At 42.4% G+C, this 72,089-nt stretch overlaps 1 protein-coding gene across 1 annotated transcript; it reads left to right on the forward strand.

Annotated features, from left to right (window-relative positions):
* The first annotated feature begins 1,339 nt into the window (after positions 1-1,339).
* Positions 1,340-32,931, forward strand: PLA2G15 (phospholipase A2 group XV). Its single transcript, XM_050922733.1, has 6 exons — positions 1,340-1,504; positions 15,564-15,720; positions 21,079-21,197; positions 23,408-23,506; positions 24,952-25,176; positions 28,699-32,931. The coding sequence occupies exons 1-6, from the start codon at positions 1,363-1,365 to the stop codon at positions 29,208-29,210; spliced, it is 1,254 nt and encodes a 417-aa protein (XP_050778690.1). The 5' UTR covers positions 1,340-1,362; the 3' UTR covers positions 29,211-32,931.
* Positions 32,932-72,089: the final 39,158 nt, after the last annotated feature.

Here is a 72,089-nt window from a genome sequence, read left to right on the forward strand (position 1 = left end):
ACACTCTACCCACTCCTTGGGCTGAGAAAACCTCTGTCCACAGCATAAAGGGTGAGACACTGTGTACTTGGTGTGCTTTAGACTCAAAGGCCTGTTGATGTATTATCTCTTAGAGAAGACTGATGGGTGGATGTTTGTGAATTAATATTTCTGAAGCAGGGGCAGCTCTAGACGTTTCGCCGCCCCAAGCAGGGCGACATGCCGGGGGGGGGGGGTGTGCTCTGCCGGTTGCCGGGAGGGCGGCAGGCGGTTCCGGTGGACCTCCCGCAGGTGTGCGTGCGGAGGGTCCGCTGATCCCGTGGCTTTGGTGGACCTCCTGCAGGTTTGGCGTGCTGGGGCCTGGAGCCACCCTGCTCTGAAGAGTGTTGACAACATATTGTTGTTTTGCATACACAGATGTCACAGTCAGTTTTACTGGTGTTTGTAAACTCTGAAGACCGAGCAGGTGATAGTTTCAGCAGGCTATGTCTATGAACCTTTGGGATCAGCCTCCATTAAATGTTAGATGTTGTCACTCTCTCTTCTTTCCATGGGTGGGAAGATACCCTAGAAAATAGTTTTTTGAGGTCAGACCCAGCCTCCTGGTAGGATTTGCCAATGACATCTCCTTCCACGTGTGATGGGTTTTTTGGTTAACCTCCCTCAGAGCTATTCCGAACCTAACTGTTGTTCTTCCATGTTCAATATCCACTGCAGTCTCTGTGAAGGCCAACGTCTGGTGAACCTTGACAGACCTTGTGTGGTAGCTACAGCAATGAATAACCAGGTAAGTTTTGCAGTTTACAATGTAAATGGTGCTGTCAAAATTGCACTGGCCATGAGGTGCAGGACAAAAGGGTGGGGATGGTTCCTCTACTCCCAAATATTCCCCACCCTGTTTGGCATCTTTATTCCTGGTGTTATCTGCTCTGGAGTGTAAACAGCTCAGGGAGGGGCCGTCTCTTGTTATAAGTCTCTAAAACACCAGGCAGCACAGGGAGCAGCTGTCTGTGGAGTTAATGGACCGTGCTGTGGGTCACCCGCCCAGCGCTCACAGCCGGAGGCAAAGCGAGGGCTGGCAGGCGCTTGGCTCGGCCTGCGATTGGACCTCTCTTGGGGAGGGGGAAGGGAACCTGAGTGAATCAGCCTCTCTGCGCTCGGCGGGTAGCGCCTGGCAAAGGGGTAGGGGCGCCGTGTCCCCGCTGATTGGCTGGGTGGGATCGGGGCGTTGATTGGCTGGGTGAGTCCGTTTTCGTGGCCGCACCGGGCGCGGCGCGCGCCGCTTTAGTAGGCTCTGGTACCGGCTGCGCGGAGGGGCCCGTGCTGGTGTCCTCGCGCTCCCCCCGTCCCTGCGGCTCGCTCCAGGTGGCTGCGGCTCGCGGCATGAGCTGGGGAGATGGGGCCGGCCTCTTCCTGCTGCTGCTGCTCCTCGCCCCCGACGGCAGCTGCCTGCCGGGCCCCCCGGCGCGCCAGCAGGGCGGGGGCAGCGCCTCCCCCAGACCCCCGGGGCCGCCCGTCGTGCTGAGTAAGGGCGGGAGCTGGGGGCTGGGTACAGGGGGCTTGGGGCGAAGTGGGGGGGGGGAATGTTGTGGGCCGGGGACTGGGTGCAGGGGCTGAGAGAGGCTGGGGGGGCACTCGGTACAGGGGCTGAGGAGGAAGGCTGGGGGGGGCAATGTTGTGGGCAGGGGGCTGGTGGGGCAGTGGGGGTGGAAGGTTGGGGGCCGGGGGCTGGGTACAGGGGCTGAGAGAGGCTGGGTGGGGGCACTCGGTACAGGGGCTGAGGAGGAAGGCTGGGGGGGCAATGTGGGGCAGGGGGCTGGTGGGGCAGTGGGGGTGGAAGGTTGGGGGCCGGGGGCTGGGTACAGAGGCTGGGGGGGCACTCGGTACAGGGGCTGAGGAGGAAGGCTGGGGGGGGAATGTTGTGGGCAGGGGGCTGGTGGGGCAGTGGGGGTGGAAGGTTGTGGGCAGGGGGCTGGGTACAGAGGCTGGGGGGGCACTCGGTACAGGAGGCTGGGGGGGAAGGTTGAGGGGGTGCTGCAGACGAGTCCTGGGGATGGAGAGGGGGGTGGAAGGTTGTCTTGGGGTTGTCAGGTTAGTTCAGACGGTCCAGGCTTAATTAATGGTTTATTGGTGAATCCCCGTTGTGTCTTGTCCTTTACCTCTTTGGTCAGGCAGCCAGTGCTGCTTGTAGGATGGCACTGCATGCAAGTCACCTGTGTTAAGTGTAAACACTTGGTTTGCAGGGCTGCTCTGAGTTAGGCCTTGTGTAGACCAGGGCTTAAGGGGTAATGTTCGTAAATGTAAACAAACATACTTTAAAAGTACCTCAGACAAGGCACACTGCCTTGGGGCAGCCTAGGCTTTAATATGGACAGCGTGCCTTGTCTATATTAGGCTTTTGAAACTTTTTTTGGCTAATGCTTGTTAATTTCATATTTTAAAATTCAGCCCTAGACCGGGCTTTACTGTGCTTAACTGAACACATTTAGATGCATATCGGCGGACTTGCAGTATAGTTGAATGATCTCAGAAATGAAAACTACAGCTGTGGTGTGTAATTCACGATACATAGGACCGGACTGCATTGAAAATTTTTCCAGTTAAACTGCTGACGTTATACGTTCCTGGGTGGACACTCTAATTCTGGAGTAAGAGCATCCACATTGAGGAGTTACAGCAGGGGAATAAAGGGGGCTTTTTTCAGTGTATTTTAAGCTGCTTCTGAAGCAGCATAAAGTAAACTGGCAAAAAGCAGTTTCACAGCAGAAAAGTGTGTCTGCACAGGGAGTTAGTGCTATAACTAGCAGTTTAAATTTGCACCTAATTTTATATCTGACCTGCCCCACTTCTTGTTTACAGTATTGTGAACATGCCAAAACTGGGGTGTCCTTTTGTGTGTTTCCTATGTAGTGATATTTTCTAGGCTTAATGATTCTTCTTAAGTAGCAGAGAATTAAATAGGAGACAGTGATTCTGGCCATCTGAAAAAGTTAGGGCACATTTTCCCCCTCCTTCATTTTTCTCCTCTTTATGCATTTCAAAACAGTGACTGAAAATTTTACCAGACCTACTAACCAAAAGGTTAAACCACTAGTCAGGAGCCAAAGCAGAGGATGTATGGGGTGACTCATTCAGTTCACACTTAGACTGTCTTCTCAATCATATGGGTAGGAAATTTTTCTTAAAATGTAAATGTGTATGCCCCTGAAGTTGATTTTTAAACCCCTCCATTTATCAGAGCAGGCTTCCCAATTGTCAGTGGCATGTGGGCCATTAGATTTTTTCAAACCCTAAATCAATTTAAGTCATGTTAACAAGGGAAAACTCCCTTTCCTCAAATTTTTATTCAAGTTGAAACTTGTTCTTGAGAGAAGGGAATTATAAATCAAAAAGAGGATGGTGGAGGAATCTGGCTTCACAGTTGTTAGAAAGTAACATTAAGAATTCTACTTCATCACACAACCCAGAAAATTCATACCTGCTTGTTGCAGCAGCAAATAGGTTACAAGTCCTGTGCTAATAAGTAATAAAAACCTTGAGGCAGAATTTCTTGGGTAAATATTAGGTGTCAGTTTAAAAAAAAAATGCAACAAGTCTAATTGTTTGAATATTGTTTTGCTGCATTTAAAACAGTTGTCAGGCATGTTTGCTCCTGAAACTTCCCAGTGCATATGCACACATTGGTGTCTATTGGAATAGAAATTGTAAAACATACCTTATGTATTAAATAGAGATGCATTTGTTCTTGATTCTGATGCATGCACCTACAAGCAGTATATTCTGCATTTTCAGTATGCAAATAATGCTGATGCTTTTAACAAATTATTTCCAGAGAAAAAAGCTGGGAAGAGTTTTTATTGGCTTGCCATAGATGTCAAGGTCTATTTTGATTTACACAGATTAGTTGATATGTTAAAATGCTGCTGGTCAGAATTATTAATATTGCTTCGCTGCACACATTCTGGAAAAATATATGTTGCACATTAGTTTAGATAGTATCAGAGGGGTAGCCTTGTTAGCCTGGATCTGTAAAAGCAGCAAAGAATCCTGTGGCATCTTATAGACTAACAGACGTTTTGGAGCATGAGCTTTCGTGGGTGAATACGTGCATCTGGCGAGGTGGGTATTCACCCACGAAAGCTCATGCTCCAAAACATCTGTTAGTCTATAAGGTGCCACAGGATTCTTTTCTGCTTTTATTAGTTTAGATAGTAACTTAGCTGCTCAATGGATTGTATTGCTATGAAGATACCGTTACAGCTTTTAAGTAGATGTCTGGACTACTTGGCTAGGATGGTATAAATAGGTGGTGGTGGGAAAAGTTTAGCACCCCAGTTTGCTGTAATGTGCTAAACTCATGAAATAAGTGCAAGCAAAGCAATTTGCTGTGAGCCATGTTCGTGAAGATTAGGAAGAAGCTTTTTTCCTCACCTACCGCAATTCTTCCTTTTTTTTTTTTTAATAACACTGAATCTTGGCAATAAGCTTTATTACTTACATTCCAGTGCAAGTTTCTCCATGATAAAGCTGACAGCGTAATAACCACTGATCCAAATCAGACTCCAGCCACATAAGAAGTAAATGAGATTGGGTAACAATCATGTGATAAACAGATGTTATTGTCCATGGGACTGTAATGTTGTTACTTATGAAACAGTTATGGGTATACAAATTCATCAAGCTTGGTAAAGGAATATTCCTTAATTTATAAGATCTTGTTTCTTTTGTGAGAAGATTGTAGCAGAGAGTCAGTTGCTGAACATGATTTGGCAGGTGGGAGAGGAGAGGTTTTTAAAAAAAAAAGTTAAAGCTCTTCTCTGCATAATCAGAATGAGTTGTCAGCCAGCATTTGTAAAATTAATAACTTGTCTTGACTATGTCTCTATTCTAATCTGTTCCTTCGCTCTCTTTCTCCAGCAAGCTTCTCACCCCATTTGCCACATGCCTGGTACAATCCTCAGGAAATAGAAGTAACCACCTTCTAACCTCCCGCCATTAAAACAAAATGGCTGAAATTCCACCTGTTTTATGATGATATGCAATTGTTTCTTGTCTGTATATCATAGAATTATAGAACTGGAAGGGACCTTGAGAATTCATCTAGTCCAGACCCCTGCACTCAAGGCAAGGACTAAGTATTATCTAGACCATCCCTGACAGGTGTTTATCCAAGCTGCTCTTAAAAATCCCCAGTGACTGAGATTCCACCACCTTCCTAGGCAATTTATTCCAATACTTAACCACTCTGACAGTTAAGTTTTTCCTAATGTCCAACCTAAACCACCCTTGCTGCAATTTAATCCCATTGCTTTTTGACCTATCCTCCGTTTAAGAACAAAATTTTTTCTCCCTCCTTCTTGTAACAACCTTTTATGTACTTGAAAGCTGTTATGTCCCCTCTGTCTTCTCTTCTCCAGACTAAACAAACCCAATTTTTTCAATCTTCCCTCATAGGTCATGTTTTCTAGACTTTAATCATTTTTGTTGCTCTTTGCTGGACTTTATAAGTGTACTGTCTATGCCATATGTAAAAGGGTACAAGGTTTTTCAGGGTTGGGACCTATTTTGCATAGCTCACTCTGGTAAAATACTATGCATTATTTTTGGAGCATCAGAAATGCTATGTGCTTTGGAAAAACACCTGCCCAAAAGAGCTTAGTCTAAATTCAACATGATGTAGCAAGTGAAGGTTATAAACAAAGGACAAGGAGGGTGACTGTAGAATCCTAGAAATATAGAACTGGAAGGGACCTCGAGAAGTCATTTAGGCCAGTCTCTGATACTGAGGTAAGACTAAGTGTTATCTAGACCAGTGGCTCTCAGCCATTCCAGATTGTATCCCTTTCAGGAGTCTGATTTATCTTGTGTACCCTAGGTTTCACCTTGCTTACAAAATCAGACAAAAATACAAAAGTGCCACAGCACACTATTACTGAAAAATTTACTTACTTTCTCATTTTGCTTCTATGAAATTTTAGTTTGCATTGACTTCACTAGTGCTTTTTATGTCGCTTGTTGTAAAACTGGCAATATCTAGATAAGTTGAGGTACTCCTTGGAAGACCTCTCTGTACCTCCAGTGGTATGCGTACCCCTGGTTGAGAACCATTGATCCATGACAAGTATTTGTAGGCTTTTAAGAACAGATTAGAAAATGATGGCGATTCCACAACCTCCCTAGATAGTTGGTTCTAGTGCTTAACTATCCTAACAGGAAGTCTTTCTAATGTTTAACCTAAATCTCTCGTTGCAATTTAAGACCATTGCTTCTTGTCCTATCCTCAGTGGTTATGGAGAACAGTTTACTACCCTTCTCTTTGCAATAACCTTTTATGTACTTGAAGAATGTTACGTCCTTGCTCATTTGTCTGTTCTCAAGACTAAGCAAGCTCCTTTTTTTTTTTGCTGGTCTTTCCTCGTAGGTCATGTTTTCTAGAACATTGACCATACTTGTTGGCTTTCCTCTGAACTTTTTCCATCTTTCCTGGAGTCTGATGCCCAGAACTGGACACAATACTCCAGTTGAGGCCTTATCAGTGCTGAGTAGAGTGGAATAATTACTACTTGTCTTGTTTACAACACGCCTGCTAATACATCTAAGAACGATGTTCACTTTTTTTAGCAACAGTATTGCATTGTTGGTTGTTTAGTTTGGGATCCACTATACCCCCAGATCCTTTTCTGCAGTACTCCTTCCTAAGCAGTTATTTGCACTTTGTATTTGTGCAATTGATTATTCCTCCTTAAGTGTAATACTTTGCAGTTGTCATTATTGAACTTATAAGTGTCCTCTGCCATTATCCACATTTTCTATGAAGATATTGAATAGAACTGAATGCAGGACTGATCCCTGCGGGAACCTACTTGATATGCCCTCTAACTTGATTGGGAACTGTTGATAACTATTTTGAGTACAGTTTTCCAACCAGTCGTGCACCCACCTTATGGTACTTTTGTCTAGGCTATATTTCTTTAGTCTGAGATGGTCATGTGAGGCAGTATCAGAAGCCTTACTAATGTCAAGATATTCCACTTACTGCTTCAGCCCCTCCTTAAGACTTGTTAGCTTGTCAAAGAGAGGTTGGTTTGATATGATTTGTTCTTGACAGATCTGAATTGACTGTTACTGCCTTACTTTCTTCTAGGTGCTTACAAACCGATTATTTGCTCCATTATCTTTCTGGGTACCAAAGCTAAGCTGCATGGTCTATATTTCCCTCAGTTGTCCTTATTCCCATGATAATTCACATGGTAATTCTGTAAAGGATGTATACATCTTGATTCCAGTTAAGCTATCATTACCTTTCTTTTTATCCTCATTTTGCATAGGTGACATGGCAAAAATGAGCTTTTAGAGGTGATTTCAGTGAAACAAAGGAGATGGCTAGGAAGTAAGATTTGGTGAGGACATAACAAGAATCAGAGGCAACATGGAGGAAGTCATGGAAATGTTTGAAGGAGGTGGTGAAAAGTGGAATTAAAATTGGAATTGTTGGAGTGTAGTAGGCGAAAAGGAAACTAACTTGAGGTATAGGCTGGGGCTATGTAATGAAGGGCTACATAGATGTGTGATGGCTTTGTATTCCAGTTCAGAGCAGGGCATATATTGATTGACTTGCTTTCTTAGCCTTTCCTTTATGCACTTGTTTTCACCATATATATCGTGGGAGATTTGTTACTCTTGTCGCTTTATGGTAAGTGTGGTCATGTAAATTCACATTCATTAGTAACTTTGGGCCACTATGTTTTTGAATGCTGTAACTCACAAAATTGTGCAAAATTATGGGTTTTAAACTTTTTGTTGTTCATAGTTGTGAGAAATTATAGGGGATATAAGGGGAGTGTCTGAAAATAGTTATTTAATGACAGTACAAGTTGATTCAAAAGTTAGTTTTTTATAACTGTTAAAACACACATTGTCAACATCACGTCAAAATATGCAGAGTAAATATCCTTAAATCAGAGTTCTCAAGAAGCATTTTTCTTTCTCTATAAATTTTTATTATCGATGAAAATATTTTTTGTGAGAGTGATGAAATCAGCGTTTACTGACAGTTATCAATAAAAATCTAACCCTTCTAAGCTGACTTGTGAACGGTGATACTTTGTACTGCTTTTGACATAATTTTGCCTTATTGTCATGGACCATGTTTAAAGGACACTGTCAATGTGAAAATTATTATCTAAAAACTTTCTGTTCATGATTGCTACAAGTAACACTGAAGAGTACTGTAACTGAAAGAAATTAAAGGGTGAAAAAAACTAATTTCAGTTTTACAGCACTTTGTGTATGGTTTCACTGTTTCCCTGCATAGCAAGAATCTTTTCATCAAAAGAGTAAACTAACATCAACAAGGGAGCAGAAAAAATTTCTACACTTTTCAAAAAGGAATTGAAGAAACTTCAGAGCACACTGTTTAAATGGTACTCTCTCAGAAATTGGCTTTTTTTAAAATTAGCCTAATTAAATAAGAGAATCAAGCTGAAAGTATTCCTCTAAATTCTGTTTTGCTAGCTTTACCATATCTGTTGTAGGCTACTGTGTCATACCTTTTGAATGGCCCTCCTTTTATGTGACAGTCACTCATTTTAGACCCAAAGTTACTGGTGTTCCACACAAACCTTGTGTGTCCTCATTTTTATTGTTGAAAACTACTTGTATAAGAAATAAAGAATTGTGAAATTGTCGCTATAGAGTTGTTTACCCTAAAGCAGGGTATATCACATCCTTTGAAGTTGCTTGCATGAATAATTGTCCCTGATTTTGGATCTTGACACATGAAGGGAGACTTATTGTGGTGTTTCCCTATCTTCTTTCTGGTTTCTTCTCCTTGCTTTTTCTTTGATCCTTCACTGGGAAAAAAGGTTTGCTATCAGCACATGATGACTAAGGGCAGCATATTGCTATACTAGTATAGAAAAAGCAAGTTGTGGTTTGAATGCAAGTTTGCTGGTTGAGAAACTCGATGGTATTAGACTAGGCCTGTAAGGGATAGTAAGTAGTATTTCAAATCATATTAGCTAACTCAGTCTTTGAAAGCACCTGTATCTTTTATTTAGACACACTTAGTTTTACAGTCTATGCATAATCCTAGACAATAGTGCATTCTAGCCAAGTCATTTACTGGCCATGCCTTAGTTAACCTGTATGAAAATTGTAGCTTAACCCCCTCCAAAATACAAAACGTTGTAAGGGGAGTTTTATTCACCTGGAATTACAAACAGGATCAAAATAAGTCCTTTGTAATTTATTGCAACCTTATCTCCTCTACAATAAAACACACCTGTAGAACCAAGTCTGGATTCTTGGTGGTTTAACTCTAAAAACAGCTGTCTGCTGCTTGAATAACAGAAGCATTGTGTGACTTTTTGTTTTTTTTTTTGCCCTGCTGGTCCTAATCATAAAACAAGCATTTTCTGTGGTAAACTGGTTTGGGGTGTAGAAAGGGGCTTTAATGAGCCCTCCTCTTTGGAGAACTGTGGCAAGTTACTCACATAAGTTCTTACGGAAAACCTGAGTATTGTACAGTAAAGGAAGGACAGCTTCCTGGAATAACATTCATATGAAAGTCTCAACTTCTGATCTGCAAACTGATTTATGGATGTGACAATGCTTTGGCTAACCACACTAACAGGCATTGAGAAGAAATTGCTACTGTGGGCAAACTGGGCTGGTTGGCTTATGCCCCAAGCCATGTGCTTTTACGTTTGTTACATTTTTATCTAATATAATTGGTTATCTCTTGCTGCATAAATATCACTTTGTTCTTGTCTAACGAGAAGGTAGGTAAAGAGGAGCATCTGATTTTCTTTCTCTTTGAGGTATTTTATATATTCATTATGGCATCTCTCATTTTCTTGTCTGTAGTCCTAATCTTATGTCTTTTCTCAGAGGGCAGTCAGAAAATTAGAGAAGCCTTTGAAATACACCTCTACCAGATATAACGCAGTAAAGCAGTGCTCCGGCGGGGCTGCGCACTCTGGCAGATCAAAGCAAGTTTGATATAACACGGTTTCACCTATAACGTAGTAAGATTTTTTTTTTTTTTGGCTCCTGAGGACAGCGATATATCTGGGTAGAGGTGTATCAGTCCTAAGATCCCATCTTAACTAGCACTTTCACATTTCCTAAAACTTTACCTGTGCATTCTTTTTGTTAATAAAGTATTTGTTTTGGACTTGCAGACATAAAAATTAAGCTTTTATATAATCTTTCCAGTGAAAAAGGTTAGAAATCGCATTTGTAAATGCAAGAATATAAGGTATGACAAAATAAAACCATTGGGTAAAAAATTTACCTTTTTATAGAAGTCTGTTTGGAGTCATTTTACTTTTCCCAGGTGGTCTGAAACCTAAAGGAAATGCTTCTGTCAACTACTATCAGATCTTCTTGTGAAAATGTCAAAACATTATTGGTTTTCTTCTGCAGAGCTTATCATCGTATGGTTGATTCCTGCTGATTGCGTTCTACTTGATAGTCTCCCATTCAAAATGCAGCTAATGCTCTTGTAACCAAAACTTAAACCATTAATACTCTTCAGCTATGTTGGTAAAGGATTGTAAATCTGACTTTTTTTAATCCAAAAGTTTTATCTAAATTAGCATTGCTGGCTTTGTGTACGTTCTAACTTCCCTATGAATCTTCTCACAAGATTTATTTTGCAAATTGCAATCTATATTTGTAAAATTTTAATTGTGAGCATATAGTGATGAAACTGCTTCATTGCCAATATGGAGACCTTTTAGATTTCTCTTTAATTTGGAGAAAAGCTGTCCCAAAATTGTCCTGGTTCTACCTCATTACTAGTTTTCATATTTATTAACTTGGGAGCTGTTCCCTGACGCACACATGTGTGTATGGGCTCCAGTCTTCAAACTGCAATGTGTAGTGTCTCAAGGTTGTGGAGATTGTGCCTTCACTGTTAGTTGGAATGACTTTAAAATTTTATCAGCCTTCAACTTTGCTAGTTCTCTACTTTATGCATCCATACCCTAATTTAAAAGACTTGACAGTAGTCAGCAGGCAGTTTTTTCTTGTCTTCTACGTTGTCAGACACTGTGGAACACGATGACATTTCTGTTCAATAACATCAGTAGTGAATATTATAACCTAACCTAGTTAGGTTTTTGTAGTAAGGGTGTCTTCTCTTCCGTAGTCACAAGTGAAACTTCTGTACAACTTACATTAACACAATGAAGCTGGTAATTAAATGTCTAATTTGTTCCTTCATCCTCTGAATTGTGGCCCTTGCTAATCTGTGCAGAAGTGTGACTGTTCAGCTGCTCTTTAGAAACAATCATTCCCTAATATCTCTCACCCTTATCCAGGCTTCCAAACAGTACCTTTTGCTGAAAGAGCTTCTTTTTAAAAAGAAGCCAAAGGTTTGAGTGAGAATAAGTGTCAAATACCTGTCTATTTTGTTTTGCACTGGAAAAGACCATATCATCTTGGCAGGCCTGCCACTGAAACTGACCAGCCATGAGTAACTAACCTAAATATAGATATGTTTTTGTGCTTCTTTCTAGTTAAGACCTTTGGTGCAGCAGCCAAAAAAGCACGAGATTGTGGAATAACATGTGGCCAGTTAGTTCTATAAGCAGAGACTTAAACAGCAGTTTATGGGGATCTGAGTTTGAACTTCAGTACTTCTTGAACGTTATCATTTTTCAAGAGTGTGATGCAGTGCTATAACACCCTACTACTGATGATTGCTACACTTTCCACTATATTAGTTTTTGAAATAACCCAAAATGTAACTTCATTTAGAGAGTGTGTGTGTGTGTGTGTGTGTGTGTGTGTGTCTCAGGTCTAATGAGAGATGGGGTAGTTGATAGAGAAATACAGAGTAAAACATTTGAGACAACAGATACAAATTCTTTTCCCCCCCTTCCTACATCTTCTTGACAAAATAGGCTAGGGCAGTGGTTCTCAACTTATTAATGTGTTATGTGGCCCTCAGGTTGAGAACCACAGCACCCTCCCCCACAGTCCGCTATGACAAGGAGCAGAGCCCTAGACATGGAACTGGGAAGCTAGGACCCAGACCCTGACCCGGGCAGCCTAATGCCTGAGGGTGTTGTGGCACCCCTAGTTCCCAGTGTCCCACTGCCCAAGTGCCCCCCTCCCCACAAACCTGCCCAGAGACTCACTCTTCTGCCTCTGACTCCATTCTTTCCCCCTCACCCTCCCATGTCAGCAGCCCTCTGCTGGCAGGAGCCCTCCAGCAGGTTTCCAGATGCTGTCTCCCCCTCAGCCAGCCCCATTCCCATTCAGATCAGAGCAGCAAGTTTGCTGGCCATGGGTTGAGAACTGCTGGGCTAGGTGAACAGACTTGCTCACTGTCTTGCATACCCAACTGAAGTTCTTTATCACTGGTGACTTTGAGATACCTTTAGGAATCTATTTTAAACTATATATGTACCCCAAAATTTCCACAGAAAAGAACTGGAGGGTGGTGAGGAGGAGGAGGTGGTGGCGAGAGTTTAAATTTCTCCACATCCTAGTATGAGATGGTGACTTGCTCTCAGTAGGCCAGCTTAAAGTAGGAGCTCTTTTTATCTATCTGAACACTTATTCCTGGGTCATCAGTCTCTTTCAGCAGTTTACAAGGAAGTAAAGCAAGTGACTTGCACATGCAGAGTGCTGCTCCAGTCTAGCACTTTAGCAGAGTGAGCTTCTTAGAAGGTTTAATTAATGAAGGAAAAATAGAATAATGCTATAAACTAACATGCCCTAAGATTCAATACAAATAGCTGAACCGTGGCTATTTCCGCTATTTCAAAGCTCCGTTCCTTGTCTAACCCAAAGATGCAGAAGTCAAGAAATAGATATGCAGCTGTTTATTGACTAGACACAGTGCCAGAACTTATATTTGCTCTTATAATTGAAGTTCCGGCTCTGCCTTGTTGCGTGGAAGCTATGTAACCTGTTCTATCTAATTTTTGCTGCTGTTTGTGAAAACTTAAGTTCCGAGGCTGCTTTCAGAATCCTTCAGGCAAGTTCTGCCAATTTATTGCAGCGAGCTGTGCATGACCTTGCTTTTATTATAAGTTTGTTTTAAACAGATTATATGGCTGTCTTTACTTGGCTATCATGGTTCCCTGTTAGTCTACAGAGATGGGAAACCAATTATTTCCGAGTGTTTTCCAAAAGTAGGAAATATTCCAACTCCAAAAGCAGTAGTGGGTATGTATGTGTATGTGTATACTTGAAAAGTATATGTATACTTGAAAAATCTTTTACTGTTTTATTATTTTAGAGGTGTGAATTCAAGTATATGTATACTTGAAAAGTATATGTATACTTGAAAAATCTTTTACTGTTTTATTATTTTAGAGGTGTGAATTCTTGGAAAGGAATATGTGGGGAGAGTACTGTGTAAAAAAAAAAAAAAAAAAAAAAAAAAAATATTGTGTGGGTTGATGTACCACCTGTTAGCCTTTGAAGGAAACTTGGCAGCACAGTTACTATTTTTTGGATAACAAGACACTATAAATAGTAAAATCCTATGTTTTGATTGATTAGATTAGTTTGATTTTTTTCACCTCTCAAAACTAAACTCTGCAGTCCTGCATTTAAAAGTCTCAAGATCCAGATGTACATGTTGGAAAGTATACAGCTACACACATGCTAAATGGACTGCTGCACCACTAGCTGGTAATCTGCGAAACCCACTTACACTTGGAAGCTCAGTTTCAGTCACAGTAAATGCACATGCATTTTTACTTGTGGTCCTGCACTTTCTTTTTTTGTAAAAGTGTCCCTAATTGTTTTAACTTCATTTGCATGATGGTAGGAGGGGGAATAGAAAGTGGATTGGGAAGAGTGTAGAAGGGAGATTTCAGAATGTTCATTTTTTGAGTCAAAAAGTTTCATGATGACTGAGCAAACCCACTACTGCTTTTGGAGTTGGAATATTGTTATTTGATTGACTTTGCCACACCTTTCTCTTTGTAAGTCTTTTTTTTAAAATTGTTATAGGTGGAAGTTAATCCATATTGGTTTTTGATTTGTCTGTTGTCGTAAGCTGTTCTAGAGCCAAATCTGATTAGTTTGTCTTTCACCTGAAGTGCTTGAGACAGCCATATGGCCAGTCAGAATTAGAACAGCAGTGAATCTGACAAGTGTAGTAAAATGGAATGAATTAAGTCTAGTAGGAACTTGCTGTTGCAGCACATGGCCTGTTATGTCTCCAGCAAAAAAAGGCAAATTCAGTAAATTTAAAATAGCGCTGGGTAGTTATAATAGTCGTTGGCTTGGGTTCTCCAAGAGAGCAAATAACCTCTCTTGCAGAGTAAGACACACTGGAAAGTAGTAATGTAATTCTGCCTGAACTGAGTCTGTCAGAGCTTTTTTTAGTTGCTCAATATCTTGCTTGTTTTTAGTCATCTTTGTGCAAGTCTTGGCATAAATGGTTGACAAATGCATAGAAAGGCTGACAGTTTTCTGTGTTGGAGAGAATAATAAATTGCAAAAAAAAGGTTAAAAATAGCAGCCCATCTGCATGCTGACTAGGGATAGATACTATAATGTTAGTGTCACATCATAGCATCCGTTCTAAAACCTGGATGCAAAGGAGAAGGGATATATGTGCAGATTAGTGAACTATAACCCGACTAAATGAAATGAGGCTGTTATGCCAGCAGATACAAAGTACTGAAAATAAAGCTCTAATAATGAAGTAAAAGAAAAAACAATCCACATTCATTTTTCTGTGGGTAGTGGTGAAAATGTTAAATAAGAAATTGTCACCAGTTAGTGTTGCAATATTCTGAAGGAAAAAATTGTCTTCCAAAAGCTGTTGGATTACTCTCTATGGGACACAGAGGTTTTTTGATAAGGCTTCGATACAATCTGCTTGTGATGCTCCTGTTTTAAGATAACATCCCTCCCCCCAAATTCTAATAGGTTGGTGAGGCACGTTTTGCCGTTACAAAAGCCCCAACTTTTTGTGTTCATCTATGTGTGTGTGTGTGAGTTCTGTTCTTTTTCCTATCGTTTCAACCAATTTGCCTGGTACTGAAGTTAGGCTTACTGGCCTGGAATTCCGAGGATTGCCTCTGGAGCCTTTTTAAAAAATCGCTCACATTGGCTATCCTTCAGTTATCTGGTACAGAGGCTTATTTAAGTGATAGGTTACACACCACAGTTAGTGGTTCTGCAGTTTCATATTTGAGTTCCTTCAGAACTCATAGGTGAATACCATCTGGTCCTGGTGACTTCTTACTGCTTAATTTATAAATTTATTCAAAAACCTCTACTGACACCTCAGTCTGGGACAGTTCTTCAGATTTGTCACTTAAAAAGAATGGCTCAGGTTTGGGAATCTCCCTCACATCCTCTGCGGTCAAAATCAATGGAAAGAATTCATGTAGCTTCTCCGCACCAGCCCTGTCTTCCTGTAATAACGCCTTTCATCCATTTACAAAATCTAGCAAGTATCTTTGCTGATGCAGTAATATAACTGCAGTCATACAGTGGTAGAGGAGCATGGAAAACAAGCATATATAATCACTAATTCAGTAACAGGTTTTTACTTGTAGTCTGATAGTAGTATATTTCTGCTTTTTATGTGTTTCTTGCAGTCCCAGGGGATTTGGGTAACCAGTTGGAAGCCAAATTGGACAAACCCACAGTGGTGCACTACCTTTGCTCCAAGAAGACAGACAGTTACTTTACACTCTGGCTGAACTTAGAATTGCTTCTGCCTGTCATCATTGACTGCTGGATAGACAATATCAGGTAGGACCACACCCCTGTCAGGAGAAAAATTGAGTTCTTCAGATTTTTCCTGCACCCTTCCATCAGGCTCAAACACCTTACATAAATATATGCAATCTATACATCTTTCTTCCAATTCAGGAGTAGCAAGAAGATTTTTTCACTAGATGTTTGGGTGGCATGTAGGGGGAGGGGAAGCCTTAGGTAGGATAATGGGATAAAAGTGAGGGATCTTCAGGTTGCATATCAAGAAAAGTCTCCTTTAAGTGCCTTTGTTCTAAAAAACGGCATAACTCTACTGTCCCATAGGCTCTAAAGAATTCAACATTTGCAATGAAGGTTCTTGAAAAAGAAACCTACAACTGGCAATTAAAATACCAAACCTGCTTCATTCGAATAGTTTTAAATATCTGTATATGGCATTAGTGTCTTCCCTTATTAAACTTCTAACTGCTACTAGGTGTACAAAACTATATAGCAAATCAAAATCCCCAGCTAGCAGGTGTTAACTTCTTGTATAGTGCAGTACTATAAAAATACTACACTAGCACATTTCTAGCTGTTGTCTATGTACCGGACTTGAAATGTGCTGGACTCGGCAAAAATCCATAACTTGGTTCCCTGGGTTGGTAGATGGATTGCCTATGTCGGGGATGGCATTTTAACATTATTACAAGCCCACATTTTAGCCAGTGGACTTTCAAAAATGTTCCTCTGCTAATGAAATGAATCTGATGTTTTAAATGCAACTTAAAAGCACCTCAGCATAATTTTTCTCAATCCTCTTCTCTGCCTCAGGCAGAAGCCTCTGTAAACAAGGCATATTACACCATGTCCTGAATGTCTCAATTGTGTCTAAGGGAAGCAACTTCTAGAGCTGAAGGGTTTTCAGGGAGTGTCTGGTCTCCAGGTCAAAATGCTCAAATCTAGGAAATCTTAGAGCACATCTGTTGTCTTGGCAGGATGTAGGGAAAGGCCAGCCAAGACCCAAACCATATAGGAATTTCTGGATTGATGTCAGCACCTTCTCTTGCATGTGGAAACTGACAGGAAGCTATTTATTCTCTGTGGCTAATGCCGGGGAGGATGGGGCAAGTGGGGCAATTTGCCCAGGGCCCTGCTGGGGCCCCCATGAGAGTTTTCAGGAACCCCCATGAGAGTTGTTGGCAGGTCTTCGGTGACAGGTCCTTCAGTGCCGCCGAACACACCTGGATCGAGTGAAGGACCTGCTGCCAAAGACCTGGAACTTCTTCTGCTCTGGGTCTTCGATTGTCAATTCAGCAGTGAGGGCTCCTTCCACTCCAGGTCTTTGTCAGCAGTTCAGCGGTGGGCCCTTCACTCGCTCCGGGACCCACTGCCGAAGGGCCCCGAAGACCCAGAATGGAAGGACCCCCGCCACCAAAGACCTCAGGCCCCTTGAATCCTCTTGGCAGCCCTGGCTAATGCTACCAAGTAGGTAGGCATTTACAGTCACTTGATAGTCCTAGGTAGAGTGCCTTGCAGTACTCCAGTATGGAAGTCATAAAGTCTAAGACCTACGCTAGGGAAATTGACCAGATGAAAGACATTTTTGGCCATAGTCACTTGAAGCCCCTAAATGAGGATCTGAAAGCATCCCCAACAAACTAATTTTGCCCCTTTCTGCCCACTGGAAGAGTCAGGATCCAATATTTTACAATATCCCTTTCAGTTAAAAATAGCCCAACACTAAATACTTTCCTTTTGAATGTAAAACATATAGTTTCGATGGCCCTATTCCAGGGGCCAGCAACCTTTCAGAAGCAGTGTGCCAAGTCTTCATTTATTCACTCTAATTTAAGGTTTCACGTGCCAGTAATACATTTTAACGTTTTTAGAAAGTCTTTCTATAAGTATAATATATAACTAAACTATTGTTGTACGTAAAGTAAATAAGGTTTTTAAAATGTTTAAGAAGCTTCATTTAAAATTAAATTAAAATGCAGAGCCCCCTGGACCAGTGGCCAGGACTGGGGCAGTGCGATTGCTGCTGAAAATCGGCTCGCATGCCACCTTTGGCACGCATGCCATACGTTGCCTACCCCTGCCTATTCCCTTGTAGTGTATGCATTAACACCTTTTGGACACAAAAATGGCCCCCTTTAGGGCTTATCCACACTGGACTTTTTTTTTTTACCTTCAAGGGATGACTCCTACAAGTGGGGAGTGTGCACAACAGCGGTTACAAATGTGTTACGTATTTTTTACCTCCAAGATAATCTAGTGTACACACCCTGAGGGTGTCTTTTTTCACCGCTGAATTCACTGGGCTTTTACATGAGTGTTAACCCCTCCTCCCTCCTTCCCCACTAAGATCCTTTAACCCAGTGGTTTTCAAACTTTTTTCTGGCAACCCAGGTGAAGAATATTGTTGATGCCCATGACCCAACAGAGCTGCGGATTAGGGGTTTGGGGTGGGGGAGGGACTCAGCCCTGGGGCAAAGGGTTGGGGTGCAGGGTGAGGGATGGGGATGAGGGGTTTGGGGTGCAGGAGGGGGCTCAGGGCTGGGGCAGGGTATTGGGGTGCAGGCTCTCTGGTGGGGCTGGCGATGAGAGGTTGGTGTGCAGAAAGGGGCTCTGAGTTTTGGGGGGAGCTCAGGGTTGGGGCAGGGGATTGGGGCATGGGCTTACCTCTGGCGGCTCCCCATCAGCAGCATACTGGGGGTGCTAAGGCAGGCTTCCTGCCTGTCCTGGCACGGCAGACCTTGCTGTGCCCCAGAAGCGGCCAGCAGCAGGTCCAGCTCTTAGGCGGAGGTGCGCAAGCGGCTCTTGCCCCCTGACACTGCCGCCCCCAGCTCCTGTTGGCTGGTTCCTGTCTAATGGGAGTGCAGAGCCGGGGCTTAGGGTGGGGGCAGTGCGCTGAGCTCCGTGGCCCTCCCACCTAGGAGTCAGACCTACTGCTGGCCCCTTCTGGTGCGCAGCAGGGTGTCAGAACAGGTAGGGACTAGCCTGCCTTAGCTGGGCAGCACCACAGACAAGACTTTTAGCCTCCTGGTGGCGGTGCTGACCAGAGCCACCGTGACCCAGTGCCTTACATTCCACAACCCAATACTCGGTCGCAACCTGCAGTTTGAAAACCATTGCTCTAACCAAGTTTGGTGCTTTTAATCTAGACTAGCTGACCTGACTTGAGGTACAGGCTAGAGCTCTGTCTGGTAACCTACCCATCTTGCAGGATGCAGACTAAAATCCCTCGAGAGCTGATAGTCCCTGACTTTGAGTGTCCCTGCGTAGGCATGTCCTTAGAGATGGCTTTTTTAATGCTGTTGCCTATAAGGCGCCTCATGCTGCAAATAAGTATTTTGAAGCAGATCTTATTACAACTTGGGTAAAGTCAGTTCTATTTTGTAATGTAAACATGACACCTAACTATGTTAATGGCTTCCTTGGTCTAAGACTTTAAACTGGTTCTCAAACACATGTAATGACTCATCTGCACTTCACATATACTATGTCAAAGGACAAATATAACCAGGTCACCCAACAAGGTTATAGTTGCAGTGTCAGTATACTCTTAAGTGGCTTATTGTAGCTATTTCATTGCTATTTGATGAATGACCAGAGAGAGAAATCTAGCAAGTAGAAGAGCCTAATAGAGAAGCATGGGTACTCAGAACACTTCCCTTTTGCTGGGGCCCTGGGCCAACAGAAATCTAACTGAAATCTAGGTTTGCATTACCTACAGGAGGTCTATTTTACAGTTAATTGTTTTGAGCATTTGTTCTCTGACAGATTACTCAAAATAGCTTAATTATTTCACTTATTGTAGAGACAAACAAATGTTTAGCTTGCAGACTTGAAGTACCAAGTAAAGCAGACTGGTTGTTGTGGGGGTAAAAAATCTGCATTCCAGACACTTCAGACCCTCCTGAGATACATGGAACCTGAACAGGAGCTACAAAATACTTAATGTCTGTCTGTCCTTGTAATCTTTGTTTCCCAAGAGGCCTTTGCTTTACTGCTGGTTATGGCTTTTCAAATATTCCTTCCAGCTGGACAGCTATTCCTAGTTAGACATGATTAGTTTACTTCTATTTAGGGCACCTATACTGAAGTCTCCTTTTAGTGCTCTGTTCTCCACTATTGCATTACTTTACTTATATTCATAACGAGTTTCTCTGGCTTCTTGCCAGACGCAGACTGACGCATCCCCGACCATACAAGGCATTTCATACTGTCTCCCTGGGACTGATGTTTGTGCCCTTTACCATACACCCAGTTTCTATAGATTGAAGATAGAGATCTATGCTCTTCTGTTCAGAAACTAAGCAGAAGAGTACAGAAAACTGTTTGCACTGTATGTAACCACTTGTGTATTGAAGTGCCCTTGTAGTAGTGCCTGGGCTTTGTGCTGTTCATGTAGGTAAGTAGCTCTTAATCCTTTTTATTGTATTCAGCAAACATAAGTCCCATCTTAGTTGAGAGCTGTTAAGTTGGTGTTCTTTGTTGCAAGGCTCCCATTGACCCAGAGTGTGGCTCCCTAAATTCCCTGTAAGCTGCGCGGCAGGCTGTAAATAGCCGCGCAGCAGCTCTAAAGAGCCATGCAGCAGGGACCTGGAGAGTAGAGAGGTAGGGGGTGAGCGGGAACTGGGGACGGGAGCAAGTTGAGGCTTGCAGGGCTGCTGTGGGCCTCTCCCTCGGCCCCGGAGCTCCTGTGCTGCCTCCTGGCAGGCGGGAGAGAGGGTCCCGTTCCCCAGAGCTCCTGTGCTGCCTGCTGGTAGGGAGAGGGCTGTGGGGAGTCCTCAGACTCCAGCTCTGGGGCAGCCTGCCTGCACCTCAAACTCCTTATCCCTGGCCAGAGCCCTCCCCTCTTCCCCCGGCATCCCAACCTTCTTCCCCAGCCAAAGCTGCCCCCCCCCATCCCAACCCTCTGCCTCGGCCCTAAACCCCTCATCCCTGGCCCCACCCTGCATCCCTCACCTCTTCATTCCAACCCTTTGCCCTAGCCCTGAGCCACCTCCCGCACCCTGAACCCATCATCCCTGGCCCCACCTCAGAGTCCGCACCCCCAGCCAGAGCCTCATCCTCCCCCGCCTCACATCCCAATCCTCTGCCCCAGCCCTGAGCCCCCTCCTGCATCCTGAACCCCTCGCCCCTGCACCCAACCCTCTGCCTGAGCTCCTGCTCACACCCCAAACCCCTCATCCCCAGCTCCACCCTAGAGCCCTCACCCCCACACTGCACCCTCTGCCCTACCCTGGGCCGCCTCCCACACTCCAAACCCCTCAGCCCCACCCCATGTGGCTCTCACATTGAAGGTTTTTTGCTAAAATGGCCCCCACTTCAAAAATAGCGAAGAGCGCTGTGCTAAGTAGTAAGATGGTATGTCTTATATTTATTATGTTTTTCCTTCCCCCTCAGGTTAATATACAATCGAACAAGTAAGATCACAGAGCCTCCAGATGGAGTGGATGTCAAAGTCCCAGGGTTTGGACAAACATTTTCCTTGGAATTCCTTGACCCTAGTAAAAGAAGTGTTGGTATGTACTAGTTTTGTTCATTGTGACATGTTTAATACCTTTTCCATTACATCTGATATACAGCACTTTAGAGGACTGCAATTTCAATTCACAGTTCCCTACTGAAGTCCAAGGAAAGCTATGTAGCATTTGTATGAAGTAGGATAGCACATGTGTTCATTTGCTTATAAACATTAGTATTGTGTATTCACAGGGCTTTGGAATGGAGCCCAGAGCAGTGGAGCTGCAGGTTTTTGCCTGGAGCTGGAGCAGAGCCGGAGCACAGCTCCAAAGCCCCGGTGTATTGTCCTGTCAGAGAAATATCCACCCACACACCACCACTACCACCAACAAAAAAAATATTGTTCATATGTTACGTCATGTGGCTAACCTGAGAACTTTGTCTGATGAACAAATGGGGCAGAACCGAGTGCTCGCCAATCTGTTAAAATGTATTCAGAATTAAAATTCTCAGAATGAAACTCCAACAGTCATCCTAACGGCTTCTGTAGGAAGTGAGACGGAGTGCATAGAAAAAGCTGTCTGCAAGAGGGGCTTGACAAACTATGTGAAAATAATCAGGAAACTTTTTTAATAATAAAAAAAAAAAACCTTCTCTTTGCTGCAGCAGCCCCAGGCCAGGTAGCCCTCAGTGGAATGGATTTCCATACCCACTGTTTGAATTTGGGATATCTGGCACTCTTCCTTTTCATCCCTTTTCCCTCAAAAAATTCATACAGTAATGACTCTAAATAGAGGGATAATTTAGCCCCAGCTGCTGTATCTCATGACTACGAATTCCTGAAAAAAATACATCTGACATACTGACAATTTTCATAGCACAATCTCATTGGGAGATGCTTAAATCTCTGACCCAAAAGTTGAAGTAATGAGGGATTAGATTTGATGTATTAGCCTGTTACTGCCACTTGTGATACAAAGATTTCTTAGACTAATACAGTAGCTCTTTCACAGAATGTGTACTTGCAGTGATGGAAAATGTTGTGTTCACTTGGTGGTAGGATGATACTTGAACATCCAGTAGCCTACTTTACAAATGGGGTTTACTGGTTGACCAGAATTCATAGTGCACTTTGTCATGCAAGTCTTGGTGAGAAGAGCATATGGGAGCAGCTTGTACTTAAAAGCACAATCGGCTGCTAACTGATTTTGCTGTGTGTGATTGTCCTTTCTTGGCTGAAAGGCTAATTAATATCTATCTATCTTTTTAAATTGGTTTTGTAGCCTTAAACAGTCCGTGAAGGGATAATAGTGCATGTACAATCTCCCTCTGACCCTTTTAATATAGGACACACTTAAACAGCAGTCCCAGTTACCTTAGAAATCAGTATTTAAATCAGCCCAAACTGCTGATAGGACCTTTGGTAGAGAAGGTACTAATCTAAAATAAAAAAAACCCAATTTTCATGGCCTTAAAGATGTTTTAGGCCTCCAGTTAAATGGGCTTTGAAGGATTCTGCTCTAATATGCAGCCCTGTGTCTCCAGGTTTCATCTTTTTGTTGCAGTGTTTGTTTTGGATATAACTGTACTTACTCCTTTACTAGAGGGATAAATAAAAGGTTAAATAAAATGCAGTTTACCTTATCACTTGAGATAACTAGTCTGCACATACTCTGTCCATTGTTTGCTATCAAAGCATTGTGTTCAGCCAACTCAAGTGGACTAAAATTCCTAATCTTTTGATGGAAATAAAACTAGTTTCACAGTAGTTCCTATCATAGAGCAAATCACAAGTGTCTGTATCCAGGAAAAAATGTATTTGGAGGGCCCAGACTAGTCTGTACAAATGTTATCTTCCTGCAGTTATTTCGTGGTCAGCTCACTGTAAAAACTCTAGTGTACACGAGCTCTTAGAATTGAGAATAGTTTATTGCACTCTTATCTGCACATTGGTAAGCCACCATATTTATGATTAAGTGCAGCATGTACAAAAGGAAGGTAGATGGGGAAAACAAAGTTGTAGGGATTGTCTCAACAGTTCCGAGAATTTTTCAGAAGAATAAAACCTCTTTGTATCTTTCCTACATACCTAACTAACATCCTTCACTTTGCCGAATGCAGCCAGCTGTTTAGACTGTGTCTTGGACTAAAGTAATCTTACATTTGTATGGAGGCAGAATAATCTAACTGGAGTTAAACTTCAGTTTCACTATTGATGGATGCCCAATAAGGCTGTTGTGATGCTGATCTCTTCTTTTTCTGTCTACAGGCACTTACTTTTACACATTGGTGCAGAGTCTGGTAGACTGGGGCTACCAGCGGGATAAAGATGTAAGAGGAGCTCCCTATGATTGGCGGAAGGCACCAAGTAAATGAAACTTCATTACCTGAATTAGTCATTTTATTGACTTCCTAGGCAGTAAATTTGCCTGAATTTATTACCCTTTTTCCTTCATGAGATCCCTTTTACAACCCTAATCTTGATTACAGTGACTGTTAGGGTCCTAACTCAGGGAAAACGCCACAGGAATTTTGATAAAATGACATTACACATGGAACAAAGCCCCATAAGTAATATTGGAAAGTTCTGCAGCACCTCCCTGAAATAAACCTGGTCATCTATTAGCAAGGCATAATCCACAGGACCACAATGTTGCCTCAAAGTCTAACTCTGTTACTTAATTGCTTTGTCTGGAGAAATTGGCTCCCCCATGTGTAGTGTCATTAAAATTCAAGGCTAAGGGGTAATGTTCAAACCTGTATGCTGCATTTACACATTCCTTTAGCTGTGTAAGAAGGTCAGACACCCTGTACTCTTTATCGCACTCTAGTCTTACTTTACTATCTCCCGTCTATAGTTTGAGATAAAAAATACACTCTTCATATTACATGTGAAGACAAAATGAAGCAGCAGCACATTCATGCATGTAACATTTTAGTGTCCCAGGCTGTTGCCCTGCCCTGAAGAGTTTAATTCTGAAAGATCTAGAACTGAGACATGGTCTTATTTTGAAATCCAGGGAACTTCTTGATAAAAATAAACAACCCTGATTGTTTGGTAACAGACTGGTCTGCAGCTGGCCTAAAAGGATTATGAGGATAGAGAGATGCATTTTATTAGGTTTTCTTCGGTTTGATGAATATTTAGTTACATGTTACAGACAGGAGTGGTATTGTCTCAGAAGGCACTAACAGGATCTCTAAATTAGCAGTGACTAGTCTTGTTAAATCTTATTAAATCCATTGACAAAATAAAACAAGTTGGCAGGCAAGGCTGCCTATAGAATTTTAAAAAGGTCAAAAATACAGCTGGACTGTAAAGCCATGGTTTTACTCAGTGGGCAAAAATGGGAGTTTTTCTAAGGCTTCTAACTTACTGTCTTTTAAGTGAAGAATAAAGGTGATTTTCCAAGTAGCTTCAGGTGGGATTTTCAGAAGTGCTCGGTGCTGGTCTAATTCTGCTCCCATTAAAGTCAGTGTGAGTTTTACCACTGAATTCAGTGGGAGACATTAGACCAATGTAGACTTTTTTGAAAAGCCTGCCCTTTGATAAATATATGCTACTGAGAGAGAAGCAGTATAAATAGTCTTCTGAGGTTGAAACAATTCACTTCTACATTTTTTAGAAACAATTCTAAGCACATGAAAAGTGAGGAAAATTTGGCTTCTAGCAACATGCTGTTTGAATTAATGGTATGAACCTGTTCTCTTTACTTACAGCATCAAAAGCTAAGCTTTTAAAACACTGTATGTTGAAAGACTGGCATTTGCAGACAACCTCTCTACTTAACTATACTGTCTTGATATTTCTAGATGAGAATGGAGACTATTTTGTGGCCCTTCGGAAGATGATTGAGTTGATGTATGAACAAAATGGAGGTCCTGTGGTCTTAATTGCCCACAGTATGGGTAATATGTATACTCTATATTTCCTCAACCATCAGACTCAGGATTGGAAAGACAAGTACATAAAGGACTATGTGTCACTGGGTGCTCCTTGGGGAGGAGTGGCTAAAACCCTTCGTGTGCTGGCTTCAGGTAGGTAACCTGCTTAAATACTTGAATTTAAATGGAAGCTACCACAGGATGTTAGCTACTGTTAACCATAGCATTAGAGAACTGAGTTTGAGATGCTATCAACTTTCAATTAAAAAATGGCTTTCAGCCCATAAGCTTATAACTGCCCCAGTTTCAGGCACGATTTCCAAACTCCATTCTCCTTATATAGAATATGGTTGAATTTTTGTATCCCAGTATTGAGCTGTCCTGTTTCCGTCTTCTTGGGATGATGGAATTGGGGCACAAGGGGTTATTCCAAGCTCTTATTACTCTCAATTTTGTATTGCAAAACTGACTTGGAAGCTTCTAATTGCAGACTTGGCAGTTCTCGAGGTATGTGGAATCCTGACTGATGGCAGAAGCATGGCCACCTGCAAAAGTTTTTGCAAGGCGCACACACCTTAACATTTTTAAAGTGGTTTTTAAGAAAACAAATCTCTCAAAATGTGTGGCATTATATATTGGTGGTAATGTTTGGTAGCTGAAGTGAATATCAAAGACGCCAGGCATGAGATTTAAATTTCCTTATCCTCATTTTGTTTAATACAGACACTGTTCTTTCACTAATCTTCAAAGAATTGCTCCTGAATAAAAAGAACATACAGTACGCAGTGTACCTTTTTGTAATTTCTGTATCATATGGTCATGCCTAAACATCTCCTGTAGCAGAGGGGTGAATTAACTTTTGCATATTGCTGCTTAACTATTAAGATCTTTGGCTTCCTTCTAGTTCACTACTAACTTACGATAGGTTTGTTTGCAGTTTTTGTTCCTGAAACACTTTTTACATCAAGAAAATTAAGAAAGACATATACCAAGGTGCTGATGAGGAGTGGGTGCTTCAAAAAAACATTTAATGTGCTTAAATAAGGCACTTGTTTTGAATGGGAATGTACAACTCAAAGCCACTAATTAAAAAGCTGAAAATGCATATATCCTTTGGGTGCCTACAATTGTTTATTTTTGTCAACATAGCATTGCAAAATTGATTTCCCTCCCCCAAATAGCATCCTGTGGCTTGCAGGCTTCTGCAGAAACTGACTTTTTCATGTGGTGTACTCTAAATATTCAGAGCAGGAGGCTTTACTGGATAACTAATGTTGCATGGTGTCCAGGTGATACAGGATGTGAGCAGAATTAAACAGCACCACTTAGGATCTCCCCATACTTAGTGTTTTGCTGCTTTCTTGTTACTGCATGAGCAATATTTATCATATGTAGCATCTCATCACAAAGTGGCTGTTCGTACATATGCATAAGAGAAGAATCACTTCAATTTCTACTGAAATACACCATCACTGGGACAGGATGTAGTCACTAACAGTGTACAGCAGCAGGAAACAGTATCAACAGGAAGTGAACAATAGTGCAGGGGAAAGTTAGGTGGGCAGAGTGTAACTGACAATGTTGCAATTAATATGTATTAGGCTTTAGCGGCAGGTGTGCCTTTTGAGGCACAATTGAACTTTTTATGTCATACAAAAAGATAAAGCAAGGGAAAAGTGTTTAAGCACAAGTCTACTAACTGCTTTCAAATAAGCTACAAGGAACAACTTCCATGTTAGTCAAGGTAGAAAACATTTTCCTCAGCAATGTGACAGGAGTATCTTCAGGACCTTGTGGTGGTCACTCTACTCTCTTCCAGTTTCCTTTCTTAATCAGATTCAGGTGGTGGTATGTTGACCGTTAGCTGCAATTATATGGAAATGCTGGCAAGCGTAGTTAGGGCACCAGTGGTATTGTGCTACAGCCCTCCTTACTGTACCAGAGAATCAATAGTGCCATCTAGTGAATTTAAAAATACAGCATATTTTTTGCAAATTAAAAACAATTAAAATATCTTTTTTTGGTTGTTTCACATTCTTCCTGCACACTTTGGGTGGTATTTCAAGGCATTGTATAGCTGTTGACTTGGTATATGTACTACATTTTGCAAGATGGTGGGTTTTTTTGTGTTTTTAGGGGGGTACAGCATGGGTAAGTGTTCAGAAAGTGCACTTGTTCATGTATAGGAGCATCCTATTTACTTTCTTCTGGGTTACTTACACTCTTTTACTCCTGGGGGAATTCTGCAACAAAAAATTAAATTCTGTACACAATATTTTCAAATTCTGCAAATTTTATTTGCTGAAATAACACCATATAATCACACCAGTTTCAATTATTTTTGATCATTTATTTCAAAATACCTGTCAGTAAGCATGCCTGTACCAATATAGCCCACAAAAAAGATTCAGGAAATGTTTTTTGACAAATAGATTCCTTACTAGGCATATTAATACAGAACTCTGAGTAATTCTTTTAGACTACAATACAGAACCGTATATCCTGCACCCCTCAAAAGCAGTGCAAAGACTTGGGAGATTCAGGGGTAACGGAGGAACTGAGGGAGAAGGAAGTAATTACTGGGAAGGAGCCTGCATGTGAACTTGGAGGGTTGTTGGGTGTGAATGGGAAAAGTATGGAACAGGGTTTTTTTGGGTGGGGGGGGTAGAAGAGAGAGGGATTGTTAGGGAGCTTCTCCCATGCAGACCCTGACTGACCCCTAGCCTCTCCCATTGTCAGGAACATCTCCCCCTGTCCCCATGTGTTTCTGCCCACATGTCCCTCCACCCCCACTCAGACACCCTCTCTCCACATCCCTATGTGGCCCTACACGTCGTGGCCCTGTTCCCATATGTCTCTGTGCCTCCACTCAGCCACCCCCCATCCCCGTGTGGCCCTGCACCTCTACTCCCATTCAGCCCCTGCCCCAGTCTGTCCACCATCACCAGCCCTTATGAGTCCCGTCTGACTGCTGAGCAGCCCCACGCTGCCTTGTCTCCCCATAGCATCTGTCTCCTTACCTGGCCCAACAGTCGCTGTGAAGAAGGCAGACTCTTTCTCCTCCCTCACTGGCCCAGAGCTGCTGCTCTGTTCTATCACTGAACTGTGAAAACCTGGGTGTCCACCTTGTTTCTTCTGCTGTCTCATGAGATCTCTTGAATGTACAGGGGGTAACACCAGCCTGTTCTCCCAACAAAAACATTAAGGGAAGAGTGTCCCTGTGAATCACTGCAAAATCTGCACCTGTGATTCCTTTAGAAAAAGAATTTTAAGATAGTTTTACAGATGGCCAGAACGATTGCCTAATGATTGATGATGTGAAGAAGTTTTGGGCCCAAAGCTCCCAAATGAGCCCAAGTCGAAAATATTTTCTTCTTAAAGAATATGTCAGAAGGGCAGCCTCAGGAAAATGCCATTCTAGGTTGTCTTTAGCAATGTTTCTTGCCCCCTTCATTCGGTCAAGTAATTTGTTCCTCTTTATAAGGTATAAGCAGATATTGGAATTGTATCTACAGTATTTAAAACATCCAGACTGTTTCCTACTAGTGATTAATGTATTTCCAGTCCAACTCTAATCTTTTAAGTAAGGAAAGTAGGTTCCTCATTCATTCCATCATTATAAGCAGTAATTGATATTTTAGTGTACAATAAACAAAACAAAAATCTGTTTTGTAGGTGACAACAACAGGATACCTGTCATCAGTTCACTTAAGATCCGAGACCAGCAGAGATCTGCAGTTTCAACCAATTGGCTGCTCCCCTACAATTACACATGGCCTCCAGATAAGATCTTTGTAAGCACACCCACAGTTAACTACACTCTCCAGGATTACCAAAAGTTCTATAAGGACATCAACTTTGAGGACGGCTGGCTCATGAGACAAGACACTGAGCCCTTGGTCTACCAGATGACACCACCTGGTGTGCGTTTGCACTGTCTCTTTGGCACTGGTGTAGAAACACCTGACTCATTCTACTATGAGGCCTTTCCTGATAAAGAGCCCAAGATCTATTACAGCGATGGTGATGGCACAGTGAACTTGGAGAGTGCCTTACAATGTAAAAAGTGGGTGGACATGCAAAAGCAGGAGGTGATATTGTCTGAGCTATCAGGAAATGAGCATATTGAGATGCTTTCTAATGCTACAACTATTTCCTATGTGAAAAAACTTCTTTTTGATTTGTGACACTCCATGTGGACAGTTTTTGTTTTGTTTTGTTTTTTTTTCCTCCATCACCTGTGATGCCTTCCCTTAAGTGAGGGGAAAATGCCTTTTGATCCTTTGGTTTTAAAACACTTGGATTATTTATTTGGTCTCTTTTCAGGCCGTGTTCAGAAAGCTGTTTGTCCTTAATGATCACTTGCCTCTTGGATTAGTGTTCATAATGCATCATAGTGTTTCACGTTCTAAAGGCTTGGTCATATGTGCATTCTGGTGCTGCTAGACAAATGTCCAGTGTTCATACAGAAGTTCACTTGAACATTTTTCACACCCTATGTGCAATATGTGCAGCCTACACCGGTTTTTACTTGTGATCTTTGGAGAGTTGGGGTGAGGAAAACAATTGCTTGCTGGTTACTGTCAGTTCTGTACTAAAGCAAGGGAGAGGTTGTGAAGGATTTTTTTGAGTACAGGAACTTTCCAAAAGGGTCACAAGTTCTGAATCATTATCCATAAATAAGCTAGTAAATATGAAGGTCTAAGCAGGTGTTATAGACATGGAGTTAAGATATTGCAGGACTTTGGTCATATCCAGCTTACCTGTTTCTTCATTTGTACTGCTGCTGGAGAAGAGGGAAAGTGCATTAATTACCTGAAGTTCCTTATCTGATGTCTTGGAAAAATTGAAGAGAATCCAGTTGTCCTTAACTTTAGTAAGTTGATGACTTAGCATCAAGAGTCTAAGGCTGCTGGCTTCATGCTTTAGATTTTTTCCCCCTTAATTAAAAAAATTAAAATAAAAGGTTAGTAGTTGTCACTCCTCGTACAATGGCTGTGGCTACATGGTGTGTACATTGAAATCCACAGGAACTTGGTATCAGCAAATTTTGTGAAGTGCTGACTTCGCTTGTCAAAGTGACAAGCGATCTCCATTAGTTCAAATGGTAATAGAGTTCAAAAAAACCAAAGCCCCCTCCTACCCAAAACAAGTAAAAATTAAAGTTCCCACAATGGGGAAAAACCCCTTTCTATGTATCTTGCTTTCAGCAAGTACAATTCTGCTGTGATCCAGTTTCCAGCTAACTAACCATCTTTCCTACTGGATCAAAATTATGTTTAGATGAAAAAAAAGCTTAGAATTGTAGAGTATTTATAGAGTAAAATCTTTCCTGTAGGGGTAATGAGTTCTTAATTTGGGTTGAGAAACAAACATTTAAAAGGGGCACTATGTATTAGGCCCCGAAAATTGTATAGCATGCAACCCTCCATGAAACAATACTTCAGTAGCTTAACCATGGTAGACCACTTGGCATTGCATTTTTCAGAAAACTGCTATGAACACTTCCAGGGTACAGGGTTCTTCAGAAAAAAAGTTACCTTAAGAGTTATGCTTATCAGAAATCCTACAGAATTAAGAATCCATTCATTTCTAATGTTAGGAGATTGCAGTTGTATAAAAGGTAAAGTTTAACCATTCTTGTAGTGCATAGAGGTTGTTTGCTGCCATTGAAATCTTTGATTAGGATGTGCTGATCTAACAGCTTTCTCTCATGAGTGTTTGCAACTGCACAATGTTAACACTCTGGCACAGGGTGGATCTAGAGTGCTCAAGGTTCTAATGTATTTTGCATTAGCTAATCACTTCTAGAAATCCTGACTGGGATCGTTGGTAAGTTAAATATCTCCCTGTACAGAAGAGAGAATAAGACTAACTCCCTGTCTCTGAGGGAGGACCAGCATTTCCCAGTAGAATTGAAGGTTTGTCTCTTGGAATCACTTACCTAAGATCTAGTGCTCGGCAACTATATGGCTCAGACTTTTCTGCCTCAGCTGTGTGCACTAGTCCACTGCCAGATCTGAGTTGCCCACTGGCTATGTGTAACACATGGCTGAGTGCTTAAATCTTAGATGAAATCCTTTTAGTCGGACTGTTTTTTTTGGTATGCTTCTGCAGATTGCTGTACCAAGAACCACAGTTCTAGTCTAAGGCTCTTCATATGGTCTAACTCCATTGTGAACAAACTACTGTTAAGACTGGTCTGCAGTACATACAACTATACAAAGTAACTGATTCAAAAGTCCAGCTTTTTCAAATCTATGATACTTACCCAGGTAGACTGTAAGCTTGCTAACTAGCACCATTATGGGAGGAACTGGAATCTGTACTGGCTCCCAGCATAGACTGAAGAATATGGGTAGGGCTGTAGAAAGGACTCAGGCTCCACCTGGTCTGGAGGATTTTTTTTAGAACTGGTTTATTTACGAAGCTGTCCAGCGCTGTGTGCTTAATCTGTAAAATGCTTAAAAATCTACAGCAAGAGGTTTTTTTGGCTTTGGTATTCTGTACACTTGAAGAAGAAGAAACATTGACACTTCTAAAAGAGCTGCACCAGATTATTTTGTTTTGATTTAGCATTTGATATTTACTGTATTTTCTCTCTTTGGGAAATGCACAGCTCTGTGTTTCTAGCTAATTCCATCTCATACTTTTACCTTCATCCCAATGACCCTTTAGTCCACACTCACTTAGCTTTCCATTAACAGATGGACCCTCCAGTTGCTTTTTGTGCTCGATAAGTCTGCTTTCTTGCTTTTACTTAACACTGGTAAAGTGGATTTGACAGCCCTCCAAACTTGTAGACATGCTGTAATTTGTCAGCATAAATCCTTGTTCCTTTCCTGAGCAGAATTGCACACCTCTTACATTAAAGTGTGACTGTGGAGGACTCTGTAGTTAAAGTATTCACACATCTGATGATTACCTGGTTGGGGGTGCTTTGTAAGATGGATCACAATTCTGATTTCTCATTTTCCGTCAAATCCTCCTGAGCTCTGCTCATTTCTTTACCGTGCAATCCCGGGATAGAGATGTCCTCAGTGTGAAATAAATGGAGTACCTAAAATACAGGGGTATACATCCCAAAAGGTGGAAGTAGTTAAATTGTGCATTTCTCTTTTCTACTAGGAGTCTGTTTTCTTTATTGTGTGACCCTCTGCATTAGAAGGCAAACCCAAGTCTGTTTAGAATCACTTCAGTAGGGTTGGTTGCAGTGTTTTTATAGCCATGTTGGTCCCAGGATATCAGTCAAGATGGATGGCATGTAATATCTCTTGGACCAACTTCCATTAGTGAAAGACACGCTTTCAAGTTTACACAGAACTCTTCTTCAGGTTGGCTGTAAGACTGTTAAAGTATGCAGTCTTAAGTATTCTACATTCTTGTGGAGAAACTAGTCTGAGGAAATAATTATTGCTGGAAAGAGGAAAATTACTTACCATTTGTGAATGTCTATTTTTCTCCTAATCTTCATTTTCAGGATATTTTCAGAAACCAAAAGTAGTTAAGGACCAAAATGTATTTTTTTATTTACAACAAAATGTAAAGAGAATGCTGGAGGAACTTCAGCTGTTACTGTAGTGCTGCTGCAGGGTCCCTATGTGATTCTGCTCAGAACAGAAGATTTTAATATCAAGCAATAATTGCAAAGGAGTTGCAGGCCAAAGGAAGGAATATTTGGTATTAAGATATTTCTTGGAGCAAGGTGTATTCAAGACCCTCTTAAATTCAGGGAATGTTTGGCAGTTACTTTGCTGCTCTAAATTTAACAGTATTTTATATGGAACATGATCTGGTGAGACCCAGCATTTTATATATTTTCCTCTTTGTGTATGAATGACTGAGTTACAGATTTTTGCATATTTTATTGTCAGACTTTGATAACAATAAACTTTATCTAATATTGAATGCCTTTTGTCATGGATAACACAACTACAGATGCTGCTTTCTCTCTCTCAAATGTGCTACAAGTTGTGAATGTATTCATGCTTATTGCTGCTTAAAAGGTAGCATTTATCTAAATTATGAGCTAAACCAGATAGCAGCATTGCTCCCTTCCAATGTACAGCAACCTCTTGCTTTAGAAGGGCAACTGAAAATACAAATACTTTCGTCATTCTGCATTAAAGTAAATGCTCAAGTCAAACCAATTAGCACAAATTGCCAGTATTACTCGATATGAGCGGAAGCTTTCATCCATAGTTTCCAACCTGTTCCTCTTAGGCCTCTTGTCTCAGTAGCTTTTCTTCAAATACGTTGACTTGTTTATAGGCCTCTTAGATCAGTGGTGACCCAAAAATTGTGGGGGTGCAATTGCTGGAGATATCCCTTCATCTTCTGCCCTTTTACCTTCCTTCATGTAGTTTGACAAAACTGTCATGGTAGGGATTGGGGAAGAGGCTGCAGGAGTAGTTTCATTTGGGCAGATCAGGCAGGTGTTTAGAAAGGAGAGAAACGTGTGGTGGTTTTTTGTTTTCCTTCCCTCTTAAGAAATCAATGAAGGGTGGGCTGGGAGAACAGTATTTACCATGTATCCCCTTTGCTGTTTTCTAGTCATTTCAGTTTAGCTCATGGCTTTGTTCCTAAATGACCAGGTTTTTAATATCCTTTATTTTAATTCTACCTTATAGTTCAGTTCTGTTCTCTTTTTTTTGTAGGCTCTGATTTCCTCTTTTATTCATTCCTCATACTGTCATTTGTTTCTTCCTAACTTTTTCCTCCAAGTTATACCTGCTTTCTCTCCACTCAACTTCAGCTGTTCACCCTCACTTTTCCTTTAAATCTGTCTTGGTACTTCCATTTAGTTTTCTGCATGATAGAGCAAGTTTCTTGACAGCATAAATGACTACTTTTTGGAGCAGTTAGTCCTGGAACCTACGACAAGAGAGATGATTCTTGATTTAGTCCTAAGAAGAGCACATGACCTGGTCCAAGTGATATAGCTAAACTTAACATCCCTGGGGGGAGGGGAGACACATCAAAGAAGCCCACCACAGTAGCATTTAACTTCAGAAAGTGGAACTATACAAAAATGACAAAGCTAGTTTAATGGAAATTAAAAGGAACAGTCCCAAAAGTGAAAACTGCATGGAAACTTTTTAAAAACCATAATAGACATTCAAATTAAATGTATACCCCAAATTAAAAAAATTGTAAGAAGGTCATAAAAGTACCACCACAGCTGAACAATAAAGTAAAAGAAGTGGTTAGAGGCAAAAAGGTATCCTTTAAAAATTGGAAGTCAAATCCTACTAAGGAAAATAGAAAGGAGCATAAATTCTGGCAAGTGTAAAAGTATATTTAGACAAGTCAAGCAAGAATTTGAATTGCGACTAGCAAAAGACTAAAAAACTAACAGCAAAGTCCATCAGAAGCAGGAAGCTTGCTAAACAATGTGGAGCCACTGGATGATCAGGGTGCTAAAGGAGCACTCAAGGAAGATAAGGCTATCGTGGAGAAGGTGTAAGAATTCTTTCCATCAGTCTTCACTGCAGAGGATGTGAGGGAGATTCCCACTCCTGAGACATTCTTTTTAGGTGACATCTGAGGAACTGTCCCAGATGGAGCTGTCATTAGAGGAGTTTTTGGAACAAACTGATAAATCAGAGAGTAATAAGTCACCAGGACCAGATGGTATTCACTCCAGAGTTCCTTCAGAACTCTGATATAAAATTGCAGAACCACTGACTGGGGTATGAATCACAATCATTTAAATCAGTTTCTGTACCAGATGACCAGAGGATAGCTAATGTGACCCCAAATTTTAAAAAAGGTTCCAGAGATGATCCAGGCAATTACAGGCTGATAAACCTAATTTCAGCAGCAGGCAACTTGGTTGAAACTATAGTAAAGAACAGAACTATCAGACACACACGTGGAAGAGTCAGCAGGGCTTTTGAAGAGGGAAATAATGCCTCACCAATCTATTAGAATTGTTTGAGTGGGGGTCAACAAATGTGGACAAAAGGTGATCCAGGGGCTATAGTGTAATTAGATTTTCAGACAGCCTTTGACAAGGTCCTTCACTGAAGGCTCTTAAAGTAAGCAGTCATGGGTTATGAGGGAATGTCCTCTCATGGTTCGGTAACTGCTTAAAAGATAGGAAATAAAGGGCAGGAATAAATGGTCAGTTATCAGAATGGAGAGAGGTAAATAGTGGTGTCCCTCAGGGGTTTGTACTGGGACCAATGTTGCTTAACATATTAATAAATGATCTGGAAAAAGGGGTAAACAGTGAAGTTGAAAAATTTGCAAACTATACAAAATAATTCAAGACCGTTAAGTCCAAAGCAGACTGCAAAGACTTACAAAGAGATCTCATAAAGCTGGGTGACTGGGCAATAAATATCAGATGAAATTCAATGTTGATAAATGCAAAATTATGCACATTGGAAAACATAATCCCAAATATAGACCCCATCATTTTGTGTGTATATTAGCTGTTACCACTAAAGAAAGATCTTGGCATCATTGTGGATAATTCTCTCAAGACCTCTGTTCAATATGCAGCAGCAGTCAAAAAAACCTAAAAATCTTAGGAACTAATAGGAAAGGGATAGAAAGTATGACAGAAAATAGCATTATGCCTGTATATACATCCATGGTATGCCCACATCTTGAATACTGCATGCAGATCTGGTCACCCCATCTCAAAAAGATAGAATTGGAAAGGCTATAGTGAAGGGCAACAAAAATTATTAGGGTTATGGAACAGCTTCCATATGAGGAGAAATTAAAAAAATCTGGGACTTTTCAGCTTGGAAAAGAGATGAGTTAGAGGGACATGATAGTGGTCTATAAAATCTTGACTGGTGTGGAGAAAGTGAATAAGGAAAAGTTATTTACTCCTTCACATAACACAAGAACCAGGAGTCAGTCACTCAGTTAAATTAACAGGCAGCGAGTTTAAAACAAAATGAAGATGCTGTGAAGGCCAAAACTATAACAAGGTTCAAAAAAGAACTAGACAAGGTCATAGAGGATAGTTCCGTCAATGGCTATGAGCCAGGATGGACAAGGATGCAAAAGTATGCTCTGAAGTGTCCCTAACCTCTGTTTGCTAGATGCTGGGAATGGGCTACAAGAGATGGATTGATTACCTGTTCTGTTCATTCCCTCTGAAGTATCTGGCATTGGCCATTGTTGGAAGACAGGATACTGGGCTAGATGGACCATTGGTGTAACCCAGTGTAGCTTTCTTACAGTAAGACAAGAGTTTCAGGGAGAAGACTTCTGGGGACTTAATCTTGATTTTATTTTTCCCTACTCCCCCTTGTCCCTTTAATACAACACTCTTGTAAATTCTGCAGGGAACCATTTTGAAGCCTGAAATGTGCCAGGCATGTTGGACATCTCTTGACTATGTGAATAAAGTCCCCTAGTGGCAGCCAGGTGTATTGCACCTCATTTATTGATGGGCTCTTAAGCCCCACAGGTATTTAGTTAGCAAGTCCTTGCACTGTTTACTCTGTCTTCTGCCAAGTAGTTTAACTAATTTAACTTAAACCTCCAAGTATTAATAATAGCTCATTGTACGTAAGACTAGTCTTAACACATACCTATTTCAGATCTAAAGTTTGGTTATGTTTGTAGGCCTAGAAGCCGGCTTCTTTGCCCAAAGCAAATTCAAAACACCGGCTAGCAAATGAAAGAACACAAAAACATGGTTTGCTCCAAATCTTTACTAACCTTGTGTTTCAAAATATGCAGCATTCCTGGTCAGGCGCAGACAACCTTTATCAGAACTTGAACATAGAGACCTGTCACATAAGCATAACTAACCTGCAGTGTGTACCATTCCATCCAGGTCATGCTTATCAAGCTTTATAGAGCTGATATCTCCTTTCATAAATTTTAAGAGAACAAACTGGAGAGCTCAAACTGTGATAGTTAAACCCTTGGTACCTTCCGACAAACTTTGTCCGATGCCAAACATTTAAATGATACACATCTATACACTTCAGGACAACAACTTCTGCCAAGCAGAAAAGATCTCATGGGGGGGAGGGGAGGGAAAGTGAGGATGGAGATTCCAAATGGAAGTGGTGCTATTAATTCTAGAACAAGAAAAATTAAGCAATGTATACTTTACCTACTGTTCATTAGCATCAGTATAGCGAATGATCTTTTTGATTTTATTCGAAGAGCAAATACCATAAAAGGAACACTAAAACTACCTCTGACTGTAAGCTTTGGCAAGACTGTTGTTGTAGGCTGTAGTGGTTTTTAGTCACTGGGATCTCCTCTTCTGCTGTGACAGGGAGGTTGTAAGGTCACAGTTGTGATAGAAACACACCATTCTGTTGGCACTAGGGGGCTACTATCTTTGAATGGATCTTTAATGGCTCCTAGTGGATCAGATTACTGTCATACCAATGAAAACGGTCCACAGTAATTATCATGCATACCCTGCAGTTTATTCAAGAAGAAATTACACAATTAGTAAAGCACAAAACTCCTATGTTAGACATTAAATAACTATACATTCCTCTCAGCAAGCCTCTCTTTCACAAGCATACGTAAATAGGCCCTGTGCTAGCCTCACACAGTTCCTGCTTGTCAAACAGAGGTTGTGGTTACCAATTCTATGGATGATGACTTCCCTCCAGGTCTGGTCTCAGCCCTAGGCTCTGTCTCAGATTTCCCTTGAGGTGAGCCCCAGCTGCCTGGAAAACCTTCTGGTCACAGTCCTACTCGAGCCCATGGAGCAGAGTTTTGGCTATTCTGTCTAGCAGCTTCAAGTGTCAGTTAAGGAATCATCTCTCCAGTAATTTACTTTGCTTGCTTCTTATACTCTTTTTCCTCAAAGGAGTCACATGTCTCAAAAGCATCTCCAGTGGGTGTGTAGTTATTAATTTTAGCTGATTAGTATTTTTGGAAGGGGTTGCAGGGTTACCAAACAAAGACCACTCCATGTTTACTCACTCATCAATCATTCACTCTGGCTCTCTGTGTGGTGTTCTTATAGGGTCACTACAACCAGGTTAACCTGTGCGGCATGCTGGAACTTTATGCATGTGATATTTACTTTTGCATGGGCCCATATTTGCTGACTAACAGGTTCAATATCGATCATACATGCAGGCTTTGCCAGTCCTTTATCAAATCTGCTTCTGCTTAAAGGGGCCCCGCTCCCAGGATCCTCTGCAGTCTTCAGCTATGCTTAAGTCATGTCAAGTTATGCTCACACCATTCATTCAGCATGGTCACACCAATCTGGCATCATCCCAACACATTCCACAGTGACAAGCATCCTAATCCAGTTTCCCTGCACCAATCTGTAAAAATTTCTGCCTAGTGACCAAATTCTTATTCCCTTTCTTAGCAGCCAGATACCTCTGGCATCAAGGGGTCCTCATCTTCCCTTATCTTAATGACTGGCTGCTGGCAGTGCGATCCAAATGTGAGCCCCAAGCATTGACTTCCATGCTGCTTCTACTCCTCTGCTTCCTGGGGGTGAATGTGTGGCACTCTGTACCTCAAAGCAGCACCCTGAAACCTCCATATTCACCACTGTCATATAATAATATGATTATATCATTGTTATAATGACATACCAATGATATATACTATGTAGTTATGTTTTGTACAAAGTATGCTTTGTGAAGTATCATTTTAAAAATCTTGATCTGTTGAATATTAATATCCTATTGGATTGTATGTGCTAGCATTGTATGTGAAGTTATGAAGTTTTGTTGTGTGTGTTACTGAAATATGTTGTGAGGTTGGGAACACCCACAACCAGGCTTTCAGGTAAAACAATGGAATAGCTCGACATGCTGACAGCCCACTGAAGGGAATCTACTCACCCAACGATCATCTCAGAGACAGTATATATACATATGGAGACTGCTTGACCCATGTCATAGCAAAAGATCTTAAAAGAAGAGGAAATGACATCATGACTTAGCCTCTCTTTCCTTCCCCTACCCGCAACTCAACACCTGCAAGAAATGTATGGAGGACAAAGACTTTGGACTGGGGAGGGAGTCCTAGCCTGTTTGTTGAGAATCTGTGATCTGTTTGTACCATCTATCAGGGCGAGACACTGCTTGATTCAAATCCTGTTTAGTTTATAGAACTTAGACTGCAAATTTATTTTATTATTAGAAAACCAACTTTGATCTCTCTGTTTGCTACCTAAGGTAAGTGCAGTACCTGCCAGAGGTCTGTAGCTTGCCAACAGCATCGAAGTGTGAGGGGGATACTAGAGTGGTGTGACAGAAGGCTCTGTGGTCACACAGTCCAGGTTTCACTCCAGGAGCCCCGTCAGTGTAAATGTCAAAAAAATTGACCAACTCCACACAGTCTCTGGAGTTCATCAACATGGTCTTTGGGTGTGCCTACCTACCATGGGACAGGTTTCTGGCCCTATTAGAACTGATTGCTTCGGTGACCTTCATTCCTTCTATTGCCTCCAAAATTTGCCTTTCTCTTCTTGGCCACATGGTGGCATGCACATATGTCACTGTCTTCGCTTCCTCTGTCTACAGCTGTGGCTAGAAGGAGCCCATTTTCTGATGCTTCACTCCCTGGACACTCTACTGACAATCCTCCACCCTCGCCTCCAAGGTTCTTTCTTCCTTTTGGTGGTGGACGGACTCAGATCAGGTTTGCACTGGAATGCCTTTTCTCCCATCCTCCCCAAGCATGACTATTGTTACAGACTCGCTGCTCAACAGATGGGGGCACGCACATAGGTGAGCATGTGACGCAAAGGACTTGGGCCACTCAAGAATCCAGAATGCACATCAACATCTTAGAACTTTGTGGGGGTACGGAGAGCTTTCCGTGCATTGCTCTCACCATGTTCTGATCATGTCGGACAATACTACTACAATTTACTACATAAACCAGGGGGCACAAAGTCTCCAGCACTTTGTGCACAAGCAGTTCACCTCTGGGAATGGTGCATCATATTCGGTATCCTGTTGTTGAAGGCTTATCTCCCTGGGGACTCAGAATGTGATTGCAGATGCTCTCACTAGAAAGTTCGTGGCCGACCACAAATGGGAACTACACAACTTTGTAGTCCCGAACATTTTTCACCATCCGGGAACTATGGTCAGGGATCTCTTTGCCTTCCACACCAAATACATCCAAGTACTATTCCAGTGGTGAGCCTGGAGCCCGCTCCCAAGGCAATGCCCTAGTCATCGGTGGGACAGACCAGATCAATTATGCCTTCTCTCCCTTACCACTCCTGTTCGTGTTCTTTGTAAAATTCAGTGGGAGAGAGTGACAATTATGATCACCCCATTCTGACCTCACCAGTTTTGGTCTCTTCCTCTTCTCCGCATGTCAAAGCATCCTCCTCTCCCAGTACAGACACTTGCGGACCTGCTCACATAACACAACGGCAGGATCAGACATCCCATTTTGCAGACACTTCATCTGAGAGCCTGTTTTTTGTATGACATGTTCGCTAGCCTGGAAATGCTCGTTGACAGCGTGAGACCTCCTCTTGAGTAGCAGGAAGGAATCCCCAAGGCAGTCTTACCAAGCCAACTGGAAACGCTTCATCTTCCGGGCTCAACAGAAAGGTCATGCTCTTGAGACTGTAGGCATTCCTATCCTCTTGGACTATCTTCTGTCTATAAAGATGTTGAGGCTCGTTCTCAGCTCCATCAAGGTGCACATAGTGGTCATTAGCGCTCCCCTGTGGAGGGGCACTTGATTTTCACTCATCCATTGACTGTATGATTCTGGAAGGGCCTCATGCAGATTTATCCTCTCATTCAACCTTGTCCTCATGGCACTGATGAAGTCGCCCTTCAAACCTCTGGCCTCCTGCTCCCTTTCCCTTTTTTTTCCATTAAGGTTACTCTTCTGGTAGCTAATACCTCTGCAAGAAGAGTTGGCGAACTGGGGACCTGATGGCAGACCCCACTTTCACCACGTTCCATAAGGACAGTGTTCCCATTTTTGCTTCAACCAACCCATACACTTAATGGCCTTCTTTCCAAAACCTCATGCCTCAGAGGAGGACCAGCACCTTCATTCTCTCGATGTCTGCCCTGGCCTTTTATCAGCAGAGGACGAATGCATTCAGGAAGTCTCCTAGACTATTTATGGCTGTAGCAGAAAGGATTAGAGTAGGCCATCTCCACTTAGCGAATTTCTAAGTGGGCTTTGGCGTGCATTATGCTCTTTCATCAATTATCGAGACTCTCCACCCTTTGGAGAATAAGCCTGTTCCATAAGAGTGCAACTACAGCTGCGTTCCACGCAGAGCCACTCATGAACATATGTAGGGCAGCACATGTAGTTTGGTACACCCCTTCTCTTCCCATTATACTTTGGTGCAAGGCTCTGACAGATATCTCGTTCGGTGAAGCTCTCCTCTTTTCCATAGTTCCATCATCTTCCTCGCACCTTCCTCCTAACTAGGTACTGCTTGTCAATCGCCCTCAGTGGAATACAATAGAGACTATTACTCGAAGCAGACATTAATTACCTGTAACTGGAAGTTCTTTATGATATGTGGTCCCTAGCTGTATTCCTGATTAATTTGTGGTCGTGAAGGAACTGAGGGTGTGGTCGGTCCACCCTGCGCTTACTGTCTAGGTCGAAACAATGAGGCGGAACAAGGGCACAGGTGTGGACCAATGAACACTACTACCTTTAAAAACTCCATCTCCAGGCACATGCACATCACCCTTCAGTGGAATACAGATAGGGACCACACATCTCAAAGAACCTCCAGCTACCGGGAAGTAAGCTCCTCTTCCTTGGTATAGGTGAACTTAAATTGTGACTTGTATTAAGTGAAATCTCATAAATGATCAATTCTGCAGACAGCCTGAAATAATAGGTGTGAGAGGTGTGAACTACTCCAGTTAATCTCACTTAGGTTATGATCCAGTGCAGCTGTGCTACTGTAGCGGTTAGTGAAGATGCTACCTACGCTGACGGTGGAGCTTCTCCTGTCTGCATAAATATTCCACCTCCCTGAGAGGTAGTAACTATGTCAACGAGAGGGCTTCTCCCATCAACATATGACTGTCTTTACCAGGAGTTAAGTCAGTATAACCACATTGCTCAGGGGAGTGGATTTTCCACACCCTTGAGCAATGTAGTTATACCAACATAAGTTGGTAGTGTAGACCAAGCCTCAGAATCTCAATGATTAATTAGACATGCCCTCAGTGTTGAGATTTATACTACAAAATTATGTCAACTTAAGATACGCTGGCAGTATTAAATCACTTTTGCATGTTCACAGTACGTTCTTTGTGTTGGTGATGCACATCCTGACGAGGGCCACTTGTACACCTGTGTATTCCATGAGCAATATTCTTGAATGGTTTAATTTGGCGATGGTTTTTATTCTGTGTGACAGTGCTTTCTGCTAGTGGAATAGAGACAGAATAACTGAGAACAAAGACTCCTGTCCTAGCCTGTACTTGATTTTGTTGTGTTTCTATGCTTTGTACACTGTCCAACTTTTAATGTGGATGAAGTTTAAACTGACATCAATCCACTTCATCAGGCCACAGGTTGGAAGTCAGTCACTGAATTAAAAACTTAAGTTAAATATTTGAACTAAACCAAAATAGGATTGATTAAAAATGAAATGTTTTCTTAATTATAACAATAGTGCAGACTACAGCGCAAACTGGCACCAGACAGGGTTGAAGGCAGCTTCAGGAAGATGAATGGTATATTGACTAGAACCTATGTTTTCAGTTTTTAGCAGCTGCTGCTTTATCACACAAGAACAATGTGTGAGGTGAAGATCCCAGATTTGACCTTCCATTTCTCATTACAACTGGGTTGCAGAAGCCTGTCCATTGTCAGCAACAAGGGAATTGAATTGTTCACTCTTATTTAACTTTAGCTCTGCTTTGCACAGAATTATTTTAAGCTGCCCTTAGTAAATAGAAAAATTGTTATCTGGTCTTGTTTTTCCAATGCTTTTCAGATGCTAAATTAAAGTTTATATTACTTAGGAACAGAATGTGACAGCAATAGTAGTAGTAGATACAGAGCAGTGTAGTTGGATAGTAGGTGAATTCTCCAGATACAACTGTATTCTCAGTCTTTCCAGGAAGGCAGGTCACATTCTGTCTCTTCCATTTGGCAGACACAGTTTCTCAGGCCATCTTAGCCATGTGCTGAAGTTTTGAGGAGCAATGCAAAATCTCCCCCATCTGTGTCTTTTCCTTACAGTTCATGCCATTTGACTTGTTCCAAAGCAGCATTTCGGCATTATGTGTTAATATCAAATTTTGGGGGCTGTTAGCTGCGTGCATGTGTGTGTGTTTGTTTTTTTGGATGGCTGGAATTAGGCTGTCTAGTCTAGAGTGATTTGAAAGCAGATAACGAATAGTTGTAAGATAGTCACTGAAGACCAGAAGAACCCAAATCAGCCAAAAATCCCACTTATGAATTCATGCTACTTCTATTTCATATTCTCATTTAAGTCATTCAGCTCATATTAGCTAGATTTATGCCTGCATTAAAAAACAAATTGTTCAGCTGATTATTAATTAATATTTGTATTGCAGTGCCTTCTAGGAGCCTCAGTCATGGATCAGGACTCCCTTGTGCTAGGCACTGTATAAACACCTCCATCATAGGTATTTCTGGAGCTGTAACTTTGCTCCTCAAAGTTGGATTGTGGCCAAAGACTACACAGAAAGAAGTCCATTTAAGTACCATGAATACTTGATATTGCAGCACTATCACTAACCCTTGTGTTGTCATAGGAGGCCAGCTAGTAGTACTTGACTGATCTATTGAAAGAAATCCTCTTTTTTTGTGTGTGTTTGGGGCGGGAGGAGGAAGTTGTGTGGACGAGCTGGGTATACGTGGAGTAGATCTAACTGCACATTTATTTTTTACTTTATGTAACTGAGTGACTGAGACTATTTTGTGGCAGCAAAATAAATGGGAGATCTTTTTGTGGGGATGCTCATCCTTTCCTACCTTAGCCTAAGCACTCAAGGAATGTAGAGAAGCCAAGCAGCGCTTCTGTAGTGAAGGAGTAGAAGCGAACTTATTATTTTGAGTCAAAATCAGGTTAATCTGCCATGATTTAGCATAAATCGCAACCGATTGCCTTGAGAGATCCTTCAAGCCAAGAGCTTAGTGGGATTTGAAAAAAGTATTGGATGTCTACAGGGATAATGAAAACACCCATGGAAACATGAAAGGTAAGGGACATAAATTCTATAACTGCCCATTTGGGGTAGCTGATTGGCAGGAGGTGGAGAGAGAAGACTGACATCTACCTCTGAGGCATCTGGTACTGGCCGCTGTCAGTATACTTCACTAGCTGAACTACTGATCTGATGTGATATGGCAATTCCTATGTGCCCAGGCTGTGGTTTTGGCCACAGGAACACAAAGGACAAAATTTCAGCGGGCTGAGTGAATGTGTGTTGACTCGTGTGAGTGCGCAAGTGAGTGTGGTAGAGCGCTATCTTGGGGAGAGGAGGGAAGCAGAGCAGGAGATATACAAGATCTTAGTGCAGAGATTTGGCTATAGGCAACATTTGAGAGGAGAAAGCTGTCCCAGATGGAGAAAGGAACAATAATAGCACTAGGCCCACCATGAGAGAAAGTGAAAGTAGCTGGCCACAACAGATACGGAGCGACCCTCAACTTCTCTCATCATCCATGGAAGGTGGTGACCAAGATCTCCATTCAAGTTGATGCAAAGAATAAAAAAAACAGACTTTCTACACTGAGACATTACAACTCTAGCAGCAGCACCTGCCAGTTCTATGGGATGGATCAGCCTTCCAGCAAGCTAGTGGCCACTGTATTCTCTTCCCCTGAAGTTCTGTAAGTATTCAGACACTCCTCTGTACCTTCGTTTTCACTGTGTGTGGTGCATTCTGGGAAAATGTAGGCTAGGCTTAGTTTTTCCTGTTGACCTGAGGTGTATCGGCACATGTCATGTAGGCTGAGCAAAAAGATTGAGTCCCAGTGGGGAACATTCTCCAATACCGTACACTTGTTTTGTTTTGTATCTTTACCATCATTATGAAGAGGTTTGCACCTGCAATGCCTCTGGTGAGGGGAGTTTGCATTTTGGGAGCTTGCAAGATCACTCCTCAGAGACTTAAACATCTTTACCCAAGTGTCCATCATCACTCCTAGTCATTTCCACTTCCCATTTGGGCTTGGCCAGCTCACTGTATGCCTGCATCTAGTTTGAACCTTGAGGATTCTGTAATGAGCCATCTCAGTCTCTGGGCTATATTGGACGTGTGTAATACTATTTTTGTGCAATATTATGTGGGTTCATGTAGTATGGTTATTGCCAAGATTTCTTTTTATACCGTAGAACTTGCTTTTATTATAGTATTTTTCTGCATCTAAAACTCCTCTATATGTGGAATTCCACTCTAATAGCTGATGGCCTTTACCTGGTGTGTAAGGGCCTCTACTTCACTTCCTGTAGGAAATGGTCTACCAGAATGTGCTGCCACTCTCTGTATGTACAGCAGTTAGCAGAAGCATCTCTCCTTTTCAGAAACAGTGAGAAACTTTTCTCTTTTCACCTGCAGTTTCAAGGGGATAAGGCAGCTGTTCTTCTCTGTAATCATTAGTACTAGGAACTTGGTTGCTTTACTAAATGAAAAATGAGATTCTCAAATAACCACAAGGATTAGTCACTGAACAGTGAATGAACCTATACATGTACTTTGTGTGGGAATGGCTGGGTTTGGAAGCGTAACCCATACTCCACACTTGACTTTTTGTTTCATTTTTCTTGCTGTTTTAAGATTGTATGTGTTAAGGACTTCTTGACTCTGCTGAAAAGCATTAACTCTGGTTAGGTGGTTTTTTTGAGAAACCCTAATTCAATCCTAAACTAAGGGACTTTTGTGAAACTTTCAAGGTAAAGGGCAAGTTTTTTTGTGATTTCAAAATGTCAGGCTCTCAAAACGGCTCCAGAAACCAATCAACAAGCTAGCCACTAGAGGGAGAGCACTTCCAACACATGACGCAGTCCAAGCACAGCAGAGCTTTGCCTGACACTGCAGCAAGTGGAGGAAGGAGTTGGAACAAGATCATAATCCAAATTATTTAAATATGAACATGTAGTTCTTTTTTTTTAATAAAGAATGTCCAGGCTTCAGAGGAAAGTGACATAAGGAGAAAATGTTTTGAACCACAGAGAGATCTAAGTAATTCTAAAGTGCTTGTTGTGCTGCAGAAATTCCTTTCCTATCTCATTGCTTCCCAGTTGAGGGCAAAGCACCTGTTATAACGTTGAGATTGTCTTTTTGCTGAGAAATGGTTTGGAGCCATTTACCCCAAGGTCACAACTTCAAGTGAGCCAAATTTCATAGCAACTAAAAGTAATTAGCATGTAGTTGCTTCTGCTAAATAACTGGTGATGTCAGTCCTGTTCCTGATGGATAGGTGTCTATATTGTTATATGTTTGCATACACCTGGTTGTCTGCTCAGGCATCCATTTTTTGTGTTTAATGCTGCTGACAGCTACAGGTGATGTCCTCTAAAGATGCATATTCTTGATAGGTCAGCACAGAACATGTACCTGTTGACCATACCTTCCATATGCCCTGTGAGTAAAGAAGTCTTGTATCTGAGCAGCTGCAATTGACTGAAGTTCAATTCCAATTGTCTACAATGAACCCGTGACTGCATACATACAGACATTGTTACCAATTACAGAAATAAGGGATAGAATTCAGAACTACAGCTGTGCAAAACTTTGGTGGTCTTTGGCACTCAGAGTTCAGATGTTGTGTTGATGCTGCAGTCCTTTGCTAGGGCTTAAAAAATTTTTTTTAGGTTTTCATTATCACCTACAAAGTCTTGTTTTATTGTGGGATTGAATGAAGCCGAGTCTATATTCATCAAAATCCTACCAGAAATCAAGCAGAACAAAAGAACCATGGAAGATTTCTGAATGTTTTCAAATGAAAACATGAGGCATCTCCTAGAATGCATTGAAAGTGAGGGGGATTTGCTCATCTGGCCCAAACCCTTTGCATGAACCTGGGATTCCCCTGATTTCAGGTTTTACTGTCAATGTTTTGCAATAAGTTACCCAGGATCCAGTAATGTAGGATTGTCACTTGTACTAAGGGAGCAGCAGAAGGTAATTGTACATAACTGTACATAGTAACTACAGAATTACTTAAAAATAAAATTCCTCCTTACAATTGGAACCAAATGGCACCCTTGCTAGAAGTCTCAGCACAGAGGTCAAGAATTGTATAGACCTGCAGACCTCGCTTACTTAAAATCAACAGAATGGTTTCTTTTGGCCTATCATTCCTTGTCTGCCTATCCAACGTATATTTATTTTACTTCCCAAATGACAAGATGAGGGGAATGCATATAGACATATCACCCCCCCCACACACACATACACACATTCTGTCTAAAGTGATACAAGCACACACAAGGCCTGATCTGAAATGACAAATGCTATGTTCCTAAATCTATTTCCTTATACCTTACCTCATCACTGAATTTTCAGTTGAACAGTCCTCTCCCAAACCATTACCCAGCATTTCTTGGTCACATTTGTAACCACTGACTCACTCTCACTAACACTTCCTGGCTGGTTTAATTACTGACCAAATAAAAGATCTGGCAAAAATAAAAATGTCACCTTATTAAGAGTAAAGTCTAAGTATTCATTAAAAAACGCATCAAACCAGATGGCAGATTATGCTGAATGTTGTAAAGCAAGTTGCTGTGCCTCAAAGTTAAGCATTTTTTCCCATGATTCTAGAGTCCATATGGTGTACATAAAAATGACTGATGAGAGTTACAACAAGGCCTCCAATCAGCTCAGCTGCTGAGACAGGGTTGTCGTTTATATCTTTGCTGTGCTAGTTTGCACTCACACAGCAAAGGCAGGCCACAAAAACTGCTGAGTGGGGCCTGTGAATGGGACTTCGGCTGGCAAGGGGCTGGCAGCCAGAACTCCAGGCTGGCAGCGGGCTGAGCGGGGCTGGGGCCAGGACTCCGGTTGGCAAGGGGCTGGGATCCCAGATTGGCGGCGGGCTGAGCCGCTCAGCCCGGGTTCCATCCACTGGTTCCTGCCAGCCAGGGTCCCAGCTGCTGGCCCCGCTCAGCCCACTGCTGGTTTGGGGTCCCGGCCCTGCCCACACAGAGTGGGTACCTACCTTCTCCCTGGTTCTGGCCCATTCTCATCCTCTTTCTCTGCACTGAGCTGAGAGTGGTGGTGCACTGAGCACTGGGCTTGGGGTGAAGGAGCAGGCTGGGAGTTGGGATGCAGGGTCTGGCCAGGAGCTAGAATGAGGGAGGGGGCTCAGGGTTGGGGCAGGAGGTCTGGGTGTGAAGCGCTTACCTGGGCAGCTCCCATTTGGTGCGAGGGGTGCAGGAGCTCCCGTTTGGTGCTCAAGGTGGGGATGTAGAGGGTGCAAGCTTGAGGTCTTCAAACCACAATTTGAAGACTTCAATCTCAGACGTAGGTTAGGGGTTTGTTATAGAAGTGAATGGGTAGGGTTCTGTGGCCTGCTTTGTGCGGGGGGTCGGACTAGATGATCACATTGGTCCCTTCTGACCCTAGAATCTATGAGTCTATAAGAGTCAGAGCATGGGGTGTGAGGAGGCTGGGTATGTGTGGGGAGTGCAGCAGTCGGAGGGTATGTGTGGGGAGTGTAGAAGTCAGGGCAGGGTGTGTGTGAGGAGGGTGCAGGAGTCAGGTCAGAGGGCTGGGGGCATGTGAGGGGGATTCAGGAATCAGTGCAGAGGGCTGGGTATGTGTGGGGAGTGCAGGAGTCAGGGCAGGGCGTGTGTGAGGACGGTGCAGGAGTCAGGGAAGAGGCCTGGGGCATGTGAGGGGGGTGCAGGAGTCAGGGCATGGGGTGTGGGGGGGCTGGGTACATGTAGGGGGTGCCAGAGTCAGGGCTGGGGTCATGGGAGCAGTGCAGGGGGCTGGGATGTGAGGAGGGTGCAGGGGTCAGGGCAGAGGGCTGGGGGATGGGCTGGGATTGGGAGGTGGGTGCTCCCAGCCCCCTACCCTAAGCAGCTTATGGCAGGGGGCTGGAGGGATACACTCTGATTCCACCCCCCTTCACCAACGCCCTGCTCCTGCCTCTTCTCCGCCTCCTTCCCAGTCTGAACAGCGAAGGCGCTGGGGCTCCTCTTCTCCCCTCCCTCACAAGGGCTATCGGTGGCAGGGAAGGAGGGGAGGCAGGGCACAATGCAGCATGCTAGGGGAAGAGGTGGGAGAGGGGGAAGCTTGGCTGCTGGTGGAGCCTGCCCTATTGCAGCAGCCAGCAGGACCAAGTTTGCGTCTGTCCCCTGCCCCCGCCAGAGAGAGCGGTAGGGGGGGGGGCAGAGAAGAGCTGGCTGGGCCGGGCAGGATTTTTAATGGCACGCTGCTGCCTGCCAGGGTCCTGGCCGTCGGCCCCGCTCAGCCCGCTGCCGGTGTGCCATAGGTTGCTGATCCCTGCTCTAGTGCATGTTTTTTGGGTGGTGCTTTAGTGAATATAATTTTAGTGTCTGACACTGCTTTGTTCCAATCTGTTCGTGTTTTCTTGGTGCACAAGTGGTAGCTCTATTCTTGATTCACTTATGTCTAAGTTATGTCTAAGTTTTAGGACATTTCAATGCCTTAGTTTTTATTAGACTGCCTCCCAGTTACTCGATGCATCAGTACCTGATGCATTGCTACAGTACCTGATTTATTTTGCAGCTCAGCACTGAATCTATACTCATTCCTATAGTTAGTTCATGTCTTCCCTTGATTCACCAGTATCCTTTTTTCTTTTGCAGTTATGGTACCTAAGGAAGAAGGCTCAGGGTCTATAAATGCCAACAACACAGCAGAACAATGCAAAAGACTGGCAACCATTTTCATTGGGCCATGGGTGGAAAAAGTTTTTAGACACCTCACCTCTCCGCAAAGTAACGATGCAAAGAAACCCAAATGCATCTAACCAAATAGCAGTATGGTGCCCAATCAAAGCTGGTGCTTAGGATGACCAGCTGCTTGCCTGCCCATAGAACCAGCCCTAATTGTGTGGTCCTCTTCTTTGAAAAAGGTCATGACATATGAGGGCCCAGATTTGTCTACAGATGTCACTCTGCCCTGAGCACTGAAGAAATATGGAAAGCACCACCAGTCCCTCTTGCGGTGCCCCAGTGAGTGTAGTAGCAATCCAGCATAAGGGCAGCAAAATGGTAACTCCTTGAAGTTCAAGTTTGAGTGCGTCAAGACTGCTTAATGTCATGACAGGGGCTCTGTATGTTTCTATTGTTAAGAAAATAAACACCTGCATTCTTAGAAAACTAGCTACTCCCCAGGTAGATGTTACCAAAGGGGTGTTAACCTCCTACTGTTTGGAGAAGTGACTGGGAAAGAAGGTACTCAAGGATGATATGCGGGGAGGAGGGGTGTGTAATTCTGGCTACTCAGAGCTGGGTTACGACTTTTCCTTGCAGTATGTCCTGACTGGCCCTGTCCTCCCACAAAACTTCCTCATTCCCTGCTTTGTTCTACTCATCTGCCCCTGCAGTGCCAGCTTCTAACTAGATCCCCCAAGCAAGGACCCAGAAGGGTAGGTGTAGTGCAGTGTCAGCAGCAAAGGATCTCGGAAGGACTGAGAGAGCTCTGAGTAGCTGCACACTGGCAGACAGGACCAGCATAGTACAATCATGAGGTCTTTTCCTTTGATGGGACTTGTGGTTGAAAAGGTCTCAGTTTGGTTGGAGTAGTTGGAGAATCTTAAAAATGGAAGGGACCTCAAGAGGTTATCTAGTCCATCCCCCTGCACTCATGCAGAACCAAAAAGACCTAGGCCTGACAGGTGTTCATCTAACCTGTTCTTAAAAACCTCCAGAAATGGAGATTTCACAATCTCCCTTGGTAACCTAGTCCAGAGCTTAACTATCCTTATACAGTAGTTAGGAACTTTTTCCTGATACCTAACCTAAATCTCCTGTGCTGAAGATTAAACCCGTTACTTCTTGTTCAGTGGACATAGAGAAAATTCATCACTGTCCTCTACATAACAGTTCTTCACATGTTCGATGCATGTTACTAGATACTCCCTCAGTCGTCTTTTCTCAAGACTAAACATGACAATTTTGTTACTTTTCTACAGAGGTCAGGATTTTTAACTTTTATCACTTCTGGGATCATGTGACCAAGGGACACATTATTAACTTCCCTCAGTGCACGACACTGGCAATAAGTGCATTCTCTTTCGCGCTGTGTGTGTTAATTCACACACCCTGCCAACAGCAAGGCACATCTGAGCCTCTGCTTTTTTGGCTGATTTCTAGAAACCCTTTCGGCTCCTCAAAGGTGGGGTGTGTCTCTCTCTTTTTTTTTTCTCTCCTTTTTAAACATTAACCGAGAACTGTCTTTGTCCCTGGGTATAAAAATCCCATAAGTGGATATGCTGAAGGAGCCAAGGTCAGCTTATAACACATAGGCCAAATTGTATCCTCACTTATACTAGTGTAAATCTGGAATAACTCCAGTGAAGTAAGTGGCACTGTTCTGGATTACATTGGTGTGACAGAGTATACAATTTGGCCTGCAAGGCATAAATAAATAGTGTTCCCCTTGAGAGGTTGTGGTTCCGTAGCCCTTGACATGAAAGAAAGACGTTCCACCTTCTCTTAATTCTCCTGCGGGCAGGTAAGAATAATTTAACTGTTTATATCTGCATGTTACAAAAGCTATGTGCTTCCCTCGGAATAGATGGAACAGGCTCTGCATTCACCACTGTTTATACCCACTGATATACTCGTCCCTATATCTCACATGAGTTAAGTGCAGTTCCATATAGGAAGTCACACTCCACCGCACACCATTTTTATCTGCTTTTTAAATTAAGATGATTTTGGTTTGACTTTCAGGAGACAAACCTGTCCTCCAATGGTCAACGCTGGTCATGGACTAACTGTCTATTTAAACTCAGTAGATCCAATTATTCCCTGGATCACCTTGTCAGGAACGGGGCAGGGTGTGGTGGTGGTGCTGGTGTATTTGAAAATCTAAAGGAAAGTTTGCTTTCTGATGATTGTGGTGAGCAGCTAAATGTGTCACAAACTTCCTCTTCACCACTCTCCACCCTAACTTCTTTCCCTCACACTAAAAAATGAACCTTGCATAGTTACACTTAATCTATTCCAGTCAGTACCATCGCAGGGTGTCTCACTCCAAGAGTCCTGTGGCAGTTCCAGATGATGCTCAAATGGGCCATGTCGGGCAGCAGACAGCTATCCAAATACAATTACTATGCATGTTGTTGTGGCATCGGAGGATCTGGAATGCCTATGCAAGAACTGGACAGGTATGTAGATTTTCTGAAAATGAGCCTACAGCGAGCATAGTTTCAAAAAAAAAATTGCAAAATCCAGCCCAGCTAATGAAATCTGGGGCCTGATCAAAACTGTTAGAAGTGGGTGTGGGAGAACTGCAAAATACTTCCAAAATCACTAGTTGTAGGTTTGAAAATGAATATGCATGGACTGTGTTTGCAGCCCTCTGCATCTGCTCTGTTTTCAACAGAGTTTAGAAGACTATAAATTCAAGATTCTCTTTTTTAAACTATTCTCCAATAATCAGGTTTTAAGGCACTTTATAAAGATTATGTTATTCCAATCAGGGCAGCAATATTTCCTGTGTTTTCAGTCCAAAATAATTCCAATTTCAAATATCCAACACTCACAATGAACTGCTCATGAATCTGCTCCAGGCCTCTCATGTGTGTAGTTTTTCCTCTAAGTAGCTTTGTAATTCAGCAGGGACGAAGAGTTATCATGGACAGAGCAGGATGATGATTTGTTCTGCCTTGTACTGTGGAGAACATTTATATCCTGTAGTGACCAGGATAGAGGATGATTCTTGTTCATAGCCACACACAGCTTCAGGGTCCAGTGCAGAGCTTGGCTAGCTGTATGTGTACACACCTTATGAGATTGATTACATGTGAGAAGCCAGAGGGTGAACCTTGGGAACTTCACTGTCATCTCGAACAGTCTCTCCAGCAACTGCCCTGAGAAGACTTTGATGTTAAGGGGTTTATAGATTAGATAAGTAGCACAGTTAATCTGTCTGTGGGCTCTAAGGGTATGTCTACACTGCAATAAAAAAAACCTGCATCTCAGAGTCTGGGTCAGCTGCTCAGGCTGGAGTTCAAGCCCTGAGACCCACTCCCCTTGCAGGTTCTCAAAGCCCAGGCTCCAGCATGAACATCTGCACTGTAATTTTACAGCCATACAGCCTGAGTCAGCTGATCTAGGCCAGCTGTTGGTCTTTCATTGCCATGCAGATGTACCCAAAGATAGAATCAAAATCCTGAGTGCATCCCAGTGTTTTCTTCCCTCCACCCCTCCATTTGAGCCCAGAAAGGGAATATAAAGAGGATATTCGTGAATCTAGATCGTCCTCTCTAGGTGTGGGTCAGAGTTTCAGTGGTGAGGAGAATGAAGATCAAGTGAGTTCATGTTCAACCTACAGGATCAGTCTGAAGTTCAGTGATGCAGACCAAGTCAGACAACTCTTTGGTGATAAGGTTGTGGATGATTTATTCACCACTGATCTTGTGTTCATTAGGATGAGGCCCTGGTATACATCTGGTTTGTGCCTGTGTGAAGTGGTAGTTTGCCAGCTGCCCCAGACTGGATGTAGCTGTCTATCTTTTCTCCAAACTTTGGCAGGCATTTCCTCTATTTATTTCTTCTCCCTATGAACTGTATTGGAGAAGGGTGCAGTTGGGTAGCCTGACTGGCAGTGAAGGCACATAAGTGGTGCACCAGATACTGTTTCACTACTGTTAGTTTCAATGCTAAGGCTGAACACTGTGTGTTTGTCTACAACAAGGCTAGCAGAGTTCTGTCTAGGCCCAATAATCAGACCAGGTTTATTGCAATCATCCTGTGACCATGGTCTGCACGTGTCAAGCAGACCTCGGGGCTGTCGTGGTTTTGGGTAGAAATTCTTCAGAACCTTCAGCTCAGTTTTGCCTTGTATTCATTTATATTCTAAGCTTGTGGCATAGGAGAAAAGTTGGGAACCCACACAAGGTAAAACCAAGAAGAAGAGTGGAAAATGCCAAACCAAAACTGCCATGTTCCTCCCACCTCTAATTTGCTATTCTTGACTGAAGCTCCTAATAGAAACCTACTGCAGCATAAAGCCATCCAGTATGTTCAGTGATTAAAAATAAATAGGAATAAAAATGAAATGCAATAGCTGCTTTTCTGAAGCAGCTGGATTTACCCAAGCAGAAAAAAAATATAAAAAGGTGAAACAGTTCTTTGAGCTGTCAGATAATAGGTGTGTGGGCCTAGCAGGGTTGGTGCTCTTCCAGATAAGCTATTTGGATAAGCAAGAGTATTTCATACTTTTCAGTCTAGATTGGACACTGTGGTAAAAAGACTAGCAGAAAATAACATTAAAAAGAGATTGTTTTAATCTTTGGTCTTATCAGCCTTGGCAGTTTCAACCAGACCAGGCACATGCCACTTAAATGTGGCTACCTAATCTGGATTTTTGGGACCAAACCAATATTGCTTAAACTTTTTCATGTACGAGAGAATTGTTCAAGGCCTTTCTATTTGGATTGGTTCATCGGACTATTTTGGCCTCCCTCTCCTCCCAATCTCCCTTCCCCTTTTTTAAATAGTTCTTCCTTTCAGGACTATTTTCTTGCATGCAATTTACCTGATGTAGAGATAGGCATAAACCAAAAACCCCAGATACAAATGCTGGATCTGAATTTATCATCTCTGTAAAGGAGATAACTAAAAACACTCCTGAATGTGGGGGTTCAGAATTCGGACCTGAACTTGCTCAGATTTTGGTGCATCCACATTTCAGAGAGAGGTTTGAGCTGTGAACGTGGATAGAGGCAAAGCATTTTTGTTAATATTTAGCAATTGTTACCCACTGGGTTCAAAGCACTTTGAGTGACTAACATTATTAATCACCTTGGAGAAAAGAGAGATTGACTTCCAGATCATCCAGCAAGCTAATGGCAAAATTGGCACTGAGTGGGTCCCCAGTCTGGCAGCTAAATAGCCTCTCCACTGGCTTTGGTTCAAGAGCATCTCCAATCTGAGGAAAGAGTGGGTTTTGATGGTTCACTGAACCCTTCCCCCCAGCCCAAGATTTTACAGACTATCAGATAACATATAGGGAGAGCATCACTTTGTAACTCAATCACTCAAAGGTGATCCCTCTAAAGCCAGACATTCTGCACTGCTGTTCTCCTAGGCACATACAGATTCATAACATAGGCATAGATATCAGACACACCTGATGTTCACTAATTCTCTTCCATGCAAACTATACCTGCAGTTAAGAGATTATCTGAAATAGGTGGTGCACATTTGATTTTGTAGAGAAAAGGTGAGAGCCTATCAGCAGCTACAAATGGAATTTGGACTAGATTTTTATGTGGTGAGGAGGGATGCGCATATATGGTAAGGTGCGAGAATATGGATTAGACCTATGGTGTTTGGAAGTCAAAAGGGAAGCAGCAAAGAGAAGTGGGTCAGAGCTCTTGTGTTTAGTTTCAGAGTCAGAACTGCAGTACCAGTTAAGCATAAGAGAATGGGACGCACATGATAGTGATAGCTGGAAGTAGGGAAGTAATGGTTGGTGAGGACATTTATACTTGAGAGGAGAGGGAAAGCTGTAATGAGAGGGAATAAGTCTGTGACTCTGGGGAGTGAGGAGAAAAGGAACCACAATAGGAGGGAAAATAGGTAGCCAGCTGGGTAATGCACATTAGCATCTGCCAAATATCTAAGAATAGAAATTCCATGCTTGAATAATAAGAATTATATGGCTGTCCAGCATCTTGACAGATGACAGGAGATGCAACAAAGTCAGTCCATCTGTCATGTTTAGCAGTAGTATGGAGAAATAGCCCAATACGTGAGTGGCAAACCTTCCCACAGTGGCTACAGGTCCCCTCACCAGATGGAATTTGAAGTATACACTGCTTCATGGCTCATCTCTGAGCCTCACCCTGGGCTCTCTGTTGGCTCTCCATAGCGATGGCACCAGTCTTAACCCGGCTTCTCCACACTGAACAATTGTGGACAAAATTTTCCCAGTTATAGCCTGCTTTGGCTTTCCTGTGTGGCACAGGCAGTTCTTAAGTTGGCCATATAGCACAGCCTTGGGCATACGCTCCACATGTCCCAGTCAGCAAAACCTGCAAATGTCCAGCCTAGTCTGCATAGACTATAGGCCAGTTCTCTCAAGGATCTTGTTATTGGTGATCCGTTGGTTCCAAGTAAGTTCAAGAATTTCCATCCTAAGACTGCAGGGTGGAAACTGTTCAATCTCCACTCCTGTGTGGAGTACGTAGCCCAACTTTCGGAAATGTAAAGGAGGGTACCAAGGACACAAACTTGATAAACAGACACCTTTGTGTTCAGGGTTAGCAACTTATTATTCCAAACATGTGAGGTAAGTTTGCCAATGATAACAGAAGCTTTGCCGCTTCTAGCATCAAGGCTAAGTGAGCTAGTAAGAACTAAGCTGAGATAGCAGAAGTGATGCACATTGCCAGAGCTTCATTATTGATATAGATTTTAGGTGGAATATTGGTACCTTGTGACAGGACAACTGTTTTATTGATATTGATTACCATGCCAAACTTAGTTCATGCATCAGAAAATTTGTTCATCATGACCTGCTGTTCATCAGGTGCAGGGCCAGCTTCAGGGTTTTTGCCACCCTAAGCAGTGCGGGGGAGCCACGATCACAATCAGCAGCACTTTGGCAGCAGCTCCACCGTACTGCTTTCTTCTAAAGTGGCAGGTCCTTCCCTCTGAGAAGAACGGAGGGACCCACTGCTGAATTGCCACTGAAGAGCTGGACATGCTGCCCCTTCCCCTTGGCCACCCCAAGCACCTGCTTGCTGCGCAGGTGCCTGGAGCCGGCCCTTATCAGGTGAATTAGAGACGAATGCAGCGTCATCTGTGAAAAGCAGATCCCAAATAGTAAGCTGGGTGACATGCCTTCTGCTCTGAAATTGTCTGCTATAAAACAAGCTGCTGTCCATCTTTGATTTAATTAGTATGCCAGATACATTATTTCCAAAGGTGTACTTAAGAAGAAAAGAGAAGATGCTAAAGCCAGTGAGCACTAAGATGCAGCCTTGCTTCATACCAGTATCAATACTAAACTTGGGTGATGTTTCATTTTTATACTGGACGGTTGCCTTCATTCCCTTGTGGAACTCCTTAAGTAGGGAGAGCACCTTTTGTGGACAGCCAATTTTCAACAGGATCTTATAGATGCCAGTCTTGCTAATCGTATCAAAGGCCTTTTGTAGGTCAACGAATGCTACACAAAGAGGTGCCTGTTGTTCATGGCTTTTTTCTTGCAACAAGTGCAATGTGAAGAATGTGTCAGTGATGGAGCATCCAGCTCTGAATCCACACTGGCTCTCAGGGTAGACCCTCTCAGCAAGGATCTGGAGTCTTTTCAACAGGACTCCCAGAAGCACCTTTTCGACCACACTGAGCAAAGACATTCCTCAATAGCTGTTGCAATCTACTCTGTCCCCTTTATTTTTATAGAGTAATTACCATTGCATCTTTCAGATCTTATGGTATATGGCTTTCTTCCCAACAGGCGCAGAGAAGTGCATAGATGTCACTCACAAGCTTCCTCCCCCACCTGGCTTTAGGAGCTCCGGAGGTATCTGATCACTGCCTCTGTTTCACAAGTGCAATTTCCTTGATAATCTTGGCTGGTATTTGGTCCAGCACCTCCATAGCTGGAAGCTGGAGAATGGCAGTATCACAGACAATGGTATCCTTTGAGTGAAGTTCTTTGTAATACTCATATGACTGAAGCGATAAGACTATATTACTGACTACCTGACTAGGATAGTGACTGGAAATTCTCTGGGACATTAGAGAGGCTACAAAAAAGAAAACTCACTAATAATGGGGGATTTCAGCTTCCCTCATATTGACTGGGTACATGTCACCTCGAGATGGGATGCAGAGATTGTTTGTTTCTAGACACCATAAATGACTGCTTCAGGGAGCAGCTAGTCCTGGAATCCACAAGAAGACAGGCAATTCTTGATTTAGGCCCAAGTACAGCACAAGATCTGGTAGAAGAGGTGAATATAGCTGAACCACTTGGTAGTAGTGACCATAATATAATTAAATTTGGTATCCCCCCCCCGAGGATGTTAAAGAAGTGCAGCATGGTAGCATATCACCACTAACATCAGAAAGAGGAATTACACAAAAACAAGGAAGCTAACTAAGTGAAAAGTTAAAGGTACTATCACAAAAGTGAAATGACTGCAGGCTGCATGGAAGTAGTTTTTTAAATCATAATAGTGCTCAAATTAAACTTATACCCCAAATTAAAAAAACATAGTAGGAGGACAAAAAAGTACCAGCATGGTTAAACAAAATAAAAGAAGTGGTTTAGAGGCAAAAAGGCATCCTTTTAAAAACTGGAAGTTAAATCCTACTAAGGAAAAGAGAAAGGAGCATAAACTCTCGCAAGTAAAGTGTAAAAGTATAATTAGACAGACCAAGAAAGAATTTGAAGAGCAATTAACAAAAATGACTGAAAAAAAAATGAAGTATGTCAGAAGCAGAGAGTTTCCCAATCAGTGGGGTCACTGGATGCTAAAGAAGCACTCAAGGAACATAAAGCCATTGCAGAGAAGGTAAATGAATTCTTTTCATCAGCCTTCACTGCAGAGGATGTGAGAGAGATTCCCACACCTGCGCCATTTTTTAGGTGACAACCCTGAGGGACTGTCCCAGATTGAGGTGTCAGTAGAGGTGGTTTTGGAACAAATTTATCAGTTAAAGAGTAATAAGCCACCGGGATCAGATGGTATTCACCCAACAGTTCTGAAGGAACTCAAATATAAAATTGCAGAGCTAACTGTGGGATGTATTACTTAAATCAATTTCTGTACCAGATGACCGTAAGATAGTTAATGTGACACTAATTTTTAAAAAAGGCTCCAGAGGCAATTCTGGCAATTATAGGGCAGTAAGTCTAACTCCAGTAGCAGGCAAATTGACTGAAACTAAAGTAAAGAACAGAATTATCAGACACAAAGATGAACACGATTTGGTGGGGAGGAGTCAACATGGCTTTTGTAAAGGGAAAGCATGCCTCATCAATCTATTAGAATTATTTGAGGGGGGGTCAACAAATATGGAACAAAGGTGATCCAGTGGATATAGTGTATTTGTCTTTCAGAAAACCTTTGACAAGGTCAGGGGAAACAAAATACATAGATCCATCCCTGTATTTTGTCAAAAGCTCTGTGTATTTTGCCACCTCAAGCATGGCAGGCAGGTGGCTTTCGGCGGCATGCCTAAGGGAGGTCCGCTGGTAATGCAGATTCGGCGGTGCGCCTGCTGGAGGTCCGCCGGTGCCATGCCTTCGATGTCCCTGCCTCCCGCAGGCAGCCTGACTGCCGCCCTCACGGCAACCAGAAGGCCACCCCCCGGGGCTTGCCACCTCAGGCACACACTTGGTGTGCTGGTGCCTGGAGCCACCCCTGGACAAAGGCTCTGAAGCAAAGTAAGCTGTCATGGGATAAGAGGGAAGGTCCTCCCATGGATTTTAGTAACTGGTTAAAAGAAAGGAAACAAAGGGTAGGAACAAATGGTCAGTTCTCAGAATGGAGAGAGGTAAATAGTGGTGTCCTCCAGAGGTCTATTCTGGGACCAGTCTTATTCAACATATTCATAAATGATTTGGAGAAAGGGGTAAAAGCGAGGCTGCAAATTTTGCAGATGATACAATATTACTTAGCATAGTTAAATCCAAAGCAGAAAGACTTACAAAGAGATTTCATAAAACTGAGTGACTGGGCAACAAAATGGCAAATGAAATTCAGTGTTGATAAATGCAAAGTAATGCACATTGGAAAACAAAAGCCCAAGGGCTTGTCTACATCAGAAAGTTGCAGCGCTGGTGAGGGAGTTACAGCGCTGCAACTTTGAAGGTGTACACATCTGCAGGGCACCACCAGCGCTGCAACTCCCTGTTTGCAGCGCTGGCCGTACTCCCGTTTTGTCTCGGGTGTAGAGGATCCAGCGCTGGTGATCCAGCGCTGGTAATCCAATGTAGACACTTACCAGCGCTTTTCTTGACCTCCGTGGAAGGAGGAAGCCTCTGGTAATCAAGCTGGTCTCCTTTCCCGGTTTGCTCTCTCGTTCCCGGAGCCCAGAGCAAGCAGGTCTCCTTCCCTGCGGTTTGCTGGGTGGCTCCGGGAACGAGAGAGCAAACCGCGGCGAAGCGGGTCTCCTTTCCCGGTTTGCTCTCTCGTTCCCGGAGCCCCGAGCAAGCAGGTCTCCTTCCCTGCGGTTTGCTGGGTGGCTCCGGGAACGAGAGAGCAAACCGCGGCGAAGCAGGGTCTCCTTTCCCGGTTTGCTCTCTCGTTCCCGGAGCCCAGAGCAAGCAGGACTCCTTCCCTGCGGTTTGCTGGGTGGCTCCGGGAACGAGAGAGCAAACCGCGGCGAAGCGGGTCTCCTTTCCCGGTTTGCTCTCTCGTTCCCGGAGCCCCGAGCAAGCAGGTCTCCTTCCCTGCGGTTTGCTGGGTGGCTCCGGGAACGCGAGAGCAAACCGGGAAAGGAGACCCGCTTCGCCGCGGTTTGCTCTCTCGTTCCCGGAGCCACCCAGCAAACCGCAGGGAAGGAGTCCTGCTTGCTCTGGGCTCCGGGAACGAGAGAGCAAACCGGGAAAGGAGACCCGCTTCGCCGCGGTTTGCTCTCTCGTTCCCGGAGCCACCCAGCAAACCGCAGGGAAGGAGACCTGCTTGCTCGGGGCTCCGGGAACGAGAGAGCAAACCGCGGCGAAGCGGGTCTCCTTTCCCGGTTTGCTCTCTCGTTCCCAGAGCCCAGAGCAAGCAGGTCTCCTTCCCTGCGGTTTGCTGGGTGGCTCCGGGAACGAGAGAGCAAACCGCGGCGAAGCTGGTCTCCTTTCCCGGTTTGCTCTCGCGTTCCCGGAACCCCCCTTGAAGCCGCCCAACAGCGCTGCAGTGTGGCCACATCTAACACCACTTGCAGCGCTGGTTGCTGTAAGTGTGGCCACTCTGCAGCGCTGGCCCTATACAGCTGTACTAATACAGCTGTAACAACCAGCGCTGCAAAACTTTAGATGTAGACATGGCCCCAAGTATACATATAAAATGATAAGATAACTGTTACCACTGAAAAAAGATCTTGGTGTCATTGTGGATAGTTCTCTGAAAAAATCTGCTCAATGTGCAGCTGCAGTCAAAAAAAAGCTAACGATGGGAACCATTAGGAAAGGGATAGATAATATAACACAAAACCCCATCATGCTACTATACAAATCCATGGTAATCCCACACCCTTGAATACTGTGTGAAGTTCTGGTTGCTCTATCTCCAAAAACATATTAGAATCGGAAAAGTTAGAGATGGGGAACAAAAATGATTTAAGGGTATAGAACAGCTTCTATATGAGGCGAGATTTAAAAGATTGGGACTTGTCACCTTGGAAAAGAGCCAACAGGGGATGGATCACTCAATGATTGCCTGTTCTGTCTATTCCCTCTGAAGCAGTAACTCTCAACCTTTTTTCCATACAATCATAAAATAAATCAATTGGAATATAAATATTGTACTTACATTTCAGTGTATAGAACATAGAGCAGTATAAACAAGTCAGTGTCTGTATGAAATTCTAGTTTGTACTGATTTCGCTAGTGCTTTTTATGTAGCTTGTTGTAAAGCTAGGCAAATACCTAGATGAGTTGATGAACCCCCGGAAGACCTCTGCATACTCCCAGGGGTATGTTACCGCTGATTGAGAACCACTGCTCTGGAGCACCTGCCATTGGCCACTCTCAGAAGACAGGATCTGAAGCTATATGGACCCAGTACAACTCTTCTTATGTTGTCTGGTGAAATTTCAAGTTTGCTGTCCTCTCATTAGGCGCCTTTGGAAGCAGAGACTGAGATCTGACTGATGAACTTCTCAATTAATTGGGATTAGGGCTGGCCAGAAAACTGAATTTGAGGGTTTGGTAATATTTTTTCATCCTGAATCAGGACAAAAAGACAAAACTGAAATTTTGTGTGGAACCAAATTCTAAAAATATTTTGTTTCGGAAATACCAAACATGGGATTTCAAAAACAAAATATGCTCCCTGGGATCCACACCTGGCTGTTGGCAGGAAGCAAGGCAAGTTTCCATTGCAAGTTTGCCAAAATTCAACAGTTTTCACTACTTTTTAATTTTGACAAATTGATAAATCCTACCAAAGGATGTGTTTGTCAAAATATTTCTGACAAGAGTCACCCAATATGCAGGTGACGTGGTGAGATCTGAACCCAAAAAGTCCTCAACAGGAACCTGGAAATCTTAAATGAAGCCCAAGGAGACTGACATGACATATTATAGCCATGTTTTGAAGAGTTGCCTTGTTTTTTAAAATGCATTGAAATGACATTTTAAACATTATTTTTACCCAAACTGACTGATATTTGCTAGTGAGGTTTTTCATTTTAATGGTTAGTGCACCAGCTATTTCTGTCCAGGTGTTGTCAGATCCATGACAACTCCTATCAAGCTGCTGAGCACATTATGAAGTGTTATTCACTGCTTCAAACCCCATATATTAAGATCTATTTGTAAACCTGCTCTGGAACCAACATCGACTGTGACAGTAAGTACCTTGGTATATGATCCTGTTTTCTCCAGTCCGAGTGTTTATTATCCAACTCGGAAACCCATTTCAAAGGAATACTGCCTGGAGCCAGCCATGATGTGTGTAAAAGCAACACTCTTCTTCAAATGTGTGTACACTGCATTATATGTAGTATGTTAGGCTACAACCATGGAAGACAATACGCTCCCTATCTGGCTGATGAGTTTATAATCTAGAAAGACAGAAAAGAGGTGTGGGGAAGTAAATACAATATAATCCAAGTTTATACAATATATCTGCTTACAAATTAACACCATTATGGTTGAAACTGCTCCTTCTATGCCTAACCATCCTGTCACCTGCAGTCTCCCTTCACTGGGCCCTCCATCTCAGCAGTCATTTTATTTCACCTCACATTAAGCAGTAGAGTGCTTTTGGCTATTTAGTGTTGGCAATATTTATTCTGTACATTTCAATTGGTTAGGGTTATCACTATAGTTCAACTGAAGTAGATATTTGAATGCTTACTTTTCAAATTAACAAGTATTTTTACTATTTGACAATTTTACTGAATTAAGATGAAATGTAAGGGTAGCTCTGGCAGCAAGAAACTTGTTTGAGAAATAAAATAGGTATTCTGAGATATTACAGGTAATTCAGTGACTTTTGGACAAGACAAAAAACTGATGGTGGTCATTAAAAAACCCATGGTATGTTTCATAGTGGGTGAAGTGCTAACTCTGATGTCCTGGCATTACAGATAATTTTTTTCTTATAGAAATACCAACATTTATTTATTTATGAATTGTTAGTCCTTTGTAGAACTAAGCTGTTTAGTAAGGTACAGCAAAAATCCACAACAGCTGCTATCTTTCAATCCAGAGCTGGCTGCACTTGAGTGCTGGCTGCACTTCAATCTAGAGCTGGCTGGATTTATTCCATGTATATATAGAAGAAGAAAAGCAGGATTTCTGCAAGAGTAGCAGCAGTCGCTAACTGGCAAATCATGCCTCCTAGGCAGTAATTGCTCCAATCCATTACCTGTAGAGAGAGGAGGACCATTACTATGAATTACTAGGGCTACTTATTGCAGAAAAAGGGCTTGCTCTGTCCTCTATCCCTACCCATCAGATTATGAGCATGAAGAATCTACCCTATAGTCACGATGCACTTGGCAACGAACAGCATTGTATAAGTGTAAGAAGACATTTCATGGCTTTACCTCTTAATAATCTATTGTCTGGCTCATACATTTTAGGCACTGAGTTCTGCATCTCCCTGGCTTCTTTTGGGCTGATCAGGATTGCTCTAGAAGGCCATCCTTGGTGTTCTCCATTCATTAGTTTTCTTTTCTGCAGACTAAACAAACCCAATTTTTTCAATCTTTTTCCTTATAGGTCATGTTTCTAGACCTTTAATCATTTTTGTTCCTCTCCTCTGAACTCTCTCCAATTTGTCCACATTTTTCCTGAAATGTGGTGCCCAGAATTGGTCATAATAACTCCAGCTGAGGCCTTAGCACCATAGAGTAAAGCAGAATAATTACTTCTCCTGTCTTGCTTGCAACACGTTTACTAATATGTCATGGAAAGATGTTCACTTTTTTTAGGGATGTCAAACAATTTTTTAAAAGTCTCAATTAAGCTCAAGATTAAAAAAAATTGTGATTAATCAGTTTTAATTGAGCTGTTAAACAACAGAATCCCAATTTAAATTTTATTAAAAGTATTTTTGGATGTTTTTCTACATTTTCAAATATATTGATTTTAATTACACTACGAAATACGAAGTGTGTAGAGTGCTCACTATTTTTTTATTACAAATATTTGCACTGTAAAAAAAGACTTTCATTTCACCTCATACAAGTACTGTAGTGCAATATCTTTATTGTGAAAGCACAACTTACAAATGTAGATTTTTTTTTTACAGAACTGCTTTCAAAAACAAAATAATGTAAAACATTAGAGCCTAGAAGTTGAGGCATGAAGAAGGGGCATACAAATGCTTAGCATATCTGGCACAAATATCTTGCAACACCGGTTACTTGCGAATGCCTGTTCTCACTTTCAGGTGACACTAAGTAAGAAGTGAGCAGCATTATCTCCTATAAATGTAAACAAACTTGTTTGTCTTAGCGATTGGCTGAACAAGAAGTAGGACTGAGTGCACTTTATGAACCAAAGTTAGATTTACTGCCAGGTGTTTTATGGTTTCCATAATATATCTTCAATATAAACATTTTGTTGAAAACCTCCAAACCAAATACTCCCAATTAAGGCCTTGAAAATGTGTTAAAAATTGACTGACTTGTACACCTTCTACCCCCTGTATATATATATTGGAACTGAACCTTCATTTGCTCATGTGTCAGAACTCAAACCTGGGACTGTCCTTCCTACTCAGGCAAGTAGTCCCCTTGGATTTCACTACGGCTGCTCATGTGGACAAAGTGAATGGGATTTAGCGTTTGGTCTTTAAAAAGAAAAATAACTGCACCACATTCTACCTGCTAAACCTGTAATGTCATTGTCTTCCATGGGGTTTTTGTGGGTATCATTGGGGGCAGACTGTCTGTTTTGAAAGTTACTTTTTTGTTTCTGAAAACATGGATCAATAAAGGTGAAATAAGTTGTCACACTTTGTTGTTTTGCTGCATTTCTCCACCTTGGTGAATGAAACTAGGGAATCAGGAACTAAAACTAACTCTGCACCAGTCAGTCTATGGGATTATGAAAGTGGAAGGTAAAGGCTTATTTTAAAGAATGGTTTTAAGTTATTAACAGATACTCTTGTAAAATTTACACTACAGATACATAGTGTTCTTAAGAGATGTGAAACCCTTTTAAATATAGCCTATGTGACCTAGCTGAAGTTAACGTACTAGTTTAGTTCCAGTGCATGTCTGTTTTACGTCTGTTTCCATGCTGCCACAGCAGCAATTTTTTTTATTAATGTGTAACACTGCCAACGGAGGAGAGTCTCTGAAGAACTCAGGCCTGCCTAGAATAGGATGAGCAGACAGCAAGTGTGAAAAATTGGGACAGGGAGTAGGGGGGTAATAGGAGCCTGTATTTAAAAAAAAAGCTCCAAATAGCGGGACTGTCCCTATAAAATCAGGACATCTGGTTACCCTAGCCTAGAAGGAGGCACACAGCAAGGAAAGACCTTAGGAGACAGACCCCCCCCCACTACAGTCCTCATTCTGTACAATGAAAATATCATGAAAACTTGTTAACATTACAGTGCCATACAACTCTATGTACTTGCAACATTCAGAACTTTTCCCTTTTGAATTTCTTATTACAGTGTAAGAGACCTGATCCTTCCTTCCATTCTGATTTCAGTGAGTAGGGGAGAGGGCCCTTATCCATATAAAGTTCTATCTTTTTAAAGCTGGTTACAAGACAACTAGAGAGAGATGTGTAGTAGAATTCATAAAAGTCCCTCTGTGTCTTAATCTCAAATCACACTAACTTCCAGTGGGACTTGTGCTCCTAAATGATTTAGGTGCTTTAGAAAGTTCTACCCCAAATGCTTTGCTATCACTATTTCGCCTAAGTTCTGTTATATCCCATGCTTCACCTCCCCTTGCTTTACACAAATCATCATCAGTGGAAGAAGGGTTGGGCCAATGACTTCATTGGCAAAATCCCATTAACTTCAAGATCAGCAGGATTGATGCTTCTTTCACTGCAAGACATTTGTTTAAAAATGCTGACTGGCATTTGTCAGTACACATTACAATATCTATGTACCCACTGCACTGACTACTCATATTTGGTGCACAGTTTGTCACTCCAGCCAAGTTAATTTCAATGAGAAATTATGAACTACAGAAATGTTGGCATAATTTGAAAAGGATGTAACCGGTGTTTTTCCAGCTCCTGCTCTTGTACAGTTTGGCATGTGGTTATATTGCTTACTGTTTTTTTCAGAAACACTAAGAGGTACCTCTTCTAAAGGCATGTGTGGGAGGTACATGCACAAATGCTATCATTAAGTAATTGTGCACTAACCTCCCCACTGCTAACAATTTACTCCCCTAAATGTGCAAACTGGCAGTCTTTCACAATGGGGATGTGTGCGAGAGTTGCACTTCAGAAGGGAGAAAGTACTAACTCATTTGAAATATCTCCCTGCACTTTATTTACATGATCAAATAGGCAACAGATTCATGTTTCTTCCTACCCCAACCTACAACACTAATCAGCTCTTACTTTATTTTTTTTTTAAAAGGCCGAATTCGAAGTCCTCCATTGCCCAAGCAAAACTACCCTTTACTTGCTCTCTCCTCCTCCCTTCCTCCACTCAGATTTATCTTTATATATTTTAACTACATGATTCTGTTGTTTGGTCCACTAAGCCTTTCAGTCGGCCAGTTCAGGGGATTTCCATTCAGGTATGCCGTTATGAGTTAGTAACTATGTAGCATTCACAATAGCTGAAATAATTCTAATGCACTGTAATTAGACATTTGTATTACAGTAACACCCAAAGGCCCCAGTGTGTCAAGGGCTACACACACAAGACAATCCATTGTCTGAAGAGTGTACAACTCTGAAGACAAAAACAGTCTGAGGTCAGGGACAAGGGGATACTCCATTAAGCATATCGATACAATGAAAAATCAGTGTAGCTTTTAGTTACTTTGAGGATAACCTAGGGAGTGAAGAAAAGGAATAGTCATAGCTTGTTCAACTACCTGCAAGTAGCAGGCTGGGTTTTGTCAGTATCATAACAAAAATGAGTTTAAAGGTAAGGCAGTGGCTGTTTGGACTTTTAGCAGAGAGTTTTTCCCGTCCCTGGGAGCAACATGGCAAAAAGCACAGATGTAAAGGGAAGACCTGACTCATGGGTAGCAATATAATAGTCCTGCTAGAGCCTTAAAATTGCACTTGTCCTACTCAAAGGAAATATTTTTTAGTGTTCCTTAATAGGAACAGTGTAGAGGTAGATTCGCTTCTCAGATTCCCCACTTCAGCTCCATCTTTGCTGGATTCTCTATTTGATCACACCTACTCCAATTAGCTGCTGCCTGTTCTCTGGGATTTATATGTAATATAATGTCCCGTGACCAGCATGAGAGAACTTCCAATGACTGGCCATGATGCTCCTGTTCCTCTGTAAATGCTCACAGTTTGGAACAGGGAATGCAGTTTCCTCACGCTGGCCACGGGACACTATTATTATATTCCCAACTTTGTGAATCAAGGCAAATCATCTGGATACTCTATATTTTAACTGATGAGCATGTGCTTTGTATTGCTTGTTTCCTTTTAGCAGCTGCAATACATTGAGTGTGACATTTCATACACCAGAAGGAAAGGATAATTTTCATAAGCAAGCAATTTAAACCCCATCTAAACCTAAATGAAAAATCTTTGAACAGACCAAACTTCTTGTTTTCAGTTTTATACTACTACTACTAAATCCAGTCAGGAGCTGGACCCTCACAGCGACACAGGTGATATGTCAAATATAGAGTACAGTGAACCTCTCCCAGCATTTGTTAATTAACTTTATGTAAGGTCATATGGAAACAGCTGGCACAAGGCATAAGCAGACAAAGCAATTGCTCAGGGCCCAAAGCAGCTCAAGGGGCCCCTCCATATGCTTTTTATTATTATTATTTTCATAAGAATATGTCTGTTTTAGTGTGTGTGTGTGGGAGGTGCAAAGTATTCCTGCTTAGAGCCCCAAAGGGTTAGCACCACCATCTGGAAAACTTCTACCTTCTGCCAACAACTGTGGCATTTTATACTTAGCATGCACAAACAGAGCAGAAATAAGTGAGCAGTGTGGAGTAGTGAGCAAATTGCCAGTGTTTCCATACTTCCTCCACTCATTCTGCTTAGTGACTTTCTTTTTTTAAATAAACCCAGAGTGACTAATTCACACTAGACAGTAAAAGCAACCTGCAAGACTAGAATTTGCTTTGCTGAGCTGAACCACTCCTGGAAAGCTGCATGCAAAACTCATGGTAAATTATTCCATTTTCAAGACAGAAGGCTGCCAACATGCTTGCCACAGTCACACAGGTCACCAGTGCAAGAAAACCAAACCCCACGGCATGTTTGTTACATGATTTATTTAACAAATCCTTTCTACCATTCCAGAGTGATACACTTCTATCTATACTAGCCAACCCAGCATAATAATTGCTACTTGCCACCAAAGACTCTAGATATATCCCTTGTCATTCCACTTGCTACAGTGCCTCTCACTCATTATTTACATGCATGTAACTTAAATGATTTGTTGAAATAAATATGATTGGTTATTCAAAGTACAAAGTCTCATTTCACAAGGATATACATATATTTTAAAAATCCCAAATACTCTGGCATTTTTCAGCCAAGTAGTAAACCAGCTAATCTCCCCATTCACTTTGAATTAGTCTCTGTCACAGCTTGACACTTCTAAACATTTTTGACAGGGTGTGAAAACACAAATTTGTAACAGACACATATTTTACAGACTAATTCAATGTCACTGGGTAGCTCAAACAGAATATGCTTTGATACAGTGGTTCTATTTTGTCTCATTTGGAGTCTTGCTTTCTTCATATTAGTCAACAGGCAAGTGAAAAGTGCCTATAAAAAGTTTTCCCAAGTGGCTCCTGATTGTGGGTGCTCCTCTTGGGCCTGCTTTTCAGAAGTGCCAAGCCTCCACTGCCCTAACTGAAGTCAAACGGAGCTGCAAGCGCTCACTATCTTTGAAAATCAGGCCCAACTCTCAATTTGGGAACCTAAAATCAGTGCCTACTTTTGAAATTTTGGTTGTACCTGGTTCACCTGGGATCTGTGCGTGAGTTAGGAGAACAACAACTTTGGTCTCTTGACTTAGACCTGTTCTTTACCAAAAAGACAATCTTTCCTCATCTATATATTTTTAAGAGCAGAATGCAATAGGCAGTCTGCATTCACATGGCATTGACATGAGTCTAAAAGCTGGGCTCATATCTATTCTGTCAATTTCTTAGCATATATGGTAAATATAGTGTGTTAAATAGTCACTGATGAAGTGTAGTAGCCACTTCATAAATTGTGTTACTATCTCTCCATAACTGGAAGTCAGCAAAGCTAATTGGGGATTTACCCACAGTTTTGACAGGTGTATATACATAGGATGAATATCTTTACATGTCCTAAACAGGTAGACCCTCATTTTGTTTACCTGTGACAGACCCAGGCTAGATGAGTCTATTTTCTCTTCCAAAATTAAATCTAATAGTTCTGGAAACATAGTAAAGAATTGTGACAGGCAAGGTAAGCACTCAAAAAACTGCATCATGCTATGACTCAGATAATGAGGAAACAGAAATAAACGGAGTCGTAGCATGATGCAATCTTTTGAGTGCTTTCTGGGATTGAATATAGTGTCTATGGTTATATCAAATTGTTAGAGCAGAGCACTGGAGTCTGGACTTCTGAATTATATTCCTGGCTCTGCGAAAGACTATAATCATGAACAAATCACTTAGGAAATCATTTCAAACTTTTGATGTCTCAAGTTCTTCACCAAAAATTGACACCTCTGGTAGGATTAGATGTCAGAGGTAACTCAGCATCTGTCTCTCTAAATTTAGCCAATGTGAACATCAGATGTTCAGCACCTCTGAAAAATCAGGTACCAGATATTTGAAGTTGGGCATCCAACTACTGAAACACCTAAAATTATCAGGAGACTCATGAAAGTTTGGCTCTTCACTGCTGTGTCTCAGTCTCCTGTCTGTAAAATGAAGCTAATGCCTGTCTACTTCATGTACCAATGTTTCCAAAGTCTTTTGAGATCCATGAATGAACAGCATTATATATAAATTCAAAATATTTGTTATTAATTAGGTATTTGATAACAAAGTGAAGACTGAATTTAAAGAAACTATATCATGTTTATAGCACCATTCCTACTGTGAATGACAAAATAATAATTCCTTTGGTCAGATCAGACTGAGCTAAAGAAAGTTTTATACCATTGCCCGGAGACCTTAAATGGCATTAAAGCTGTATTTATCATTTGAGCAGACAGAGGAGAGTGAATCTTTATAAACTGATCAGAGTTTCTTGAGATAGGACCCGTTGTATTCTCCATAGATCAATGACTTGGGCCATTTCTATACAGCTTGCTGTCTCAGCGAATTAGGAAAGAATTTCTCCCATTCAAGGAAGCCCATATCACCTGTCACTTGGACACTGAGCATCTGCATCAACCACATTTTCTAATGACTGAACAATGTCAAAAGGGTTCCAATTTTCAAGGAGGAAGGTAGGTAAATGTGGCTATACAAAGTGTATTATGTAGAAAGCTTCTAGAACTATACAGAAATGTTTCCTTTTTCTTAAAGTCTTCACTTCCACTCTACTGTTAAAGACCATACACCAGTAGTTCTCAAACTGTGGGTCGAGACCTCATTTTAATGGGGTCACCATGGCTGGCATTAGACTTGCTGGGGCATGGGTCAAAGCCCGAGCCACACTGCCCAGGGCCAAAACCCTAGGGCTTCGGCCCTGGGTGGCGGGGCTCAGGTACAGGCCCCCTACCTGGGACTGAACCCCTTGGGCTTCAGCTTCCCTGCCCTGGAGAGTGCAGCTCAGTCTCTGGCTTTGCTCCCCACCCAGGGATGGCACCCATATAGTATTTCAAACAGAGAGAAACCTGTGGAGGCTTGCAGAGCCTCCTGGATGGCAAACATGAGGTAAGGCAATAAGGTATCACAATCTCTCCCAGCCCGGCTTACCACTTTCCTGATCATGGCCTTGATGGTCCTATTGAACCTTTCCACAAGGCCATCTGTTTATGAGTGGTATACAGAGGTCCGTAGGGCTTGTACGTGGAGCAATGAACAGAGATCTTTCATCAAGTTGGACACGAAAGGTGTCCCTTAATCAGTCAATATCTCCTTGGGTAGCCCAACCCGGGCAAAGAGCTGTACTAGCTCCTTAGCTATTGTCTTGGAAGCGGTGTTGCATAGGGGAACAGCTTCCAGGTACCAGGTTGTATAATCCAGTACAACAAGCACATGTTGGTGGTCCCGAGCTGTCTTCTCTAGAGGCCCTACCAGATCCATGGCTATCCATTCAAAAGGAACCTCTATTAATCAGAAGAGGTATCAAAGGACCCGCAAGTGCAGGTGAGGGCTATGTAACTGACATACTGGACCAGAGGTGCAATATTGCCTGACTTGGCCAAGTAGGTAGCCCTGGTGGAAGGCTCTCACTACCTAACAAGACCTGTCAAACTTGATCCAAGTGGGCTTGTTCTTCAGGTTTCACCCACGCAGCATCCATGCAGTCAGGTGCAGGGAGGCGAGGTTTGGGTGAAGCAATTGGCCATGGTCTTGTGAAATCAAGTCCAGGTGAAGCAGGTGTGCAAGTGGAGCTGCAACTGAGAGATCCAGAAACAGGCCAAACCAATTCTGGCGTGACAACATCAGTGCTACCAGGGTAACC

This window comes from Gopherus flavomarginatus, chromosome 14 (genome assembly GCF_025201925.1).
Source record: "Gopherus flavomarginatus isolate rGopFla2 chromosome 14, rGopFla2.mat.asm, whole genome shotgun sequence".
Lineage (NCBI taxonomy): Eukaryota > Metazoa > Chordata > Testudines > Testudinidae > Gopherus > Gopherus flavomarginatus.

Bases quoted from the DNA above. Each gene is read 5' to 3' on its own strand.
- PLA2G15 (XM_050922733.1), top strand. From the start codon at position 1,363: ATGAGCTGGGGAGATGGGGCCGGCCTCTTCCTGCTGCTGCTGCTCCTC. The intron at 15,721-21,078 runs GTAGGACCACAC...CTTCCCCCTCAG, and splicing joins TGCTGGATAGACAATATCAG to GTTAATATACAATCGAACAA. The intron at 23,507-24,951 runs GTAAATGAAACT...TGATATTTCTAG, and splicing joins TGATTGGCGGAAGGCACCAA to ATGAGAATGGAGACTATTTT.